At 36.1% G+C, this 72,089-nt stretch overlaps 1 long non-coding RNA gene and 1 pseudogene across 1 annotated transcript; both read left to right on the top strand.

Moving 5' to 3' along the window:
• Window positions 1-23,650: 23,650 nt before the first annotated feature.
• Window positions 23,651-60,809, top strand: LOC136404473 (uncharacterized). The gene is made up of 3 exons (XR_010751256.1): window positions 23,651-23,716; window positions 45,674-45,756; window positions 60,646-60,809. It is a non-coding gene; the product is annotated as an uncharacterized lncRNA (long non-coding RNA).
• LOC136404544 (U2 spliceosomal RNA) lies at window positions 51,173-51,269 on the top strand (annotated as a pseudogene).
• Window positions 60,810-72,089: the final 11,280 nt, after the last annotated feature.

The raw sequence follows: 72,089 nt of genomic DNA, 5'->3' as shown, positions 1-72,089 counted from the left end.
GATGTTGTGCAGCACCTTTCTTAAGATACATGATCTCAAGAAGTAGAGTAAAATATTAATATTTCACCTGTGTACCAGATTAGGAGATGATTGAATTGCCCCAAAAATGGTAAGTAGAAGGGAATAAATGAGTTAGTTATCTGGGGAAAATGTACAATTTATGTCTAATTATATGTCTTTTGTATCTCCTCTAACTCAACTTCATTCTAAGGTCTCTTAGGCAAAGAATTTTGCTGTTATTTCATATCTATCTGTCACTGCTTGTTATATCTACTTAGGCTTCCTCATAGTATAATCTTGCTTTCTTTGAAACAGATCTGTAAAATTTATTTTTGCCTCATTTCAGTGTGTTAGAGAAAGTGTTATATTATATGTTGGTCTTTGGATAGAACCAGAAAAAAACCCATAAAAATAATTAGTTACAGATAAATAACATGTATAAAAAATGTCATTTTAGGTAAATATGTGGAGCTTGAAATATTCTAAAATACTCCTGTAACTTTTCTCAAACATAGATTAAAATAACATTTTGTTTTTCAATTAACATCATTTTCTTGCAAATAACTCTCAGGTTCTAGGTTAAAAAACCACCTTCTCTGAATTTTACATTTTGCAAAAATATTAGTGAAAGCAGGTAAAATTGTTTATTGTATACCCAAACATTATAGATTTATATAAATAAAAATTTGAGATCATCATAGTCCTTAAATAGTTGATGAATTAAAGCACAAAATAGAATTTGGTGATTGTACTGATTTTTATAATTGTTAGGAATTTCACCTGATACAGGCAAAATAAACATAAAGATTTTTCAAGGTCTGTTTAGTTCTTCATTTTGGAGTGTTAAATATTTTTCTTTCTTTGTTCTAACTATAGTCCCTGATTTCATGGGTTCTATTGTCCTCAGGGGTAACTCTGAACTCTATCTTTCTAAAGATAAGGAATTACGGAACAGATTAAATGAAATGCTGCAGAGTTAAGCATAATTAATAATGATTATAACAGTCATTAATTAATAAATTTATTCTAATTGTAATTACTTATGATAGTGAATTAGAAAATGACTTTATGTTAATGGATCAATGATAGAAAAAGGAGGATGTTTAAGTTTGTAAGAGAGTGGGTAGGAAAGTTATTAGAGGATAGGGGGTAAGGCTTATTAAAGATATCATCTAAATGGCTTATCCACAGATATTTTTTATATATCTTCTAAGAAGACACAATTTTTTTTTCTAATAAGAGTCAAGTCCAAATGCTTAAATTCTGACAAAGTCTACCAATATTTCCTCCAAAGTCCACAATTAAATATCACGAAGAGGAGTTCGTTAACTTCCCTAATGATCTGAAATATGTGAGCTAAAAAAAAGTATATCAGCACAAACAAGGTAGTTGTATCAGGACCTAAAGAAATGAAGAATTTGAATCAACCAATATGTACCTGGCTGATATTACTAAACCATAAGAGTTTCTAGGGTTCTGCCTGACCAGGCGGTGGCGCAGCAAGTGTCAGACTGGGATGTGGAGGACCCAGGTTCGAGACCCCAAGGTCACCAGCTTGAGCGCGGGCTCGTCTGGTTTGAGCAAAGCTCACCAGCTTGGACCCAAGGTCACTGGCTCGAGTAACGGGTCACTCGGTCTGCTGAAGGCCCGCAGTCAAGGCACATATGAGAAAGCAATCAATGAACAACTAAGGTGTTGCAATGAAAAACTGATGATTGATGCTTCTCATCTCTCTCTCCGTTCCTGTCTGTCTGTCTGTCCCTGTCTATCCCTCTCTCTGACTCCATCTCTCTGTCTCTGGGGAAAAAAAAGAGTCTCTAGGGTTCTATTGTTTCCAGTAAAACCATCTCACACTTTTTTATCATACTTTATTGTTTGCAAAGTGATTTCATATACATGATCACATTGAACCCTAAAGAAAATGCAGTGAAATATGGGAAGGGCAGATTTTTGACAATATATACAGATAAAAAAACATAAACATCTAGAATGTGGCCATGATGTGTCATAAATACCATGCCAATGCCAATCTCCTTTCAGGTAAGGAGTACAGGAAGGATGAGAAGTTGACTGGGCATCTCAATGACAGGAGATCACAGCTGAACCATGAGATTATTCCACATAGAGAAGAAATCAGCTTTTTCAAGGATCTTTATCTCAATACTAAAGACCCTTTTGGACTTTTCTAGCAATAGCCCAAGTTCCAGGAACATCAGTGCAAGGTTTCCCCTCTATGTACTGCCTTCGAAACAACTTGATTTGGATCAGTTCCCCAAGAGTTTGAAGGGGAAGGAGGTGTACTCATCTCGTTAGATTATATGAAACATCCAAAATCAGATAGGGGAGGGTCAGTGGTGGAACCTCTTTTAAATCTTTTGAATTCCTTTATCATTGAACTGGTCCTGCTTAAAGTGAAAATCTTGTGCTAAGAAAAACAAAAGAAAACAATCTCACAGACACTGTAGAAAGAGAGATAGTTAACATTGTATCTGGAAAGCTCTTTTAACCTTAAGCACAGTCAAGAAATCTTGAGGGAACTTGCCTAATGCAACTGCATCTTCAGAGTTAAAACAATGTCTTGGTCATTGACTGACATTAACAATAACAGAAAAAATCATTGGCAAAATAATGAAGTAAAAGGAGATGAGGAAGGAAGGAGGAAAGAAGATAGGAAAAAAACTGAGACATGGACAAAGTATAAAGTTCAACTTATAGTTTTTTCCATTTGAAAAAATACCCTGAAAAAAAATTATGATCATAGCTATTGTATATATGTGAAAATTCAGGAGTTAGCTACATACCAACATAAGGTGTGCTGTACGTTTATATACAAGATCAGTGGCACAATTTTCTTTCTGCCAAACTTAATTCAGAAGTCTAACTATTATGAGATGCAGGAAGATTGACGCTGGCAAAAAGATGAACATTTGAAAAACAAAAAACTAAACGGTGTCTAAGTTTCTAAATAAAAATGTTTTGATTATATACTTTTAATATTATCCCTTTAAAATAAAATAAAATCATACTATAAGAAGATGGAAAAACATTTGCATTTCACATAATATAAAACACTTGTATTTCAGAAATATATTCTAGTTAATAGATTTTGGTTTCAATTTCATTGACACATTTTTTATAAACCCAAAGTTTTAAGGATTTTCTTTTAGTAAAATGTCAATTTACACATTCATTTAATTGGCTTCCAGTCTTTTTTTCCTTATATTTGTTGACTTTCAGCTTAGTCCCTGAGGTTCCTAAAGATTAGGCAGAGCTATTGTTTTCTGCATCTCTGAGATAAGCACTGATATGACCCAAGTTATACATCTAAAATTTTAACTGTAAGTAAAAAAGAAAAACCCACACATTTACTATAATAAAAATAACAACCTGGAGTTATCTCAGTCTTTTATTACTTTGTATCACATAATGCCCTTTGATAGGTGACTCAATTAGTCATCTTCCATTCCAGAATAGACTTGCAATATAGTGATTTTGTAATTTATTGTGGATTTTAATAAATTTTTACTAAAGTAAATTGAAATTGATCAGCCCACAAAGTGATATCTACCCAAGACAAATAGTATATTCAGATAATTTATTTTCTTTTGCTCACTATATCTCCCAATTCACCTCCTTACCACATTTTTATCATACACAGTAGTAAAGAAAGGGAAGAAAAATCTTTAGGGAGGTTATGACAAAACACAAAATTGTAAAATTGAAATGCTTATTGGAGAGAGTCCATTATCTCTAGAAGAAAGCATCTCTCAGTTTACCTCAAACAATTATCTGGTAGTATTCTGATATTGTTTCAGTCACCTGCCCTAAGTCACACAGTGTGCAGTATAGCACTGCTGAAGACAGAATCTAAAATTTGTGGTACTCACCCCATTCAGCACTGTATCAATTTTTAACAGGAAGAAAATAGAAAATGGTCTTAAGTTAAACCAGGAATCATAAACATCAGCAAGCAGATACAGAGGACAATTTAAACTCCCAAATTCTTTATGTCAACTATACATAATCCCAATTACGTAGATAATTTTAAAACCTACTGTCTGAATTTTTTTGCTAATGGTTAGCATTCTTTCTGATTAATTGTTATATCCATTCTAATTGGTCCATTTATTTTTAATAGCTCTATTGAGGTAAAATTGATATATAACAAACTATACATTTAACTGTATATTTTTTAAGTTTTTCCCAATGTATACATCTGTGAAATCATCACCTCAATCAAGATAATGAACACATCCATCACCTCTAAAAGTTTTCTCATGTGTCTTTGTAATTCCTGCCTTCTGATTTTCCTCCAGACCACCATTAGTCTGCTTTTCTATCACTATTCATTAGTTTGAATTCCCTAAACTATTATATAAATTATTTGTACTTTTTTTTTTGGTCTATCTTCTTTCACTCACTGTAATTATGTTAAGATTCTTTGATGTTGTAAAATGTATCAATCTTTCATTTTTGTGTTTGAATATAGCACCGTGTACTTATCTATTCACCTATTGATGAACTGTTTTCTAAATTTTTAGGGTTACTAGTGCCATGCAGGGTTGGAGTTTAGATAAATGTGCAATTATAATTGCATTTTGATTACTTTTTAAAACCTAGTTAGCAGTTCATCCTAATGTAACAGTTAAAAGAAGAAGTTATTGCTGTATCAAAAATGACAAAACATCATTTCAGAATTAGTAAGCTAATAATACATTTCTTTTTAAAATTAGACTGGGTCTATATATTAAAAACAATTTTTCGTGTCAGTCAGTCAACAAGGTGTTTGAGTGACCAGAGTAATCAAATTAGAAAAAATGGCTTTAAGACTATACTTTCAGGGATCATTTCTATAGTTCATTTGAAAATAATGGCTTTCATCTTTATTTTATAAATTTGAGAAATGTTTTAAAAACTAACAATAAAATTTATTTAATTTAAAAAATATATTTGTTATTTCTTTGATTGGTTGAAGCGTATAAGACCAAGATGGGACAGATTTCTGATTTCATTGATTAGCACTATAGAAAAATGCTCATATTTCACAGGTCTATCATTATTACTGCCCAATCCTTTCGTCCCCTTTCATGCAGAACTCCCACTGGGAGTACCATATGAGCAAGAAATGTAGGATGAGACCCGATTATTATAATTCACAAGACTAATTATGACTTTGAGTTTTCCTGGATAAGCTAATTCTTTCTGCACCCTGGGATCATCAGTAAGCACGAAAGTAGTCTCACAAGGATTTCACTGCATTTACCATTACGTGTGTTTATAAATAAATCCAGAAACATTAAACAGCACTTCAATTCTCCAATATTTTTTGTGTTTTATTTTAAAATTATAAAAATGTTAAACAAGACAATTAAATAGGTGTAGTTTTACTAAAAAAATAAGGTAACACCAATTCTGTATTTCTTGGCCTTAACTCATTTGTTTTAAATAGACTATCTACTTTTATTGGCATTACTGGTTAAATGAGACTAAAGAGGGACATGGGAAAGCAGGATTAAAAGGAACTTGAAAGAAAAAAATGACAAGTAAGAGTTGGAAGAAAAAGAGAAAAAAAAGAAGGACCCCTGTAAGATGAAAGAAAACTGGCAGGAAGGGTTCTGGTTAATTCTTATTTTCATTTGTGGAAAGCTTTGTGAGTGACATAAAATGATAGGTATTTTGAATGATCTAAAATCTGTGTTTAATATTTTGGGGGGTGAAAAATCTCACCAACACTGATTTCAGAAATGTCTATGATGCCACTATCAACAAATCCCTCCAACAGCCTTTTTTATTCAGTTACCCATTGTACATGTATCTGAGAGGGAGTTCCTTTGTGTACTGAGTAACTTCCATGTTGTGAGCTTTCTTGTCTTCAGTTACCTCCAGTTTTCACTCATATGACATTCAAAAAGGAAAACTCAAAGCAATATAGACTTTTGTGCTTTTCACAAAGAATTAGAACTGTGCACCCCTACCAATATAGCAATATATTATATAAAGTCAATACTCCTTTTCACATGCCTCTAATACAGATGCACTTTATGAGGTTGAACAGAAAACACTGAATCACTCTAGTAGAGATACACAAAACAAGTAATTATTGCTAGTTGCATAAAAATAATTATGCAGTTTTGTGATGAAAACCAGTTTTTAAATGGGAGGAGAAATTCTACCAAAAAAAAAAAAAGCATGTGGAAAAGCTAAATGTGCTCTGGAAAATACCCATTCTGTAAAACTTCCCAATGCACTGCCTCATCCAGAAGAGGTACAAGACTTTTCAAAATAATGGCACATTAAACACTAGCTGTAATACAGTGTGTGTGTACAAGGCATATATAATTACTACTCTTTTCAGTTGACTTTTCTTCCAAAGTGACCATTTTCTCTATTATCAATTCATCTAATATTTTAGCAAGAATACCCTTTATTGTCAGTTAATGCTTGCCAGATAGTCCTTGATTATGATTCAATAGACACCTAGGATCACTAGCAGTTCTTATTTGGAGTCAGCTATTACTATCATAAATGTTGCCGCATATTCTCTCTGTCCAAAATATGTATATAAAATAACATTTAGAATAGAGGGGAAAAAGCTAATGGGGCCTTATTTGTAATACAATCTATTTTTCTTTACATTATATAGGACATCAATGTTGTGTACGTTTCTACAGAAGGTTTTATCTCAAATATCTACAGTGAGTCCCCTCTGCTCTGGCATATACCTAGCCTTCATTGGCTCCAAGAGGATTTTGTTTCCTTACTTTTTTTTTTGTTTTGTTTCCTTACTTTTAAGCGGGGCTGTTCTGGGCCCTTTAACTAAATCCACCGCTATGAATGAACTTAGAGCAGAAACAGCAAGTACAGCTACATTTAGGCTTATATCAGCATTTCCGTTTAACACATTTTAAAACTACATTTAAGTAATGTGGAGGTTATGACATGAAGTGACAAAATGCAAGCATAGGAGCTGGATGAAACTATCTTTAACCAGGCTTCCTGCACCAATGTAGTGAAGTATATGCACTAAAAGAAAGAGCTTTGGCTTTGCTTCTAAATTTTTACAAGTGTGAAGGCTCTTTTTAAAGTCTTAATATTAAACATATCTTATCTATATACCATGAGGCATCTGTGGCCAGCATACAAACCCGTGAAGCTTGAGAAAATTTCTATCCTAATTTTTTCAATTGCTTCTCGCTTCTTCTTGCCCCCACCCAGAGTGCTGTACTAGACTCCATACTACCAAAAAATGGCAAAAACAAACAAGTTTTCTTTTGAAGCAATTTCTATGTAACTTTTCTGAGCAAAACAAAGCTCAGAAATTGGTTTAGTAATTTGGGGCTAAAAAAGAAATGGTCAAGACAGAAGCTTTAAAAATTTATTGTATACTATGATGACCAATGCAAAAAAGTGACAAACATACCTACATTTAGCATATCTGTCTGTATACATATACTCTAGGAAAATACAGAAATGTTGAGGCACATACCAAAGGCTCTATATTCATTGTAGCTTAGTTATTACTGCTGATATCTTTGGGACACATCAGTTGTGAATCTAACTTGATCTCCTCATTTCCTAACCAGTTCTAGAGTGTGATAGTAAATACACATATTGGTGTGATGTATTTGATTGCCATTAAAAGTAAATTATTGTATACCACTTTCTAAATGTTTTAGTAGACTACTTTTTCTCAAAGATTTAATGATGCAGAATAACCAAATATAAATTCTTAAATTGTATATATTAGGATTTTTAATAGATATAAATATTACTAAATATTTTCCTACTTTGTAAATTGTTTTAAGAAATAAAGTTATCTTTTAAACTTTGAAAAATAAATATTTGCTGTTAATCTGATACATTTATTTTGTCTTAGAGTATATTAGTGATTATATTTTTATTAATATTAATAAGGACTTTTTAAAAAGTAGATCTACTCATTTAGGAGATTGGATTTAAAATATAATGTTAAGATTAGTGAGATAAGTACTTTGAATTCTTAAATATTCATTTTAACCCCTGCTAAGAAATTTAAGTTGAATGTTTTTAAAAGTTCTTCTAAAACTAGTGTTGGTCTTAGTTTGTAAAATCTGCTTCAAAAATTAGCCTACCACTGTGAATGAATTGCTTTTAATAGAGAGATAAGAAAAAGGAGACGAGAAATTCAGGAGAAGAAAAATATCAAGTGAATCAGTATGATTAATTAAATTAAATGTGGATTTATAAAGCTTATATTCATAGATTACACAATATATTCACAGAAGCATTTAAAAAATATTCTGAAAATCCCTAAAGTCCCATGTATACATTTTTTATCTTTAAGAAAATTTTCAAAAACTTAACTACATAATAGAATTATATAACTTTACTGCTAACTACTATATATTTCAATAATTTTTGATAGAAAAACATGAATAATTTTATACATAAAAGTTTTAAAGGACATTATATCTATTTTTGCTTCTTTCTGAGATGTTTATGCTTAAACCAGTAGATAATCTTGACTACTAATGTAACATAAATAGTTTTCCTTATTTTAAATTCAAGGTCATTTTAGTGTTAATCCATTAAGTTTACAAGTCTCTATGTCATTCTACTGGATAATTAAATTATTAAAGTTAAGACGTCAAATATTTACAAAAATAAAAGTTAATTTTTACAAGATGTGAAATATGTAGAGAAAAAGAATTGGTTCTAAGTTTTCTGAAATACATTATTTTTTAAAATTCAGGTAATACAAAGATAAAAGTGGTACCTTAAACCTACTTGTAGAATCAATATCGGTGAATCATAAAAATGACAACAGGGTCTTTAACATGGCACAATGCCTAAAATAAGAGGTTTAGAGAAAGCATTCAGGTTCAAAGACTATTTGATGATTTGTATACTGTATAAGTAAATTTAACTTAATAAAAGTAATAGTCTTTAAGTATTAATTCAGAGTATTAATGATTGCTTCCTTCCAAGTCTATTAATGTTAGTGCATTTTTCCCCAATCCTGTGTATTTCATATTAATGTAAATCTTTTTATTTCTGCTTTCATGCAAAGTCTATTATATTGCTTTCAGAAAAAATTTAGTCATAGCTCAAGCTAGTTTAACAAATGAAAATTTTTCCTTGTAAAAAAGTTCCAAGATAAAGATTTTACATCACAGAGAAAACTGAGAGAATACTGTACTTTATTTCCTTTAGTAGCCTCCTGCTGTTGATGATCAGAAACAGGGAAACAAGTGTAATTGGTAAAACAAACCCCAAAGGAAGTATCCAGTATTTCAAATAAAGGATATTCTTAGTTGTAAATAGCTCAATTTTATTTCTAGAATCTTAAACATGTATCCCTGCCCCCACCCCAATCTTGCTTCCAATAGTAATACTTCAGTTTTATCAAAGTAAACAAGCTATTGTTGAAATGGAAAATCCAGCTAGATTTGAGGGCTGCTGCCACTTCCCTCTTCCTAGCACAAATCAGTGCCAATAGCTTTAGGAAAAGGGGAGAGAGAAAGGTCTGCTACTGTGCTGTGTGGAAAGTAGAGGGGCAGAGGGGCATCACTTCAATCTCCTGGTTCTGGTCTTTTCTCCCTCTCCAACATCCAGAGAAAAGAGATGCTCTTCATTCACAAAACAAAGCAAGAAAATCTCTGTAATTATTTTTGGCTCAGATCCATTGAAATTCATTCTCCTGGAAGCGTCTCTGTTTTAGATTAAAACAATGCTTAGAATATTCATTCTCTGATCTCTCTTTCATTCTTTCTCACTCACTAACCCTCCGTGCCACCCACTCCCAACCGCCACGCCCAACCCCTTCCTCCCAGCCCCCACTCCCACCCCTCACCCCTGCCTCATTTTTGTCTTGCTTTCTTATTTCTCAGTATTGATTTCTTTTACTCTCTGTCCCAGGCTTTGGTTACATTATTTTTTTGATCATACCAAAGTTAGGCCTCAAAGGTTGTTAACACCAATGTCTACTCAAGGTCTTCACGTTCAGTGTTAGTTGTTCAAGTTTCCTACCTGCTCCCAATCAGGAAATTTTCCCAGTTCTGTGTTACTGATCATATCTTATGATTGTTGATTTGTAATCTGATGTTTCAAACTGAAGAACAGATCATAGTCTTATCCTGTTCAGTAAAATTAGGGATAAAATTTACTTTCTTTTTTGTTTAGCCTTCTCTTTAATACCTAAACCTCAAAAGATGGATAAAATCATTGCCCATAGTAGGTGTCAGTTGTTGAATTACAAGGATAAAGTATGAAAAAATATTTTAAATATAAAAATTTTTTATTTTGTCACTGAAAAATTGTGGTGCATGAAACCAGAATCTAACTATTCATTTTTTTTTCTATTGCTGATTTTAACTTTTTTTTTCTAGGAAGCAAAAACTTTCACCATTTTCCTTTTTTTAAGGCAAAAAAATTTAGCAAATGTTGAATAGAAGTCCTAGTCTAAATAGTGTGTGTGTGTGTGTGTGTGTGCGTGTGTGTGTTAACAAATGTTGTCTGTGGTTTGAAACATGGGATTCTCTTTCTTGAAACAGTGTATTCATTTGGCCTCCTACTACAAAGCAAAAATTTTATTTATAGTGATTTATGTTTTGTTGAATTCTAATTTCTTAGACCTTTCAACAGTAACTGTAGACAAAGTTGCTGATAAACCCTTAATAGAAAGATATAGAACTGATACCTACTTTCATTAGCATTAATGTCTTTCTATTTCTCGCTTTCTAATTGGAATAATTAATTTGTTCTCATTTCAGATTCTTGGTTGTTAGGGAAGGCACCCAACCCTAGTACCCATCATCTGTAGAGTGTGCTCCCTGTTCAGGGATGCATTCCTGCACTTTTGAACAATGAATGTTTTATGTGGCTACTGTAATCACCAATAAGTGTGTCCTAGCTTTCCTGTACTATCTTAACAAACAAAACAAAATCCTGACAGTGCTCAGATGTGAAATGTCTTTGGGATTTCCTATCTGCCCAATAATATTATAGCAATATTGTAAGCATGTATTTAAAAGAGTTTGGGAATCTATATCTACGACCTTACAAGAGCCCTGATTATTGAACTGTTTGGTTTACCAGATAGAGGGAAAGGAAAAGAATGAAAGAAAGTAAGAAGGAAAGAAAGAAAGAAAGAAAGAAAGAAAGAAAGAAAGAAAGAAAGAAAGAAAGAAAGAAAGAAAGAAAGAAAGAAAGAAAGGAAGGAAGGAAGGAAGGAAGGAAGGAAGGAAGGAAGGAAGGAAGGAAGGAAGGAAGGAAGGAAGGAAGGAAGGAAGGAAGGCACTGCGTTTAATTACACTGTAAACATTTCATAAATGTTCTCTCTTTCCATCCTTTGCCCTTTTCAAAAGGAAAGGTGGTAATTTACATGTATTATGCTTCTTTCCTCTCATTGTTTCACTTTTCTTTCTGGATTTCTTTTACTTATGTAATAAAGAGGTGGACATGTAAGAGAAGATGGAAATGTTTGCCTAGTGCATTTTTTTTCATGTAGAAAAATAGCCTAGGCACCTTCTACTCTGTCTTATGACCTTGGTTAAAACATTAATTTTGGAAGATACATTTTAATTATAAAATATTATAAAGGGAATACTATAGCAGAAATACACAACTCCTGATTCTGAGCCAAATGAGAGGAAGCTTAATAGCAGTGTATGGTTGAAGGAATGGTTATGTTTGAGATCCATATGCATGTTCAACTCAGACATTCAGGCAGTGCAATAAAGCAGGGAAAAAACAGCTGATACACAAAAGGGACCGTCTAGACAGTACCCCATCAGTCTGGCTAAATTTGGTGCTGGCATTCCCAATGGGATTGTAATATAATTGTTCTGGTGTCTGCGTTCATTCCCCCTGTCAAACACCATTCCAAATATACATCCTTCTCCCCCAACTCTTCTGCTTTCATATCTATATAGACCAAAGTGTCCATGCAGAGAGGGTGTGTTAGATGGCCCAAGCCCAAGAAAACATTATAACTTAGCAAAATCATGTCGTTTGATTCCTTTTAAAAAAAAGGTCCCCCCTTTTACATTCTAAATCCAAATAGAATTAATTTCAGTCAATTTTTTATAATTTAAATTAGAACATGGAAAAATTTAAATGCAAATACAAATAACCTTGAGATATTGAGCACTCTGCATGAAAGAAAATAGGTCTTTTTACCCCTTTATATTTATTAACCTCTGTTAGAATATTTAACAGAAATCAGAGATGTGAAAGTGTAATGATGGACATGGATCATAAATTCTAATGAAGAAAAGGCTAATGAAAAATTGTTAAGCAAAAGCACTGAAAATTGCAAATTGTGTATTTTTTTTCTTTCTGGAGTTTAAAAACAATATAATTCTCTTTGAAGATCTTTTGAAAATGAAATGTCTGTTAATTTATATAGGAATGATTTTATATATTTAACATTTTAAAAAAAAAACCAAAAATATTTATCCACTGATTTGTAGTAACTGTCAATTAATATTTTAAAAAATATTCTGGCTTAAGACATCAAGAAAATGAAAAGCACTATTTACAGAATGAAATACACTAAAAGCGCATCATTAAAATAAATAATGCAGAGTAGTGACAAAAATACTTATAATCTAAAACTTCTACAATACTGAAATTAAAGCTGATAGATTCGCTTAAAAACTATGTAAAATTCAGATTTTAGGATTGCCATATCATATAACAACCAGACATACTTATTTTATTTTCTGTTCCAAAATGTCACCTCTGACATTGTTTGGATATATTAAAATCAATCATGAACCCTATTTTTTAAATGTTTTTTCTTAACTCCAAGAAAAATTATCTTGGGAAAGAGATAGGGCTATTTGTTTTGTTTTTATTAATTGTGGGTCTATAACTGTACTTTCTATTTCAGAGGTAAATAATCCTTTCCTTGTTCCTGTAAACAAATGTGTCTCCCATCTCTCAGCAGTTTTGATATCCTAGATTAGGATCCCAACTGAGTGAAGAAAGCCTCCCCACCCCCATCAGGGACCACTCCAGCTAGAGCAAATTCAAAGAAAATACTTCTGGCACTAGATCCTGGTGACTTCCAACTTCAAAGTCTGAGAAACGAGCACACCAACCAAAACAGGGCACACAAGAAATGGCTTTTCCAAGAAGAAGCGAGACACAGGGCCTCAACCTGCACAAAGAGCATGTTACACAGAAATCACCACCAGAGCGATCAGGAAATACTTAGATACGTTTTCTAGATATCTTAAAATTCTCATGTAGCAAAATAATATTAAGGGATTGTAACCTTCCATTTTTAATTTTAAAAAATAGTAATTTCATGTTTTTTCCTTCTTTGAATAAAATTGTTCTTCAGATTCTGCACATGGATATGAAAAACACAGTCATTAAAAAAAGACTAATAATAATATTTGAGCAGTATCTGCCTGCAGCTGAATGGTTTGTTTGTGATTGTTTTTTATTCACTTTACTTTGTTTTTTACAATACGAACTGTTAGAAAGTGTTCTGTAGGCCTATTGGAGATGAAACGAAGTAGCAAAATCCGAGTTTTACTCTTGGTTTTCAAGCTATTGAATAATATCCTATGAGATCTCTTAGGTCTTAACTGGATTAAAATAAATATATTTGTGCTCTGGCTCTTTTCAGCTAACTCATGTGCATGTGAATTGATGGTGTGCGCGGGAACGAGTGAGAGCAAGTGTATGTGACACTGGGAGAGGATGCGGGCTCCAGGCTGAGGGTAGCTGTGTGAAGGCTCTTGCACGACAGTGTGGGCTGCCTCCAAAGAGTGAGCAAAATGAACACTAGCAAGTCTTGGAGTCTGCTGTGTTTTAGGGGGAGCCAGAAGAGAAGCTTATTTGGGAGATGAGGAGGGAGGAGAAGGGTGGTGGTGAGGGAGGGTGGAGAAGAGGGTGGTGGTGATGGTGGTGGTGATGTGTGTGTGTGTGTGTGTGTGTGTGTGTGTGCGCGTGCGCGTGCGCACGCGTTGGCTCTGAGGTTTCAGCTATGGTTGAGCCTCGGGTTTTTGTTTTGTCAGTTCCTGGTGTAAACAGGCTGGAATTTCAGGTTCAGGTTGGAGTGCATGCACATGGTCGTGGCTGGATTTCTTTTTCTGGCCCTTCACTATGGTTGCTGCTCAGAACATTGCTGCTGTTACAGAAGGGGTGCAGGGGGAGCAGCAAGGGATGGGGGTCTGTCTGCAGCTGCCCCTCTCACACTTGAATAAAAGGACTTTTTTTTTTCAGGGGTAGGGAAGCTGTGAATACCTTTCCCAATAAAAGATGAGGCATATTGAAAACTATATTAAATTACCCTGATTAACAATTTAGCCACGAACAGGGGAGCTTTGGGAGATCTCTATAGGCAGGACTGGGGGCTATTCATGCCAGCAGCTAAGAGGTCGAAAGGTTTCTGAAGTTCACAGGCTCAGAGCCTTTGTTATGCTAACAGACAATCTCAAATCAGCTGCCTAGTGGAGTGTGAAATATAAATGATTCCTTGAGAACTTCCAATAAGTTGTCACTCTTGCTCTCCAAATACCAGGACAGGCTGCTAATTTCTAGCAGGCCCTTTTGCAACATTGCTAGCCCTAAATGAATGCCTTTGTAGTTCAAATAATCTTTTCAAGGGAGCTGTCCTATCATCATAGCCCAAATGCATCTTGGTTTTGACTATTAAATGAAAATCAGGGCTCAGCAGTGCTTGACTTTTCCAAGCAGCCAATGTTTGGGAAGGGTAGTGGCAGCTCTCACGCACAAGTTAGCACCCACTGCAGGAGGGCTAGAGCATTAATAACAGGCCTGGGCTCCAGGAGTTACCCCAACACTCACCCCCACTCCCAATCCCGGAACAATGCTCCGGGAGAGATTTACGTGGCTTCCCTCAGGCTGGCCTACGTTCCTCTTTCAACCACATCAACATTTCTCTGATTTATGGACCTTCTGTCCAAGAGGACAGCCAGCTGACCTGCTAGCATCTGACTGGTCACTTCGAAGCATCAACTTTGAAACTGGATGTATTCATTCTTCACGGCAAGCAAGGCCAAGGGGAAGAGGGTGTGGTGTATGTCTAGGCCATACCCCTAGTATCAGATGCCTGTGGATATTATTTTATCGTTTTCCTATAAGAAGGATACGAGCATGGCTTATGATCCTGAATGTGACCTTTGAACGTATCCCAGATGTATGTCCATAAAAAAAGGTACTGAAATCATGTCCAGTTTCAGCATGTCCAGAAAAAGGATCCTGGCTCCCTGAGTCTGAATTATCACACTTTTAATTGAGGAAAAACACTCCCCATTCCAAAGCCCAGGCAAGTTGGGAGAGCAAGAATGAGAATCAAGCTGGGAGAGTGTGCTAAAATTCAACATTCTAGTAAGAAAGAACAAAGCTAATTTACATAGATAAAGAAAACATGCAAAAGAGAAGACAGAGATCAAAAGGAATTAGAAATCCATTTTTATCAGTCTTCACAAAGGGAGGGATAAAACCTTAACAGTGATAACTTGGGTCCCAAAAATTTCAATATTTCTGACTCTATGGCCTCAGCTTCTTTGCTGAAATAGAAAAAAGTCCATGATATCACAAAAGTCTCTTTTCTGCTTTTTCCAAACAGAGCAGGTTTGATATTTGGCAAGGAATAGGAAAAATAGACTATATTTCATAATATATTTTAGGGTAAGTTTATAAGTATATAAAAGCTATATATTTTAATACACCCTTAGGTAACTTTATAAAGCTTGAGAATACAGCTGTACAGAAAAACAAGTCTTGATTTTCCTTCAGTTTCTACTTTTAACTACAACTATTTAAAAGCATTATTAACTACAATGATTTGAAAATACTGCATCAAAAATATTTGGAGAGTTCATTTTGATTGATATAAAACTGATTTAAGTAAATACATTTTTTGCCTTAAATACACTAAGACTGACAACTATATATTCAAAAATTAATTAAATATAAATAAGATTGGTTGTGGAACCTGTACCAGCTTTGAAATCAGCCAGCTTACATGTTTAAATTTTGTTCTGGAAAGCCATGATGTAATTAATTGTAAGGGACTCTGGGATTCAACTCAGAGCACATAGTTGTCAGAATAGGAGCGTGTTTAGAAATCAGGTCATTATTTGTCTTTCAAATCATTATTTGTTTCACCCAGTAAAACAATTTGCCAATAATATTGCCTAGAAAAATTAGTTCAGATTATGGACATTAAAGGAGTAAAAGTTTGTGGTTTCTCCTGCCAAATACCAGAATTAGACAATAATTTGTTATTGATCCACTCACACCCTTTTCAAAGGGACTTGGGATTCTGGTTATCCTTCTTTCAGAGATAACAGAATGGCCTGGAATGTACTTCTAATTACACACACAGGAAAAGGCAACAGATAGCTAAAAGTTCAATGAGTGTGATACAACTTGCTTAAATTTAACTTTTCATTCCCTTTCCATTTTTAAAAATTCAATTAATATGAAACCATAAGTCACTACATGTTATTGACACATGCTGGCCATTCAAAGGAGAAATACCTTCCCTGTGCTTCTAAATACTTATTTTGCCACTTCCAAGTGTCCTCTCTCTTTCCCGTCTTTAACACATCAAAACAGGGAAGAAAGAGCTTTTGTGTTATAACTACAGAGAAAACATTTGAGAATGTGTCAGTGCTGTGAATACCAGCACCGGTTTGGGGGCTGGTTTGTTTTCCCCCTGCCGTGGTATTTCTTCTCCCTTTGCTTTGCAGTCTTTAAACTCTGGCCACTTTGAGAAAGGCAGTGGGTGAAATGAAAACTCAGGACCAGCTGCATGAAACCTGTGTGTCGCCGGAAATGAGCATGATGAAAGCAGTGTGGGGGCCTGGCAGAGCCAGAGCACTCCCCACACAGAAAATTAAATTAAAATAAAATAAAAAACAAAACAAAAGCTAGTCTTTAGTATTCTTTCTCAAATACTTAGGATCTAAGAGAAAGGGAATTCCTCTTTACAAAAAACAAGTTTCCAGAATTTGCCAGGCTCGGGTGGTGGATGCGTGTGTTTATGTGCGCGCGCGAGTGTGCTTCGGGGAGAAGGGAGGCATGGGGAGGGGGGAGGGCAGATAACTTTTACTGACATATTAATTCTTTAGATAGCAGTAAATGAATGGTCCAAATAGACATTTGTTTCCCTTAGTAGGTTTTGTCCAGGTCTCTTACAAGTTGTGGCCCATGTTCGTTTATGTGTATGTTTATTTAGAAGGTTCGAGAGTAATAGGTATGCTTTGTCTATAGTTACAGTTATTATTTAAAGTCCCAGGAGGTTACAACTTTTTCTACTCCAAACACGAACACAAAGGTCTCCTGTATATGCCTTCTGCATTATGCTGAAGGCCAGTTAAAAATAAAGAGAACATCCTAACTATCAGGCCCAGGAGGAAAAAGAAGGAGGCTGAAAGGCAAAATGACTCCAAGATGGCTGCCACTTCCTTCTTTGCCGTCCTTACTGCCTGTTTTCCATGTAGAAATTAATGTAATATTTTGTTTAGAAATCACATTGTAGGTCATTTGCAAATGAGGCGGCCTCTGAGGCATCAATATCTGAAATATCTAAAATACTCTTGTGATGCCATGGAGGTATGGAGAGAGATTAAAATGTAAACATTTAAATGTATTTAGATTTGTAACTAGTGACTGGACTCACACACATAAACACTTAAATGTGAGAACAACACACACAGCTGCAAATGGAATAAAAGGTCGAAATCTCTCTTGATTCTTAAGACAGAAGGGCAGAGGGGGCAACAGGCCACTGCCTTCCTCCCCAAGGTCAGAACAGCCCTGTTCACAGCCTGGATTCAATTTTTAAAAAAAGATACATCTTACTGATGACTCTCTCATTAGGCGAACTTCTGAAGTCTAGGGAGACAAGATTTCCATAAATTATCTCTCTAACTCATCCCATGCTGGTACAAAATAAAAAGCTAAAATTGTTTTTTATTTCTTGTGTTAAAAAAAAGAGAATATCAAGCTAACCAGCTTCCTGACTAACATGTTAAAGGATTAAGATCACTAGTAATTACTGATATTAATTATAATAAATATGTATTTACAATCATAAAATCCTACCTATAAAACTAAACTAAAATAATGTCAAGAATATATAAAAGTACATTTGGGGCTTTATAACAGATTTATAGCTGGTTACTATGTAGACTAGAGTACACCAGGCACAGAACAAAGCAAATGGTTTAGTTCCTATAGGAAATATATTAAAAAGAAAAAACCCACAACCCTTTATCTAAAAGCCATCAGGGACAAGCACTCAATACAAGTTAACAAGCAGGAACTGATAAGATAACATTTATATGAGGTCAGAAGTCAAACGCCAGTCAAAGGCTTTTAACCTCTTGGGTCATAAACAGGAATAGTTAAAAGTGAGAGGTAGTTATTTATCGGATTTTAAGGGTACCTGATCATTGCCAGAGAATCACCAATGATGAAATTAATTAGGATTTATAGAAAAAGAACTTTGTAGCTGTTCGAAGAAAATTAACCTACAAACCCATAATTCTTCAATTGTAGGAGGAAAAACAAACAAACAAAACCCTCTTTGGGGCGGGGGAGGGATAAATCTAGCAATTTAAACAGATTTAGTAACAAAAATCTCTCCCAGAAATAATAATTTATAGTTAATATATGTATAGATTAATATATGATAAATGATACACCTTATAAATTCTGCAGTAACAATCTAAAAACAAAAATAACCATTACATAATTTATTTTCAGTTTTAGTTCTTTTTCTTTTATACCCCTTCTAGCCTCCTAAATTAGACAGAATATAACTCCAACATCACAGTACTGCTTGCCCTCAAAATGCCATCATTTACAAATTAAAATATACATATATGTATTCTAATAGCAATTATTTCAAAACATACAGACTATCACAACTGCTTAATTAAAGTTTTATCCTAATCTAACCAGGGAAACAGATATCTTTTTCTTTCTTTGCTGTCAGAATATTTTTCTTTGTTTTGATTTTTTTCCTTTATTGTCTTTCTTTCTTTTTAGGTATGCATTCCAAACTCTTTAACAGCTCCTGGTCCCAGAGTCCATGCTGACTTATATTTTCAAAGCATACCATCCCCCCTTTTTTCCCTTTTGCAATAAAAGGAAGCAGATCTGGATATTTCTTTCTAGAAAGAGATAGAGGGATTGTTGTTAGGCCTGCTGAGGCCCACTGCTTCTTTAGACAGAGTCCACAATACACTAGGCGGACACTGTGGATTTAAAATGCTTTTAAATATTTATCGGAAGTATTTTATCATCATATTCAAATGACACCTGGAGCGCACTCACCTTTATTGACAATCTCTGTTCTGAAAGTCCATTTGCTTCCTAAAGCCCCCCAAGCAGAACGAGGACTACCCGTTCTCATTCAGTTAATGTTTAGTAAAAAACCAAGCAACCTTAATCAGCATGCTGATTGCATCGTCAACTAACAAATAATTTACTACTCTGAGCATTGCATTCCATTAAAAGCTCATTAAATTTTCTGTTCTCCAATGGGAGGTTTAGCTTTTGAACTGCATGCTTGTGCTTCGAATGATCATTTATTCAATTTTTGCAAAATGTTGTAGTTTTTTTTCCTGAAGTATAGGTGAGCATTTCAATACCTATAGACTGCAGACATATGGAAACACAGCCTACATTTTGAGAATGTTCCATTTGATTTATAAACTCTGTTTAATAAAAATTTAACATAATTTCTTGTACTTTTAGGAAATTCTAAAATCACCAAGTGTGTCTGTGGTTATGCCTGACCCAAACATAGTTTTAGAAATATAATAATAAAAACTATCAAATCCTTTTTAAAGCCTAAAATTTTCTTTTTCACATATTATAGCTATTGTTGTTTTTTATTATTTTTGCTCCTGTAAACAACTATTTTCTACTGATTAAAAGGAGAATTACAACACAAAGCCTTTACCATATTTGATGCAAGCTTAATACCTCAGTGTGTGGAGGGTGGAGGGGTGGGGGAGGGCTAGTTACCCAAAGAAATGCAATCGTTTGCTGAGGTTTACTTTTTTTTTTTTCAAACTCACAACTCCTTGAATTATTTTCACACCCAGACTGGTCTAAGAAAGAGTATTATTTTTAATTTAAGAAAATGTAGGAAAATATTGTCCCCAAAATTAATATACATCTTTGGATTGCTAATTATGCTCATTGCAAATTTGGGTCATTTTGCATGAGTGACTCTAATGTAGCACTGAGATTGCCACACAGCGCAGTGGATTCCTGATTCCCCGTGCTAATCCTGAGCTCGGGGATTGTGTCAGGTGCAGTTCTGTGTGTTCTAGCAGCTGGCTCATCCCCATCAATGCAAATAAGGCAACTCCTACAATCAGAGCCTCGCGAGTGTGAGGCCTGATTGCTGAGGGCAGGCTAAAGCTCTACCCTGACTCTCACTTTCAAATCACGCTAAGTGACAAGACAACTGAAATGTCCCTACAGTTCAAAAGCAATCTTTAGAAAAAGAGAAAAAGAAAAACAAAAAGAGGATGGCTATACAGAAGAGGAGAATCCCAGTGTTTGGGAAATGAACTCGTGTAGATGGGCTTTATTTAGACACAGAGATAATGTGAAATGCATTTCAACAAAAAATTATTTAGCTTCTGTTCTAAGCAAGACACTTTGTTTTAAGGGCTGCAGGGAATGCAAAGGTGAGGGAGAGACATTTCTCCCTTCAAGGAACCCTACCTTTTGATTACAGAAAATTATAAAGATTAAGAGCAGAATTATTACTATTTGGCATAGTCACCAACATCTTTAATGAAAACCATAAACCATATTTTAACAGCAACTACTTTGAGATGGCACTATGGTATACAGAACAAGACTTTGAAAGCTTTGGGTTCAAATCTCAGCTTTGTCATTTGCTTGCTCAAGTTACTTCACCTTCCTGCAACCATAATGCCATTCTCTGCAGAACGGTGATGTTGCAAGAACCTGTCGCCTAGGGCTCTTAGAAGAATGGAACTGAGATTATGTCTACAACACACTTGCCACAGTGCATGGCACATACTAAGTCCTGGATAATGTCAGCTGTGATTAGTATTATTTCCTCCTTAGCATACAAACAACAGGGGAAGGAGGTACACGAAAATAACAGTGTGCCACAGTTTGAAAGGCATTTATTTGATCTGTCTCTAAATTCCCTTTTATGTGTAGCACTTACCCTGTGGAAGGGGAAATGCTGTGAACGTGAAAAGCCCTGCATCCCTCAGTGGCCCCTGGACAACCCCGGTAACTCGGAACATGAAGGAGAGAACAAGAAATCCCTGTGCTTTTCCTTTTCTTCTTTACCAAACATGTGTGCAGACTTCCCCTGCCTTTCAGCCCCACCCTCTTTATTTTACTGCCTAATCTATAAAGGAGGATTAACAGCAGCATGCTGCTTTGGCATAGAGCAGATTCTGGGTGAGGACCTTTAGGTAGAATTTAATGAATACAATTTTCTAGGACTGTGAGTGCATATTTTTAGCTACATGCTGGGCTATGGCATTGGCTCTTGAGACAGATGAACAGACCCTTTGATCAGACTTGGGTGTTGCTCCAAAAGGAATTGTTTTCAAAAAGTAGTTGGGGGAAATAATTTCTTCTATTTCTCTAATTCTTAATTTGCACTCTGTAGATTTAGATTCCAGATAACTGATCTCGGTAAGTCACATTACAATACTGAGATGCACCATCCATGGGAAGCAACAACACTCCTGGGTCGGATGGGACCCACTCTCTTGCTAAAGATGATGGCTGATGCTCACATGGTCAGTTGCCATCCTTGTCCCTTGCAGAATAGGCTAGAGGTAGTTAACCTTCCTTGGAGAGGCTTGGGCTAGACAACATTATAGACACCATATCCCCCCTGGAGTTACTAAACAATAAAACTGCTTTTTTCGCCAAACACAAAGAATGGTCTGGAGTTTGATATTAGCAAACAGCAAACCACATAAAGAGGAACAGGAGGAAGGGATGGAAGGAGAATGAGAAGGAAGAAAAGGAGAAAAGAAGGAAGGAAGGAAAATTAAGACAAGAGAAAGCATGAAATAAGATCTCTTTTCTGCTTTAGTTTGCCAGGGAGAGGGCAGTCACCCAATCCTGGCCTGATTTTAACCGGTTCCATGACAAGGATGGGGAGGTGAAGAAGGGGTTTTGATGTTGTGCCAATCAGGGCACAGATGGAGTGCCAGTTTGTGTAGAAAATAGCTGAGACTTTAAGGCCTTGGCATTAGGAAAGGGAGAACAAGATGGTGAGTGGTTTGATCTCTAACATTCCTGTTCAGGATCCTCTTCTTCCTTCTAATAAGATTAACAGATATTTTCCCAAGCAGAAATCAAAATGTGTCACATCATCTGAGGCAGTCAATTTGTTCACAATGCCCAATTCTTGCTGTATGGATGCAGCACTATTCAAAAACAGTTTTATTTCAAGAGACACAATGCAGTAGAGAGGTAAACATTTATCTTCATAATCTTACACTCCTTTCAGACTGCTTAATTTTTCCCAGTGATTTTCTCCTCCTCTTTCACTCCACCTCCAAGCTTAACTTCAAAACATCTAGTACAAAAAAGACGTGACTTCCCCAGAGGCTTCAGGTCTCAGTGATCCTGATGATGCAATGTGCTGTCCCTTATTCCTGGAGCTCCCTGGATGTGTTCTGCATCCTGCCGCAACACTTCTGCTGGTCTGTTACATCACTTACAAATCTTCCAACACCTGCAAAAGCTACCTGCACCTTTCCTCCCACCTCATTCTAAATGATCAAGACTCCTTCCCTACTCCACTCTGCCCTCCCCCCCAGCCCACCCCCACTCTTTTTTATTGTTATTATTGCTATTATCGTTGTCTCCACTAGCACCGTCCTGTGGTGTCTCCTTAGGGAGGCGTTAAGCTGCCTTCCTTTGTGCTACCTTAAAACTGCTTGTCCTCCTCCAGCTCCCTTTGAACACGAGGACCAGTGTCATCTTTGGAACAATGAAAGCAGGTAGTTACAGTGGGATTTCAAGTTCACATTGTTGGCATTCTTGAGAACCTCATGCATTTTTGTTCCCCCTCCTTTCTTCTCATTGAGATCCCCATAAGATAGCAGCAATTAGAAACTCTAAAATGAATAGAAACAATGGCTACTGGTATTTCTTATTCTTAAGATTTGAATATTAGATATTTAGCAAAAATAAAGTCTCCATCTTTTCTCCTTTTTCTTACCATTTATATATTCTGTATACAGGTAGAGATAGCTTTTTTTTAAAGTAGGTTGCTGACAGTGTTTTCTGTAATCATGTATTTTCCATTGATATATTTTAAGTGTCTATTTAACCATAATGTTCTCTTTGATCATGGTGTCAAAATATAATGAATTTGCCCATGCTCCCTAGAAAACTCTGCACCGTTTACACTCCCCGCCTGCTAAAACCCTACCTGTTCTGCAGGCTCCAGCTCACACCTTAACTTCAATAGGAAATTGTCCCAGATCCTCCCTGGAGAAATTTTCTCTCTCCCCTGTGGCTCTTATTGCAGGTGTTTATGTATCTGCCTTGATTGGAACTGGTTTTTTAACCTAGTTATTGTTGGTGTCTGTCTGCACAGGCAGATGATGAGTCCTGGAGGACAGAACAACTCATGTCCTCCTTTCTGGACTCTCCGCTACTTCCAGGAGAGTGCCTGGTGCAGCAGGGAGGCTCCACACCTGAGGCTGAGGTATGGGTGACCACATGGCCTTCTTTCAAGCCAGAGAAAAGGCTACCAGGGCCTGTTTGGGGCTCTTCCAAATTAGGGGGACATCAAGTCACTCCTGACTCACTTCTCTCACTCAATTTCCACTTATATTTGACAATGATTTTGAGACTTCCCTACATTAGAACTTTTAATATTTTTTCATCTAAATGCTCATCTTTGGTAAATACACAACTAGATGGATTGTGAAGTGAGGGAATTAAAAAGTGCTATCTTATATCTGAATGAATAAATCATTTATATTAGCTCTTCTGTTTCCAGGCTGGTCTGGAATTGGCAACAAATACCAAGGCATCAGTATTCTCTGATATGGTGTATTCATTTATTTTTATTTTTTTTTAAGTGCTCTGACCAGTTGTTTACTGTGAGCCAAATGTCAATTAGCATCGGCCTGGACAGGAGTTGCTGAGTTACATGTGTTTGTGTTTGGCTTCCTAGTCATCTTGACTCTTTTGGCTCTTATTTGCACAAAGTATTTATCTTCAAAGACTCACAGTCAGCACCATCATAACAAAACAATCCTACTTAATATTTTAACATTTTCTTAAAACCACACCTTGTTGGCAATCCTATCATTTCTGTATTGAATTTTTCTCCTGATAAGGCAAATGACACTTTAGCCTTAGTTAATGTAAAACAGGAAGGTGTTAATCTCATTTTCAACATGTCAGCTCTTCCAGGTCGGTATTAATACGCCAGGTCCCCTGCTGGCAGACTCAACAGAATTTTTCTGGCTGTGAAGTGAAGTCCAAACCTGGTAATTTTTGCTGTCCTTTCTTGTATGTGCTCAGGTCTGCTTCATTCATTGAAAAAGATATCTCAGCCACTAAATGTGTATAAATAAACAAAGAGATGTTTGCAAACTATTGACTTAACTATGTACTCAGACACCGTGATAGGTTTGCTTTAAATAGTTATACACTACAAACATTTGGGTATGTTTAATAATAAGTAGTAACAAGATAAAGCATATTTAAAAGACATGCTGAGACCTATAATTTTTCATCAGAGAACTCCAGCACAATGTCACCACTTGCTTTGTTTAATTTACTTTATTTAAAACAACAATTGTAAAGAATTAACAAAGAAAAGTATGGACTATGCTGCAGGCAGTGTAGCTGAATTGCATCTCACAGAAAACACTGATATTCCTGAAGTAATGTGAAAATCAAACATTTATTTTTAATCAGGGCATAGAGATGAAAAAAGGTTTTTGTGGCATTAGATTATGTAGACAATGTCAAGAAAATTTGTCTCTTACAGAAATTTATAGAAGTTTTTGGGATTTGTCTTACTTTATTCCTATGAACAGTAAGAAGAACTGTTTAAGCACAGTTTCAAAAGAGGTGAGAGCGAGTAAAAGTAAAATTAGTAACTATAGTGAATATAAGATATATTAAAATTAAGCTTTCTTATTTGTAAATGTGATTAATAGGTTTTAAAGAAAATGTCATACGGTCCCAATTGAAGGAAGAATAGAATTGACATTTAAATCTCACATAGGAATAGGTTTTAAGTGTTTTTTTTTTTAATCATGGATAGGCCCTGGCCAGCTGGCCCAGTGATAGAACGTAGGCCTGGTGTGTGCAAGTCCCAGGTTCAATTCCCTATTAGGGCACACAAGAGATGGGACCATCTGCTTCTCCACCCTTCTCCCTTCTCTGTTTCTCACTCCCCCTTCTCTCTCCCTCCCCTTCCACAGCCATGGCTCAGTTTTAACAAGTTAGCCTCAGGCACTGAGGATGGCTTCATGGCCTCACCTCAGGTGCTAAAATGGCTCAGTTGCTGAGCAACAGAGCAGCAGCCACAGAAGGGTAGAGAATTGCCCAGTAGGTGGCTTGTCAGGTGGATCACAGTCCAGGCACAGGCAGGAGTCTGTCTCTGCCTCCCTGCCTCACACTTAAAAAATAAAAAATCATAAATAAATAAATTATAGATATTGATGAGCTTAAAAATATGAGAGAAGCAGAAAGAATAAAATGGATGACAACAACAGCAAATAAAATAACACCTATGGGGTGGACAAGTAAAAGAGCTGTGGTGTGAAACAGGTCATTAGGCAAGGGTGCTGAAGAGGCACATGGCTCTGGCCTCCACTGAGCTGAGAGTTTCAGAGAAGAAATAGTCATGAGGACTCTTGAGAGGTTAATTTTTGAACACATTCTCCCACTTGCTAGTTGCACACTCCTGTGTTGTGACTGGGAAAAATATTATTCCCACTTTCCAGATGAAGAAACATAGTACAGAGAAATTGAGACTCCTCCAAGTCAGGCAGAGGTATGTGAGCCCTGGGCCTGTGATTTTTCTTCTTTTTTGTTTTGTTTTGAGTTTAGGATGGAGACTTGAAAACTGTGAAAGGAGATAAGAAAGATGAACTGAAAAGATGTAGAACAAAGAAGGAGAGTCACTGAGGAATTTCAAGCTGTCAAACTGACCCAGAAAAATAAAGCAGAGAAAAAGAGAGATGAGATTTCTTTCTCTTACTCCTGCACCAGTTAATAACATGCACAGTGCCTCTTCTTATTCATCTCCTGTTTGTACATATTTTCCCACACACCTTTCTATAGTTATATAATTCATTTCTTTGCCCACTGGGTCAGTACTTTATCATGTTACCAGTTTCTTTTTGCAATAGCTTTTATACTCCTTGCTAGTGAAAGTGTATCCCCAGAAGAGGATGACAAAAGGAAGGAGAATGTGGGCAGGAGAGTCCTGTAAGCAGGATCACTGTTAGAGTTACATCTGGATTGTTCCATTTCCCCAGTGGACATTATTATGCATCTCCCCTTAAGCATGAGACCATGTTATATTCTGTGTTTAGCTTTTACCTGGATCATTGATGGACTCACTTGAAATGATAATAAGATTAAATTCTAACATTGTTCATTGCAACCACATAAATGATATTTTATATATCACATCTTAAATTGTCTTCTGGAAATGTAACAGAGTGATAACCTGTATAATTTGTATCGTTGACATTTTGATTTTCTTTGAAAACAATTTAGTACAACTTTAATTCTAACCCCACAATTTAGAAGGGTTAGGATAAGATGTGGAAATAGTGGGAGAAAATAACTTATCAAAGCTGTTAAATGACTTGGAAGGAATCACACAGTGGTTCCTTCCTGGAGGCTGAATTAGAAATTTGGACTTTTATTCTAGACTTTGCACCCTACATTGTCTCTACTTCAAACCAGTCAGTGCTATGCACTAGAGAATTGTATTGGCATTCCTCACTCAGGGGCCTACTTTATTATTATGATTGTGATTGTGATTATGATTATGATTATAATATGTTCCAAACAATTCTAGAAAGAAATTCAGAACATTGTTTAGAGGAAGAGAAATTTCTAAGTGAAAAAATATTCTCTGAACCAAAACAAAGAACTCTATTGTGCATTTATTATTGTGAAACACAGATGACAAAAGCTTTGTGTGTGTGTTGGGGTTGGAGGGGGGCAGGCACGGGTCTTATTTCTCTGCCTGTCAAAATGAGTAAGAATGCAGGAAGTCAAAGAAAAATATGGACACTAAGGTGGCTTCCTTACTCAAAACTGCCATTTCCAAATATTCTCCCAGTCAATCAGCAAATATTGAGTACCCAGTTCCTGTCATTTCCAGGCACTGCAAGTGAACAAAACACACATAATCCAATCCCCACCCTATTGAATAAATTAATTTGGATAACTGTTCTACTTTCAAAATATAGGCAACATGCTTATCAGTTATTCATATTTCAGTATGAATTACTTTAGATGAATATAAATTTTCTTGGCTCTTTGTTCTAGGAAGATATTAATTATCAATAGTTCAGTTTCATTGTTTATGGTGAGAATTCAGGGCAGAAAACAGACGACAAACAGGAAAAAGTGAGAGGTGATTTCAGAACATGGAGAATCTGGGGAGGGCACAGCAGAAGGTGATGTTGGAGGAGACGCTCTGTGATTACTGTAGGTCCTGTGGGGTGTAGGGTGAAGGCTGACAGGGGAAGCTTAGCCTCCTTTTGCCTAAGGATTTTGGTAGCAATTTCTTGACCCAGGAATTTGTGACCTTAGAAACATTATTAGAGAAGTCTGGATATTATCAGCCTTGAGTGATATCTGCACAATATTACCTTTTAAAAAATAATTTTATTTAGAAAATTAAATTTAATAGGGTGACATTGATCCATAAGAGTACATAGGTTTCAGGTAAATGTTTCTATAGCTTTTGAACTGTTGCTTATGTTGTGTAACCATCATCCAAAGTCAAATTATTTTTCGTAACTGTATATTTGTCTCTCTTTACTCCCCTCCCACCTCTCCCAACCCAACAACAGTTCTGATAACAAGTTAATATCCAAAATATATAAAATATCACCTTTTAGTTTTCTTTCATGGGTGGTAGCTCTAGCCCCAGAAAAACTAAAAGGAAGACTATCGTATGTTCTTATACCGACTGTATCATAAACCAGATAATCAATATTTGAGGTATGTTTAAATCAGTTTTCTTGGCATTTTCCTCCTAAGTTCTCCCTAAAGTGATGGTTTTCGGTGGCAAACTGTCATCAACAGAATTACAGCAGTGGAGGCAGGAAACAGAACAGTTGAGGTTAACCCAAAAGCAGCAAGTCTGAAATGTTTTTAATATGTTCTGTTTTCCTTAAGAATTTAAGATATTGCTATATACTACCTCATAATAACTCTATGTTTGTTTTACAAGGAAATATTGCTTTAAGTATTTGTTGTTGGTAAAACTGACTCTCTAGGAAGAAATGCCATGATTATTGTGTTGGTCTCATCTGCCTGCACATGGCTGAACATGCACCGATGCCTAAAGGATTTAACTGAGGAGGATACTAAATGTTAGGGTTTAGTTGTCTGAGACGTCGCAATGCCAGAAGTTAGTTGAATTGAGAACACTATGAACTTATTTGTAATGGTAATAACCTGTCTCAGGGTTCTTATCAATTCTGGAACCTCAAGTTTCTAAGACTTTTTCTATAATTTATATATCTGATTGCCAGCAATATGGGCTCAAAGAGTTAAGACAGGTAGAAAGAATGGGGCCAAGTAAAAACAACAACAACAAATAAAACCTGCATAATGCACTGGGCAGTTGTGGAAATGAGTCTGGGTGAAGCATACTAGCTAGCCAGTTCCTGTATGAGCTGTTGATGGAGTGTTGCCATCCAAAAGTTTCCCCTCTACTACCAGACAAAGTAGGCTGGGTGTGAGCCAGTAGGGAGGATAAAAAACTTGATCTAACTCTGCCATTATTTAGGTTCCTTCATCCCATCAATATGTATTAAATCTGTGACAGACATTATTTGAGACTCTGGGGATACAACAGTGAAGACAGACAAGGTCATAGTGGTAAGCAGAATATTAGCCCCCAAAGATATCTATGCCCTATTTTCCCAGAACCTGTAACTCTGCTACCTTACAAAAGATGTGATTAAGGATATGAACCTTGAGATGGAAGATTAATTAGGATCATCTGGTGGACCTCATCTAATCACAGTGGTCCTTAAGAAATCTGAGAACCTTTCCTGGCCAAGAAAAAGAGGAGGCAGGAGAAGAACAGACTTGCAACATAAGAGGGATGTAATTATTTTTTCCCGTTTTGAAGACAGAAGGGAAATGCTATGACCCAACAAATGCAGATGGCTTTTAGAAGCTGGAAAAGGCAAGAAATGAATTATCTTCCAGAGCCTCCAGAGAAGAACATAGCCCAGACAAGACATTAATTGTAGTTCAGCAAGACCTGTTTCAGATTTCTGATCTCCAGAACAATAAGATAATAAGTTTTGTATTGTTATAAATCACTAAATCTATGATAATTTGTCACACAGCAATAGGAATCTAATAAACACCCCATTCATTTTGTGCTTGAATTTTAGTAAAGCAATAAAATAAATACAATAAAAATAAATAAATACAACAATCCATTTACATCTTCTAATAAGGCTATGACGGAAATTAATAAAGTAATGTAATGGAAACTTTAATGAACACACCTAAAATTTTTTTAATGCTTTGAGAATGCTTCACTGTATAGGTTTTGCTGTTAGGTAAAGACTAGCTGCCCCATAAGAGTTTTTGTGACTTGTCTCCTTTGCATCTAGCTAGAGCACAGGCGTACAACTTGGGTTCCGCTAAGTAGATACACTCATGCCAGAATTTGAATGAGATGCTAATCATGCAAAATAATAATAATAATAATAAATAGTTTAGGTAATTTCTCTTCCTTCCTTTCCTTACCTCCTGTAGTAGCTGGGGCTCCAAAGTAATACATAACACAAAAGATCCAACTTGTCTTTAGCAGCTGAAGTTATTCCTTTATGAAATCAGTTCTGCAACATTGTTTTGGAAGCAAATCTGGAAGTTAACTCAAGCCTAGCTCTCCAGCCCATTCATAATTCAGTAAACCACAAAATATTTTTTCATTAAACTCTTTTTCTGCTTAACCAACTGGGATCACGTTTGATTGCTTGCTACTAAAGGTCCTGATGGAAACAGACAGTAATTAGAAAAGACCACTTTAGAAAATAGTCATTGGTCAGGAAGGTCTCTCTGAGAAGGTGATATTTGAACTGGGGCAGCAAGAATGTGAAGAAGCAAGTAATGTGAACAGGTAGGGAAAGCTGGAGTTGAAGAAGGAAGTACAAAGACTTCAGTATAGAGCCAGGGTCTGGACGAAAGCAAGACAAATAAGGCTCTTAACTTGGTGGATTTTACCTCTGGTGGGGTATTTAGACAAAGGTAGAAAAAAACAAACATTTCAGATAATTATAAGTTTTGTTTCTGGGTTTTTGTTTGTTTTGCTTTTAAAATAAAATTTGTAAGTATATCATATCTCCGCATGTATAAGACTCTCCCAGGTATAAGACGCATCTTAATTTTGGGGCTCAAAACTTGAAAAAAAAAGTATTACATAAAGTTACTGAACTCAAGTTTTATTCATCATAAAATTCATACAACTCCTTATCATTGTCAAAACTCCCATCCATTAGCTTGTCCTCATCTGTGTCTGATGAAGAATCACTGTCTTCATATATTGCCTTGTCCTCAGTTCCATCTATGGCATTTGAAATGCCACAACCACTGTATAAGACACACCCCGTTTTTTGACCCCAACTTTTTCCCAAAAAGATGCGTTTTATACATGGGGAAATACGATAATTTATAGATTAAAAAGACATAAAACAAATACATAGCTGGATGAATTGTCACAAAGCAGACAAACTTTTAACAAGTTGATACAATCATATAACCACCACTAGAGTCAAGATACTTCATCCCATCATGATTATGTTTTTAACTTTCACATTTGAGACTAGGATCTATCTTAAGAAAATTACTATATATTGTGTGAAGTAGGAATCAAGATTAATCTTTTCATACGAATGTTCATTTGACCTGCATAATTTACTGAAAAGTGTATTTGCCCCTTCCTGTCTTGCCATGGAGCTTTGTCATAAATACAGGTCCCATGTATGTGAAGACAGTTTTGGACTCTCTTCTGTTCTATCTTTCTATTTGTCTATTTTTGCACCACTACAAGACTGTCTTACAGTCTTTACAGTGAATCTTGAAATCAGGTAGTTTAAGTCTTCCAACTTTGTTCTTATTCATAATTGCCTCAGCTATTCTAAGTCATTCAAAGTTCTATACAAATTTCAGAACCAACTCCTTAAATACAACAAAATAACCAGCTAGGATTTTTACTGGAATTGCCCTGAATGTATAGGTTAATTTAGAAAGAAAAGAAATACTTAATTTTATAATAATATTGAGTCTTTCAATCCATAAACCATGTATAAATCTTCACTTATTGTGGCTTTTTAAAGATTTTCTTAGTAATGTTTACTGTTTGCATGTAGAAATATTAACATTATCAATTAAATTAAATAAAATAATTATGCTAATCTGATTGATTAGGTTAAATTGGTTAATTAATAATTAGACTAATTTCTCGCTATCCAATTTTTTTCAGTTTTTTAAAATATTTTTTTTATTTTTCAATTATAGTTGACATACAATATTATACTAGTTTTAGATGTACACTTCAGTGGATAGACTTTATTTAACTTACTAAGTGATCATCCTGATGAATCTCGTACCCATCTGACACCATACATAGTTATCAGAATATTATTGACCATGTTCCCTAGGCTGTACTTTACATCCCCATTATTATTCTGTAACAAGTACTTCTTTATCCCTTCACCTTTTTTTTTTTTTTTGTATTTTTCTGAAGCTGGAAACGGGGAGGCAGTCAGACTCCCGCATGCGCCCCATCGGGATCCACTCAGCATGCCCATCAGGGGGCGATGCTCTGCTCATCCGGGGCGTCGCTCTGTCGTGACCAGAGCCATTCTAACGCCTGGGGCAGAGGTCAAGGAGCCATCCCCAGTGCCCGGGCCATCTTTTGCTCCAATGGAGCCTTGGCTGCGAGAGGGGAAGAGAGAGACAGAGAGGAAGGAGAGGGGGAGAGGTGGAGAAGCAGATGGGCACCTCTCCTGTGTGCCCTGGCCGGGAATTGAACCCGGGACTATCGCACACCAGGCCAACGCTCTACCACTGAGCCAACCAGCCAGGGCCTCCCTTCACCTTTTTTACACATCCCCCCAAACCCTCTTCTATCTGGCAACACCAAAATATTCTTTGTCTATGAGTCTGTTTCTGTTTTGATTGTTTATTTTGTTTTTTAGATTCAATTGTTGATAGATATGTATTTATTGACATTTTATTGTTCATAGTTTTTATCTGTTTTTTTTCTTCTTCTTAAAGAAGATCCTTTAACATATCATGTAATACTGGTTTAATGGTGAGGAACTCCTTTACCTTTTTCGTGTCTGGGAGGTTCTTTATATGTTTTGCTGGGTAGAGGAATCTTGATTCATTGAAGGTCCTTGCTTTTTATCACTTTTAATATTTCATTCCAATCCCTTCTGTCCTGCAAAATTTCTGTTGAGAAATCAGCTCAGTCTTATGGAAGCTCCCTTGTAGGTAAATGCTTTTCTCTTGCTGCTTTTAAGATTTTCTCTTTGACTTTATACCTTTGATATTTTAATTATGACATGCCTTGGTGTGGGCCTTTTTGGGTTCGTCTTGTTTGGGACTGTCTGTGCTTTCTGAACTTAGGAAAGTTTTCTGTTATTATTTTTTCAAATACATTTTCAATTTCTTGTCTGTCTCTTATCCTTCTGGCATCCCCAAGATATGAATAATGTTGGTACACTTGAAATCGTCCCTTACACTCTTTATGCTATCTTCATTTTTTAGATTCTTTTCTCATTTTGCAGTTGTAATTAGGTGTTTTTTGCTTCCTTATATTCCAAATTGCTGATTTGATTCTTGGCTTTATTTAGTCTACTGTTGATTTCCTGTAAACTATTTATTTCTGTTAGTGCATCCTTCATTTCTGACTGGTTCTCTTTTATGATTTGCCTGTCTTTTTTTATGCTGTTGAAGTTCTCACTAAGTTTATTGAGCATTCTTATCACCAGTGTCTTGAGCTCTGCATTTAGTAGACTGCTTGTCTCCATTTTACTTAGTTCTTTTTCTAGAGTTTTGTTCTGTTCTTTCATTTGGGACATGTTTCTTTGTCTCCTCATTTTAGCAGCCTCCCTGTGTCTGTTTCTATATATTAGATGCTACATCTCCTGGGATTGGTAGAATGGCCTCATGTAGTAGGGTTCTATAGGGTCTAGTCACCCAGCTGGACTCTCTAGCTGTGCCCTATGTGTGGGCTGTGTACAGCTTCCTGTTATAGTTGAGTTTTAATTGCTATTGACATATCAATGGGAGAGATTTATCCCCAGGCTGATCAGCTGCTAGGATTGGCTGTAAACATTGATCACTGTGGAGAATCAGCTGTGTAGGGGCCCACCCCACAGAGCAGGACTTATGTCAGTGGGGTTCTGGGCCCACTGAGTCTGACCATTAAGTGTGTCACTTGTGGAGGTGTTTAGGTGGTGCTTCAATATCATCTGAATATGCACTAACTCTGAGGCTTTCCAGAACATATAGGCCAAGGTCAGCTGCCTCTAGTGTTCGCCTAGGGCCATCAGGCATGAGCTGCAAAGCAGTCTGAATACGGCTACTATTTGTGCTTGGCTTGCAGGTACTCAGGTGAGGTCAAGCTGTGAACCTAAGCCAGCTGCTTCTAGTGCTGAGCTTGGGGCCATTTAGCAAGCGATATGGGGCTTGCTGAGGCCACATGCTTCTTGTTTGAGAAATTTTAGAAAATTCTGAACCATTAGCCAAGACAGGCCATTTGTATAAAAAGCCACTGGAAACAGCTTGGATGGGCCCACAAATTGGGTGAGGCAGGATTTTAGAGATTCACCAGGGTGAAGGGAAACAGTGTGAGCTGGGTTAATGGAGATTGAGATATGTTGCTCACTTGCCAGCTCTGTGGTGGGGGTATCAGAAGAAAAGTGCTGGCAATGGCCTCTGCCAGCACTTCTATCTGAGAAAAAGCTGCCCCTCTAGCTCTCATTCTGATGCCAAACAGTTCAGTTCCTCCCTTTATGTCCCTAGTGTTTTTTGGGCTGCTGCCCCAGCAGTGGAGCTCAGAGCAAGCGAGCTGGAGTAAGTCTGAGCAAGACCTTTAAGAGGAACTGCCTGGGACTCCAGCAGTCCTCTGTCTCACACAACCACAATCCCCACCGGTTTTTACAGCCAGAAGTTATGAGGACTTTTCCCTCTGGCACTGGAACCCTTGGCTAGTGAGCTGGGTTTGAGGCTGGGACCTCTCATTCTTCTTGGGTAACCTCTGCAGTGGAGATATCCCTCCTGATTTTTAACAGTCACACATGGGTGATCAGCCTTCCCAAGTCTCCACCTCTCCAACAATCTTAATGAGGTTTTTTAAAATCCCTAGTTGTAAGACTTCTATTCAGCAAGATTTCAGGCAGTTCTGAATGATGGTTGTTCTGTAGTTTAGTTGTAATTTTGATGTCAGATACTTATAAGTATTATAAAGGAAATGAAAGAGTTACAGGCTCCAGGTAAGGGGCAGTTTTGATTGGGTGGGCTGGAAAGGCTTCTCTGGAAAGATAACATTACTCAGAGACATAGGCAATTTATAACTTAGAAAAAGTTACTTGAGTACACTACGTACTGGGACATTTTGCTTAAGGAAACACACTTCATAAGGTCCTTAAAAATACAAACAAATGTTGCAGGGGCATCTTTGCCAAGGTTAGGAATATTGAAAGATTCTAACAGATGTTATAATGCCCTGAAAGACAAAGATTTTTAAATACCTATTGTGATCATCTTTTTGATGATGTTCTCATCAAAGTTGCTAAATATATGTGACAACATCTTTTGGGAGATAAGTTCTTACATTCTGAACCTTTTTTAAAAATGAAAAATTAGATTAAATATTATGTTGGATAGTTACTATGTGAACAAGTACCAAAAAAAAATACAAAATAAAGAAGGAAAAGGCAATGTTACTTTTTCATCACTGTCAGAAACTTTTCTAGCCAGATGGACTAGACTGTCAACAATGGAATAAAGCCAGTTCTAACAGAAACCTCAGCTTGAAGCAACAGTACTTCAAAATAATCTATCTGCAGGTGAAAGTTACTGGTTTTAAGTGAGCATGAAAAATTAATTATCAATGAAAAAGCATTTACTTCTTTCACAGTCCATATATTTATTGACAAATAAATGTTATTTATCTCCCCAGAGGAAAGAACCATTCTCTAAAATTGTTTAATCAATCACTGATCTGAGCCAAAGCTTTGGGGAGGGGGAGGTAATAAATGTACTTCTTTAGATAAATCCCAGGAAAGATGAGGTGGGTGGGTCTTTGGTATGTATGTTTACCAGTAGAGTAATTATCTAGAACCATTTCTTTTCTAGTAAAATGTGAACAGATTTACTGATAAATTATGGTAAAATATGGCAAATTAAATACATACATCTACTTTTACCTTCTTCCCAAATCCCAGAAATGGCAGTAAGAGAAATTTTTAGGAAACACAAACCAACAAAAACTGAGAGAACAGAAGAGCAGAACAAAACCAACAAATAAGCAAATGACCTGGAGGCTAAAAAATAAGTAAATGAGTGATAAAGAGAACTTAATGGACCTGAAAATACAGATTCCCAAAGCCAGCAAAGGGAAAGCTGGGGAGATTGGCAGCACTAGATAATTCTGGAAATGAGACTGAAGGAGGTGGGTAAAATAGGAGGATCTTCTAAAAGTCTAAATACAATTAGATCCGTGAAAGACATTCCCAACTCTCAGCAGCCAGGCAGCCATCACCCTCTTCTCCTTCCTCCTCCAAACCTCCCAAGGCTGGCAGAGGACCAGAGATCAGTCTGCAAGGAAGGTGACAGAAGTTCTCTTGGCTGGGTGGGGATTTAAGGTGGGGGGCGGATACTGAAAGTAGGGAAAAGAAGTATTATATAAATGTGCATGCTAACTGCTGAAAACCCTAGCCTTCTTTACCTACTCAGCTTCCAGAATAGTAATTGACAGACTTTACCCATGGCCAGGAAACTGGAAGATCTTTCCCCATACAGTCTGACCAGCTCAAAAAAAAAGCTTTAAAGATATTGACATTGTGGGTTCCCCAAATGAATAGCCAAATCAGATCACCCAAAAGTAAACTGTTGGATAAGCCACTTCCCCACTTCCTGCACAATAGCCCCCCCACACACACACGTTTATTGTTTTTATCATCAGAGAGAAATCTTCAGTTTGAAAGGTAAAAAAATTAAAACAAAACTACAGATAAAAACAATTTGAAGGAAATACATATCCTACATGGAGAAGAAAAAATTTTAAAAACCCAAAATAAAACATAAATCACATTATTAATATCTTTAGAAAGACAAAAAAAAAGCTATTGCAACTATGAAACAAGAATAGGATACTATAACAAATTAGAAATTCAGAGGACAAAATAAGCTATCAGAATTTAGAAATATATACAGGGGTGGGCAAAGGTAGGAGAACAGTTGTTTATATGGAAAAATATATAATATAAGAATAAATTCTGTTTCACATACTCATCATTGTAAACCTACTTTTACCTATCCCTGTATGTGATAGCAGAAATGAAAAACAGATTAGAAAAATGGAAAGATAAAAAATTATGAGGAAATTTATCAGAAAGTTGAACAGATAAACAGATGAGGGAAAAATGTCTAGCCCAGAAAATTCAAAATCCAAATAAAACAGAAAACAACAACAAAAGTGGGCTGGGGTAAGGAGAAATGCGTTGGTCTTCTATTTGAAATTACCACAATGAAGCAGCACCTTAAGACAACATAGTAGTATATTTATTATCCCACAATTTCTATGGCCCAAGTGTCCAGGTCCCCTCAGCTGAATTCCCTGCTCATAGTCTCATAAGGCTGCAGTGAAGGAGTCTGCTAGGGACAGGGTTTCTTCAGAATCTCACTGTCCTCTTCTAAACTTATGCTTTTATTTAATTATTATCATTTTTGGCAGAATTAATTTCTTTACAGCTTTAAAACTCACAGTAACTTGCTTTTTCAAGGCAAGCAAAAAAAAGAAACTTTTACCTCTAGACTATTTATAAAAAGTTCACCTGTCAAGTCAGACCCACCCAACATAATCTTTTTGATTAACTTAAAGTCAGCTGATGAGGGATCTACATCACTTTTTTGTTTTTATTGAATTTATTGGGATGACATTTGTTTGTAAAATCATATAGGTTTCAAGTATACAACACAATAAAACATCATTTTCACACTGCATTGTGCACCCATTGCCCCAAATAAAGTCTTTTTTCATTCCCATTCTCCCTCCCCCCTCACCTCCTTTGCCCACATTTATCTACCTTCCACACTTCTTTCTCTTTGGCTATCACCACACTGTTGTCTATATTGTTGTGTTATATATATTTTGTTTGTTTGTTTGTTTGCTTTATCTCATCACCTTCTTTCATCCGGTCCCTTAAATCTGAGGGCTGTTAGTCTGTTCTCTATTCATCAATTGGTTTCTATTTTATTTGTTAGTTTATTTTGTTCATTAGATTCCACACATGAGTGTCTTTCTCTCTGACTGGCTTATTTCACTTAGATAATAATCTTCAGGTCTATCCATGCTGTTGCAGAGGGTAAGAGTTCCTTCTTTTTTATAGTTGAGTAGTATTTCAAAATTAATGAACTACAACTTTTTTATTCACTCATCTACTGATGGATACCTGGGCTGCTTCCAAATCTTGGCTGTTATAAACAACACTGCAATGAACATAGGGATGCATATATTCTTTTGAAATAGTGTTTTGAGTTCCTTCAGATATATTACCAGAAGTGGAATTGCTGTATCATAAGACAGTTCCATTTTTCATTTGTTGAGGTCACTTCATACTGCTTTTCACAGTGGCTACACTAGTCTGCATTCCCACCAACAGTGCATAAGGGTTCCCTTTTCTCCACATCCTGGTCAGCACTTATTTGTTGATTTATTGATGATAGCCTTCTGACAGATGTGAGATGATATCTCATTGTGGTTTAAAATGTGCATTTCTCTTATTAATGATGTTGAGCATCTTTTCATATGTCTCTTGGCCATTCATATGTCATCTTTGAGGAAGTGTCTATTCAGGTCCTTTGCCCACTTTTTAATTGGGTTGTTTGTCTTTCTGGTGTTGAGTTGTATAAGTTATTTATGTATTTTGGAAATTAACCACTTCTCAAATGTATCATTGGCAAATATGTTCTCCCATTCACTGGGTTGCCTTTTTATTTTGTTAATGGTTTATTTTACTATTCAACAGCTTTTTAGTCTGATATAGTCCCATCTGTTTATTTTTTTTTCCTGGCCTGAGGAGATATATTGACAAAAATGTTGCTATGAGAGATGTCACATATTTTACTGCCTATGTGTTCTTCTAGGATTTTTATGGTTTTGTGACTTACATTTAAGTATTTTATCCATTTTGAGTTTATTCTTGTGTTTGGTGTAAGTTGTTGGTCTAGTTTCATTTATTTTATTTTATTTTTTTGCATGTACCTAACTAATTTTCCCTATACTATTTATTAAAGAGACTATCTTTACTCCATTGTATGCTGTTGCTTCCTTTGTCAAAGAGAAATAAACCATAAAGGCATGGGTTTATTTCTGGGCTCTCTGTTCTATTTTATTGATATATATGCTTATTATTATGCCAACCAGTACAATGCTGTTATGATTACAATGATCTTGTAGTATAGTTGGATATAGGGTAGGGTGATACCTCCAATTTTGTTCTTCTTTCTCAAGATTGCTGAGAATATTCAGGGTCTTTTTTGGTTCCATATAAATTTTTGGATTATTTTTTCCAGATTTGTGAAATTCACCATTGGTATCTTCATAGAAATTGCATTGAATCTATACATTGCTTTGGGTATATGGACATTTTAATATTAATTCTTCTAATTCATGAATATGGTATATGCTTCCACTTATTGGGGTCTTCCTCAATTTTTATCTTTAGTATTCTATAATTTTCTCAGTACAGGTCTTTTGCCTTCTCAGTTAAAATTATTCCTAGATATTTTATTCTTTCTGAAGTAATTGTGAATGAAATTTTTTTCTTAGTTTCCCTTTATGATAGTTTAGTATTGGTGTATAAAAATGCAATTGATTACTGTATGGTTATTTTGTATCCTGCTACTTTACTGAATTCATTTGTCAACTCTAGTAGTTTTTTGTTGAATCTATAGGATTTTCTGTATAAAGTATCATGCCATCTGCAAATAATGACAGCTTTAATTCTTCCTTTCCAATTTGAATGCCTCTTATTTTTTGTTCTTGTCTGATTGCTGTGGCTAGGACTTTCAGCACTATGTTGAATAAAAGTGGTGAAAGCCAACATCTCTGACTTGTTCCTGATCTTAAGGGAAACATTTGTAGTTTTGCCCATTAAATATGAGGTTGGTTGTGGATTTGTCATAAAGGGCCTTTATTATATTGAAGTATATTCCCTCTATTTCAACTTGGCTGAGAGTTTGTTTTTTTTTTATCATAAATGGATACTGCATTTTCTCACATGCTTTTCTCTGCATCTATTGATTTGGTCATGTGGTTTTTATCCTTCATTTTGTTTATGTGGTGTATCACATTAATTGATTTGCGGATATCATACCACCATTGCATCCCAAGAATAAATCCCACTTCATCATAGTGTGTGATCTTTTTAATGTGTTGTTAGACCTAGTTTGCTAATATTTTGTTGAGGTTTTTAGCATCTATGTTGTTCAAGGATATTGGCCTATAATTACCTTTTTTTGTAGTGTCTTTATCTGGTTTTGAGTTTAGGATAATCCTTGCCCCATACAAAGAGTTTGGAAGTCTTTCCTTCTCCTAAATTTTATGGATTAGTTTGAGAAGTATATGTGTTAGTTTTTCTTTGAATGTTTGTTAAAATTCATCTGTGAGACAGCCAGTCCAGAACTTTTGTTAGTTGGGAGTTGTTTTAGTACTGCTTTGATTTAATTAGCTGTACCTGGTCTATTTAGCTTTTTTGGTTCTTTCTGACTCACTTTTGAAGGTTATATATTTCTAGGAATTTATTCATTTCTCCCAAGTTGTCCAACTGGTTGACATATAGTTTTTAATAGGACTTTCTTACAATCTTTTGTATTTTTTGTGATATCAGTTGTTACTTCTCCCTCTCATTTATGATTTGTTTATTTGAGTCATCTCTCTTTTTTCTTGATGAGTCTGGTTAAAGGTTCATCAATCTTGTTTATCTTTTTAAAGAGCCAACTCTTGGTTTCATTGATCTTTTGTATGTATTTCTAAGATTCTATATCATTTATGTCTGCTCAAACCTTTCCTTCCTTCTACTTACTCTAGGTTTGTTTATTGTTCTTTTTCTAGTTCTTTTGGGTATAGTGCTATATTGTTTATTTGAGGGTTTTCTTTGCTTCTTGAGGTAGGTCTGTAATGCTATGAACTCCTCTCTCAGGACTGCTTTCCCTGTGTCCCATAGATTTTGGGTTGTGTGTTCATTTTCACATATTTTCAGGTAATTTTTTATTTTTTTTACCCTTAATCTCATTGTTAACTAATTTACTACATGGCACAACTGTGAATAATGTTTACATAGTAATAATAATGTCAACACAAAATTAGGGTATAAATGTAATGGAGAGGGAAGGTATGGGAAGGTTGTGCATGCATTATAGGGGCATGAGGAAAAGAATGACCTAGATCTTCTCTTCTGTTACAATAAATCTATAGATAATACTTAACTGTGAAAGCTATGTAGAATGCTATTTGGAAAACCTGAGTAAAATATCAAAAGATTAGCCAAAAAATGGTGGAAGTACTTATGAAAAAAAGAACAGGAAGTGAGAAGGCAGAAGACTGCTATTTCTGTATGATAAAGCTTATAAATCTATTTTACACTTTAAACTGTGCACATATAACTGACAAAAAATACCAAAAAAATTTAAGTAATTATAAAACTTTTACTTTTCATTCTAAATACATAGATTATTTAATTCCTTATACATGTTTTCTATAATGTCCATTTTGTTGTTGTGTTTTAAAATCACGTTGATCAGAACTTAAACATCAAATGAATGTTTCTTTAAGAAGTTAGACATTGAATCATATCAAGCATTTTCTCTGATTACAATGGCATGAAACTAGAAATCAACCACAACAGAAAAACTGAAAAATACTCAAACACATGGAAACTAAATAGCATGTTATTAAATAACGAATGAGTTAACAATGAAACCAAAGAAGAAATAAAAAAAATCCTAGAAACGAATCATAATAAACAAACAACAACTCAAAATTTATGGGACACAGCAAAAGCAATCCTGAGAGGAAAGTTCATAGCACTGCAGGCATTCCTTAAGAAGCTTGAAAAAGCTTAAATAAACAACCTAACCCTGCATCTAAAAGAACTAGAAAAGGAACAGCAAGTAAAGCCCAGAGCTAGTAGAAGGAAGGAAATAATAAAGATCAGAGCAGAAATAAATGACATAGAGGCTAGAGAAACAATACAAAGGATGAATGAGACCGAAAGCTGGTTCTTTAAAAGGGTAAACAAGATCAATGAACCTTTAACCAGAGTCACCAAGAAAAGAAGAGACTCAAATAAATAAAATTTGAAATGAAAATAGAGAAATAACAACTGACACAACAGAAACACAAAGTATTGTAAGAAAATACTATGAAAAACTGTATGCCAAAAAATTAAACAACCTAGGTGAAATGAAAAATTTCCTTGAAAAATATAATCTTCCAAAAATCATCTGGAAGAATCAGAAAACCTAAATAGACTGATTACAACAAATGAGATTGAAACAGGTATCAAAAAGCTCCCAAAAAACAAAAGCCCTGGACCCGATGGCTTCACTGGTGAATTCTACTAAATATTGAAAGAAGAACTAACTCCTATCTTTCTCAAGCTATTTCAAAATATTCAAGAGGAAGGAACACTTCTAAGTTCCTTTTATGAGGCGAGCATAATTCTGATTCCAAAACCAGGCAAGGACAACACAAAGAAAGAAAATTATAGGCCAATATCCCTGATGAATTTAAATGCTAAAATCCTCAACAAAATATTAGCAAACCGGATCCAGCAATACATGAAAAAAATTATACATCATGATCAAGTGGAATTTATTCTGGGGAGGCAAGGCTGGTACAACATTCATAAATCAATCAATGTGATTCACCACATAAACAAAAGGAAGAAGAAAAACCATATGATAATATCAATAGATGCAGAAAAAGCATTTGTTAAAATCCAGCATCCATTTATGATCAAAACTCTCAGCAAAGTGGAAATACAGGGAACATACCTCAACATGATAAAGGCCATTTATGACAAACCCACAGCCAACATTATAATTAATGGACAAAAATTAAAAGTAATCCCCCTAAAATCAGGAACAAGGAAGGGGTGCCCCTTTTCACCACTCTTATTCAACATAGTTCTGGAAGTTATAGCTACAGCAATCAGAAGAAATAAAAGGCATCCAAATTGAAACAGAAGAAATAAAACTATCATTATTTGCAGAAGATATGATACTGTGTATAGAAAACCCTAATGTATCAGTCAAAAAACAACCAGACCTGATAAATAAATTCAGCAAGGTGGCAGGATATAAAATTAATACTCAGAAATCAGAGGCATTTTTATACACAAACAATGAAATGTCAGAAAGAGAAATTAAGGAAACAATTCCACTCACTATTGCAATGAAAAAAATAATGAAGTACCTAGGAGTAAATTTAACCAAGGAGGTTAAAGACTTGTACTCAAAAAATTATAAAACATTGATAAAAGAAATCAAGGAAGACACAAACAAGTGGAAGCATATATTGTGTTTGTGGTTAGGAAGAATAAACATCATTAAAATGTCTATATTACCTAAAACAATTTATAAGTTCAATGCAATACAAATTAAAATACCAATGACATACTTCAAGAGATAGAACACATATTCCAAAAATTTATATGGAACCAAAAAAAACCCAAACAAACATGAATAGCCTCAGCGATCTTGAAAAAGAAGAATAAAGCGGGAGGTATCACACTTCCTGATATCAAGTTATACTACAAGGCCATTGTACTCAAAACAGCTTGGTACTGGCATAAGAACAGGCATATAGATCAATGGAACAGAACAGAGAACCCAGAAATAAACCCACACCTTTATGGACAACTGATATTTGACAAAGAAGATAAGAGCATACAGTGGAGTAAAGATAGTCTCTTTAACAAATGGTGCTGGGAAAATTGGACAGGTACTTGCAAAAACTGAAACTAGACCACCAACTTACACCATTCACAAAAATAAACTCAAAATGGATAAAAGACTTAAGTGTAAGTCGTGAAACCATAAACATCTTAGAAGAAAACATAGGCAGTAAGCTCAGTGACATCTATTGCAGCAATATATTTGCTGATTTATTTCCATAGGCAAGTGAAATAAAAGACAGGATAAACAAATGGGACTATATCAAACTAAAAAGCTTTTGCACAGCTAAAGATAATATGAACAGAATAAAAAGACTAACCACACAATGGGAAAACATATTCGACCATACATCTGATAAGGGGTTAATAACCAAAATTTATAAAGAACTTGTAAAACTCAATTCCAGGAAGACAAACATCCAATCAAAAAATGGGCACAAGAGCCTGACCAGGTGGATAGAGCATCGGACTGGGATGCGGAAGGACCCAGGTTCGAGACCCCGAGGTCGCCAGCTTGAGCGCGGGCTCATCTGGCTTGAGCAAAGAGCTCACCAGCTTGGACCCAAGGTCGCTGGCTCCAGCAGGGGGTTACTCAGTCTGCTGAAGGCCCACGGTCAAGGCACATGTGAGATAGCAATCAATGAACAACTAAGAAGTCACAACACGCAACGAGAAACTGATGATTGATGCTTCTCATCTCTCTCTGTTCCTGTCTGTCTGCTGTCTGTCCCTGTCTATCTCTGCCTCTGTAAAAAAAAAAAAAAAAAAAAAATGGGCACAAGAAATGAATAAACACTTCTCCAAAGAGGACATACAGTTGGCCAACAGACAGATGAAAAAATGTTCAACATCACTAATCATTAGAGAAATGCAAATTAAAATCACAATGAAATACCACCTCACACAGTCAGAATGGTGCTCATTAACAAAACAGGATAGGTGCTGACAAGGATGTGGAGAAAGGGGAACCCTCCTGCACTGCTGGTGGGAATGCAGACTGGTGCAGCCACTGTCAGTATGAAGATTCTTCAAAAAATTAGAAATGGAACTGCCCTTTGACCCAGCCATCCCACTTATAGGAATATATCCCAAGGACACCATATCACCAACTGAAAAAAAGAAATGCACCCCTATGTTCATGGCAGCATTGTTCACAATAGCGAAGATCTGGAAACAGCCCAAGTGTCTGACAGTGGATGAGTGGATTAAAAAGCAGTGGTACATATACACAATGGAATACTATGGGGCCATGAAAAAGAAGGAAATATTACATCTTGCAACAATATAGATGGACCTGGAAACTATTATGTTGAGTGAAATAAGCCAGGCAGAGAAAGAAAAATATCATATGACCTCACTCATTTGAGGAATCCAAGGAACAATGTGAACTGAGGAATGGAATTAAACCTGAAGGGAGGTAAGGGAGACACTAAAATCTATGTAACACAATAAATAAATTAATTAATTAAAAAAAAGAAGTTAGACATTGAGCCCAAAGTTGTTGCAACTACCTGAATTCTTTTTAGAACTGTTTAGAATTTCAAAGCCCATGGATAACTTTTTAAATTAACTTTAAAGGTATCAATACATGGATTTAATATTTAGAAAAAAACAGATATTATTGGGAATCATATTAGATTTGTGTGGTTGTGCTAGGTGTAACTATTTTGGTAAAAATCAAGGTATGAAAATAAACTAATAAGTTATTTTTTAAATGGCTTTTAAATTAGCTGTAGAGGGGTCTTTAAAAAAAAGGACTTCAAAAGTATTTTGTATTTGAGGAATAATTATATCAGTATGTGTATGAGGCTACATTTTTTAAAAGGTGTTTTCACAAAGTGAAGTATATTCTTTATGAAGCACACAAACAAATGTATACATTATAAACCTGTAGACACGATTTTAAAGGGAAAATGCCAAATGAGAAAATATTGCTTACCTGTCATAGATGCTCCTCTGTCACATAAATTTAAATAAAATTGACCCACGTACTGAAACCAGCAGAGCACCTTACATAACTGTGATTTATTTTCTTGTTTCAATGAAAGAAATATGACTAGAACTTAATCCATTCATTTGAATGAACTCCTTTTTTACCTGCTCGTAGTTAAGTTGTCTAAGATAGCCTCATGAGCTCTGGTATTGTTGCATTGATAAATCCAAAAATGTTTTCTTCAATAATAAATGACATGGCTAATATGGTATTAAAGTCTTCTGATTTTTCTTAGAAATGATTAACTGAAACTCACCAACAGAAGACCTCTGCTACCCTCTGGGTGATGTTGATCACATTCTGAACTTGGAAGACATTGTGAGTATCCAGCTCTGGTCTCCACTAAGTAACCTTTTCCAGGCTTAAGAGAATATTACTGGGTATAAAGGAGACTGGTAACTATCCACTGTTCTCCTTTTGTCTTGGGCAAAAAGAAAGGCTACATTTCCTTTCCCGTCATGCAGATTCATTAGCCAATGAAACACGAGTGGGAAATTTGTACGATCCCAGGTTTGGCCCGTGCTTCACTATGTGCTTTCCCCTTGTGCCATCTGAATGCAGATGATTAGAAGGCCCTTGGGGATGGTGGAACAAAAAGTTGGAAGGAGATGGGGGTCCTGGATGACTACACGTAGCCATCCATCCAGTGTGCCCTGCCAACCTGAGCAGCTGCCCTGAACTGTTATATATAGATTTATATATAAATTTAGAGCAAATTTGAGCATATTAAGAAAATTTGAGTGTCTGTTTGTATTATAACCTAGTCTACACTAACTAATAACTCTTGTGAGTGTGTGTGTGTGTGTGTGTGTGTATATATATATATGAATACACAGACACTTTTTAGAATCTTAGACTCTGAGTTCAAAAAACCACATTTTTTCTGGTTCAAAATTTTCACTTCTCTCCTATTCCTATTCTAGAACTCAGGGGGCAGAGGTAACCTACCGCTTCTTTTTAAAGGACAATTACAGATTCTAGAAATGACTTGTTGCCTCACTCGCATTCTTCCTGTTGCAGGTCACAGGTTTCGTTCAGACTTTCAGTCTGAGAAACTAAGTAAATGTTGTGAGTATTTCATATGCTTCAAAACCTAATATCAAGTTTAGTTTTTAAGTTATTATAGGTTTACTTTTTTTATTTTGGAGGGTGAGATTTCTATCTCTATGCCTTAGTATAACCTCAGATTGTTCATTCTTAATAAAGATTACTCAATTCTGCTGGACCAGGTGGTGGCACAGTGAATAGAGCATCAGACTGAGACACAGAGGACCAGAGATCAAAACCCCTAGGTCACTGGCTTGAACCCAAAGGTCGCTGACTTGACGCCCAAGGCTGCTGGCTTGAGGAAGGGCTCACAGGCTCAGCAGGAGCCCCCTGTCCAAGGCACATATGAGAAAGCAGTCATTGAACAACTAAGGAGCTTCAATGAAGAATTAATGCTTCTAATCTCTCTCCCTTCCTGACTGTCTATTCCTGTCTGTCACTCTCTCTTTCAAAAAAAAAAATATTCAATTCCCAGGTGTGCAATAGGCTATGCTGATGTCAGCTTATACTGCTGGCCTGTGAGACTTTGGAAACTGTTTGTTAAACATAGTCATTATTAAAATTTAAATCATACAAACTTACAATTAAATAAATCACACTAAAAACAAGGGTATAAACACTAAAAATTATTTTCTAATTATTTTATTTACTACATTTTGTTACAATGTATACTCTTAAAATTAATGACAAAATTGTATATAAAATCACAGAACTCTTCCCAACTGACAGTCTTATTTATTATTTTTTTTAAAGAAAGGTCTTTATTTATTTATTTATTTATTTTTAGAGAGGAGAGGGAGAGACAGAGAGAAGAGACAGAGAGAGAGAAGGGGGGGAGGAGCTGAAAGCATCAACTCCCATATGTGCCTTGACCAGGCAAGCCCAGGGTTTCGAACCGGCGAACTCAGCATTTCCAGGTTGACGCTTTATCCACTGCGCCACTACAGGCCAGGCCTGACAGTCTTATTATATTGGTAACTTGAAATTGGTTTTGGTGGGAGTTTTTTACACCTTGTAAATTGGCAAATACCACAAGTGAGATTTTTTTTGTTGTTGGTTTGTTTGTTCATTTTGAGAATCAGTTATTAATCATTTACCAGCATACCACTAGTGGTAGGAAACAATCAACAAATAAAATTTTCATGCTCCAGAGATGGAAAAAATCCTTTAAGACAGAGCTTTTTACTTAAAATATGCAAAATAGAAATACCTGCTTGCTTCACTTTTAACTAATACGGCTCTTCTAGTTAGCAAATTATTTCAAATTGAAAGATAGAATTTTTTTTAAATGAAGCAACAAAAAACAAATGATTCAGTGCATTTCAAGCCAAGAAATAAAAGTAGGCTATACTATGAAGAAGACATGACAAAAATATAATTAATATAAATATGTGAGTTAATGTATTGAATATTAACAAAAGAAAGAGTGCATTAACATAGGAAGCTGGTTCAAGTAGGCCTGTAGGCATCTAAGAGAAAATGGTAAAGAAACCTAAATGCCAATAGATTTGCCCTGGTTAATGTAGTAGTGTCTTGTAAAAATGGAAATGTGACCCTGAGGGAAGAGATTAATTAGCAGGCAACAAGAAAATAATAATATAATTAAATGGCTCCCTCTCAGAAAGGAACAGGAATTTGTGGATGGAGAGAGTGCAGAGAAAAAAGTAAGGGAGAAAGAGAAGAGGACATGTCAGTAACAAAGACTGAAAGGTGAAAACAGTCGGATTATCTGAACTGTTCACTCCTCAGTGTCCTCACACATTCAGTAGGAGGCCCTGTAAATGGGGTCTTATTGTTGTTGATTTATTTTTTCTTCCAGAATCCACATCTTCTATATTTGCATAAAAGTCTTATTTTGGAATAATTTCGGTTTTACTATACAGTTATGGAAACAGTACAGAAGGTTTTCACATGTGACACACCCAGTATTCTCTATTACAGTACATTCCATACAACTAATGGACAAATATTGATACAATATTATAAGCAAAGTCCATATATTAATATTTTTTTAATTTTTAATCTCATGTCTTTTTTCTGTTTCAAAATCCCATCCAAGATCCCGTATCACACTTAGTTGTCAGGACTCCTTAGGTTTTTGTTAGCTATAACAATTTTCAAGCTTCCTCTTTTTTGGATATTGACAGTTTTGTGAAATGCTGGTCAAGTATTGTGTAGAATGCTCCTCAATTGGAAACTAATGTTTTTCTCATAATTGGGCTGAGATATGGGTTTTGGAAAGGAAGACCCCAACTGTAAAGTGTCATTTTCATCACATTATATCAAGGATACATATTGTCTGTGTGAATTATCCCTGTTGATGCTAACCTTGATCATCTGGCTAAGGTGATGTTTTTCTACTCAAAAGTTACTTTTCCTTCCTCTGCCAATACTGTATTCTTCGTAAGTCATTATGAGTATCTACATAAATTATTTGGAATTGTTTCTGTGCACAAAAATTACATTTCTTTTTTATTGTATTTATTTTATACTTTTGATTACAATAATACTATTATATTTATTTGGTTACTCAATTTTTTTCAGTTTGACTATTGGGAATTCTTTCAGTAAACTCCTGTGTCTTTTTGGCATATGACCATCAAAATTTTGTTTATTTTGTCTTGCTTTTGTATTATGAGCACTTCCTTACTTTCTGATACTATAAGATGCTCCAGATTTAACTTGCATATTCCCTGCCCAAGTCTTAGAATCGGTTATTTCTCTAAACAGTCTTGGTTCTTTTAGAATTATAGAATTGTGTTAAAAATAAAGACCTGGGCATTGGGTACGCTCATTTCTGCTTGGAGTATTGTTGCTTTTAGGTCCTCTCAGCTGACAGAGCAATGAAATATATGTATGTACACTAACCAGTGTATCTATAAATATGTAAAACTAAATTCCTATGTATCCATCTGTATCAGTATTAAGCTAAACATAAATTTATATTAAAGTTTCCAAGTCTAATCTATTACAATATGAATCATTCTAGCCTTCTCTTTGCTGATCTGTAACCTCCTACTCCAACAGTGAAAAACCTGTCATCCATCTCTTTACTTAATTTTCAATTACAGTGTGCATGTTTACTGGTTTCAGAATTGTTAACCCACACACACATAAGAAACAATATTGTCAATTGATGTGTACAATTGCTTTTGTCTTTGTAAATTTTTAAATTGAATTTATTGGGGTGACATTGGTTAATGAAATTATATAGGTTTCAGGTGTGTAATTCTATAACACAGCCTCTGTTTACTGCATTGTGTGTTCACCACCCAAAGTCAAGTGTCCTTTCCTTCCCTCTTTCCCTTTTCTCCCTCTAACTCCCTTTTCCTCTTGTAATCCCCAGACTGTCTGCGTCTATGAGTGTTTTGTTTTGAGTTTTTCTTTTCTGCTTAACCACCTCACTTTTTTCACCCAGCCCCCCAACAGTTATTTTTTCTTTAGTTTTCCAGATTTCACTCATTTCTAAAGTTCCTTATCTTCCAACTACCTTTAGTGAGATTGTTTCATACATATCTAGTGTAATCAGATTCTTATGTCACGGTCTGTATTCCATCCCAAGATTTCCTGACCTTCTAAAAGATGTTTTAAACTTTGTACATTAAAGTTCGCTTTTTGTGCTATAACATTCTATGGGTTTTGACAAACTCATGGTGACATGTAGCCACAATTTACAATATCATTCAGAAGAGTTGCACCAACTTAAAATTCTCCTGTGCTTCTCCTAATTAATTCTGCCTCCCTTAAACCCATTGGCAACCACTGATCTTTCTACTGTGTGTATAGCTGTGCCTTTTCCAAAATGTTATTTAAATGAAATCATATATTATATAGTTTTTTTTAGAATGACTTCTTTTACTTAGCAGTATACAGTTAAGATTCATTTTTGTCTTTGAATAGATCAACAGTTCATTACACTTTATTGCTGAATAGTATTCCATTTTATGGCTGTACAGCAGTTAGTTTATCCATTCACCTATTGATAGACATCTTAGTTGCTTCTAATTATTGTGATTCTGAATATATATTTATGTACAGGTTTTTGTGGACATAGTTTTCAAATTAATTGAGTAAATACCTACGAGCATAGTTTGCTGATTTTATGGCAAGGTTATGTTTAACTTTGTAAGAAACTACCAAACTGTTTTCCAAAGTTGCTGTGCCATTTTGCATTGAGAGTTCCTATTGCTCTACATCCTTGCCAGCAATTGATATCGTCAGTTTTTTGGATTTCAGCCATTCTAATAGGTATGTATGGGATCTCATTGTTATTTTAATTTGCATCTCCATAATAACAAATAATGTTGAGAATCTTATTACGTTTATTTGCCATTTAAATATCTTCTCTAAACCATGCTTATTTTTAACATAGTCTTTCATTAGAGAGAGTGAAAAATGGTTGAACGGATCTGATGTTTTTTAGTTACAGTCATAGTTTCACCCTAATTTATCCTAACTGATGTTTCCAGGATGCCCCAAATCTCTGTCTGGCTTCTATAGACAGTATATTAGATAACTCGTAATGACTTAATCACTTTAACTAAAATTTGTTTCAGTTTAAAAAGAAATTTTATTTCCAAATATTTAAAGTGGGAAGGAGGCTACTTCATTGTTGTCTCATAGAAGTCCTACAGTAAGTATTTTTCTTTGCTCTTTCTTCAAAAATATTATTCTATATAACTCTAGCATCACTTCTTGGCCTTTTGGCTAAGATCAAGTGTAGGTATCTGTTATTTAACTGTAGCCATATTTCAAATATATGTATTAGAACTGTTTGACCTATATCACAGGTTTTGTTTTATTTGGTGGGTATCAGAATCTTAGAGAGACAAAAAAAGAAACACAGTGATGGAGGCTCATTTAATTTGGATAGGGCCTCAGCAGTGGTAGAACTCAAATAATTTAACAACCTGTTCTCTGCCCTAATGACCATATTAAGTATAAAGAAAATTATATACTGAAGGTAGTTTATTATTTCATGCATTTAATGCTTAAATAAGTACAATAAAAGAGGTACACAAAACTAGAATAAGTAAGAGTTTTAAAATATTGATGAAAAAATATTAAAAAATACCTGACAAAAAACAATAAAATTGTTATTTAAGATATTTCCAATGAGAACTTGTCACCTACGGGTTGACATTTTTTCTCTTTACATTGTATGTTTGTTTACTGAAGTAACAAATGCAAGAGAATGAAATTGTAGTATTTCATCAAAGGTATAATGAGTTTTATGAAATTAATAAATATTACAAGCATAGTTCTGTCAAATTCTCTTCACCTATGGACGGAATAAACATTATTACTACAGGTGCTTAGAATACGCTTTTGCACAGATGAACGTTAAAAGAGTAAGGAATGTAAATTTCTGATTTCCACATTGGGCAGCTACCCAGGCGCCCACCTTAGAGAGAACCCTGATTACAAGTGCCATTTTAACTCAACAAAAAATTAAGTATCGGTTCTACTGAACCCATGCAAACTGGCTGAAAATCCCACCACTGGACCTTAGCCTTTGTGTTTTTATCATGATTCTCAAGTATTTTTTATTTCAACGGAAGTCTGAGAACCATTGTGTTGGTGTTTGGGGATGAGGGCCAATCTAACACCAAGTGAATACAAAATGCACAATCAGCCTGTCTATATATTGGTAATAGCTTCAGGGGCCAAAGCTATATTGCTGCATTCTCTACCTAATATTTCACTGGGTATGTGTGTAAGATTTTTGTCTAAGGTTGAAATTAAACATCAGTAGACTATTTTTACTGTTCAAAATACTATGAAAAACTGGCTTATTCTGCAGAGTTCACCAAAGAAACATTTTTATACCATCTGAACACATCAGACCTGGTTAAATTAAAACTGTTAAAAGATGTACCTCAGAATTTGCATTTTAAAAAGTGCACTTTAACATACAGGGTAGACAATCCATACATCTTTTTAAATTACTGGTTCACTACCCTTCTTTTCAATAAAAATTAAATGGTGGTTATTATTATTTTTTTTTACAACAAAGCATTAACTTAAATTGAGAAGGCCAGATTCAACAATACAGTATTTGATAACCAGAAAGCAACTATTTCTCAGGTATTTTTTCTTTAACAACTCAAGTCTTCATGTGCTTTGTGTCCTTCTAAGCTATAGCTAATATTCAATATAACTTAAGACGGCACAGTTCCATTCCAAAGAAAAACTTCATCACATCAAAACATCATTTGCATATTCATAAGATTCCACCTTCAGGCAGAGACATGAGCTCTTTTTCTTGCAAACTATTACATCAATAGAAACATACAAATAAGCATCAAGAAAAATGCGAATGAGGATATTAAATGAAAAAATGTTCACTCACCAGCATACAGTGTAATATCAGGTGGAGAGTATGCTTGCTTGTATGATTATAAATTTTAAAGTGAAATAATTGTGCTCATTGTTCATATAAATATTTAATCATCATTATTACTAATAACTGCTAATACTGATGATAGTACTTCTGACCAATTATTTGAATTTACTAGAAAATATACCAACATGACTTTTTTGAAAAATACATTTAAATTTTACCAGAGGGGCTATTTTTTTAATCAAAATAACACATCAAGGCATGGTTGAAAACACTTTGCTTTTCAAACATCTCTCCAAACTCAGTTTGAGTTCAATCCAGAAATGAAAATATCAACTGCTTGAGTTTCCTTTGTGAGAAATAATATTATGCTATTCATTTTAGTGGTAATTAATGCTTAACCTTATGAGATATCATATTTTCTTATTTTTTGCTGTAAGGATAATTTTATGATCACTACCAGGCAAATGTAATTTTTTTTATCCTTTTAAGAAATTTAATTTTCTCCTCATAATCTTGTCTTATTTTCAGCATATTCGGATATAACTAAAATTTGTCCTTATCAGATCAGATTGTTTTAGTCTTTCCTCCAAGTTACAAGGAATTTTACACCTCCACTAATACTAATCTTATGAAGCAAGACATATGTGAAAACAATCAACATCTTAAATGGCTTTGATTTGTTTATCACTGAAAGTTTACAAGTACTTCTTTTTTACCTCAGTGAAGCACTGTTACAAGCTAGCATATAGAAAACGTTTTGAAGATACAAATTCCATTAGTGATTTTCAAATCACCTTTTAATTTTTAAGTTGATTTTAGAGAAAAAAGAAGAAAGGGAGAAAGAGAGACAGAGAAAGAAAATCATTAATTTGTTTTTCCATTTAATTATGCATTTCTTGTTTTTTTCTTGTATGTGCCCTGTTTGAGGATAAAACCCACCACCCTGGTATATCAGGATGACTCTCTCATCCAGTGGTTCTCAAACTTTTTGAAGTCAGGGTACATTTAAAATCCTAAAAATAATTGTAGGCCCACTATATACAAATTTCTGAGAAATATGTTATAATAATTAAATCAAATATTAAAGAAAAAATATAAAGTCCAAGCGTGCTTTTATGGTAATTAAATGAAATAAATACAACAAAATTAAATTTATTCTGACATTTAAAAAGATTTTTATGTTACATTTTTTGAGTTATGTTTTTTCAGAATTTATAAAAAAGAGGGGTTAAAAATAAAAAACAGTAATAAAGTTATCTTTTTATATATAGATATATTTTATATATATAAATGTACATTCTATATATATAAATATACATACATAGTAAGATTTAGTAATTAGGCAGGTCCTGGTGCAAATGTGTTGTTTTTTCATTCTTGTGTTTATGAGACACATGAGCCTGATGCAGCCTAGGGATTTCTTCAACGTTTGGGCATATACTTGAAAGGCAAACTCTCATTTTCTTGTCAATGCATTGAAGAATTCTCTTTTTACTCTTAATTGTGTTGAGTGCAGGAAACCCTGGCCATACATATCATCTTAACTTTATACCAAGCAAAGGATAGAAGAAACTTGCTTCCAGTCTTTCCAGAGAACATGGGGGGTAGTGTAAACAATCCAGCACCACAGTTTAACAGAATTTTGCAACCTAATTAGGCAAGTGAGGTGGGGGTTGGGCAGACTGTCAGTTTATAGCCAATTTTCCACACCTCTGTTCCCCAAAAATATAAACTCCAAAAACCTTGTTAGTTTTTTGGTCCCCAACAGGCATATATTTCTCTGGAATACCAGAAGGCACACCTGGAAATCTTCTAGGGCAGTGGTCCCCAACCTTTTTTGGGCCATGGACTGGTTTAATGTCAGAAAATATTTTCAGGGACTGGCCTTTAGGGTGGGATGGATAAATGTATCATGTGACCGAGACAAGCGTCAAGAGTGAGTCTTAGACAGATTTAACAGAGGGAATCTGGTCATTTTTTAAAAATAAAACATCGTTCAGACTTAAATATAAATAAAACAGAAATAATGTAAGTTATTTATTCTTTCTCTGCAGACTGGTACCAAATGGCCCACGGACCAGTACCTGTCCGCGGCCTGGGGGACCACTGTTCTAGGGCACACTAGTGTGCTCTGGTACACACTTTGAGAACCACTGCTCTAACCAAATGAGCCAGGGCTAAATCACCTTTTAAAATCACTTTTTGTGTATAACACTTATGATTATCAATTTACTAATTAAGAACAAAAGAAGTCCCTACAGTTAAGCAAAAAGCATAATCATTCTATTCCATTTCAACAATTCTAAAAGGTCAGTTTGAGGTGAAGTTATCACAGCTTCCATAACCCAAGGCTGCCTGAGGTTGTTGCTGGCTTAAGAAACCAAAAACAGCCTGCTGCAGTTTGCAAAAAGGCTGACTTATGAGGAATACATTATTATTTATTTGTATCTAGTCTGAGAGCTACTTTAACCTTACACTTTAACCTCAGGGACCCCGCTCCCAAGAAGCCAGTTTTGGGATCATCAAAGTTCTTTGGTTATATTTTCACCAAATGTGAGAATAGGTACGTGAGTGTGCGGTGCCCCAACCTTGGCACATGTTAGAGAGTGGCCCAGTGCCTGTCTGCACAGCTTTTGAAAGTAGTTGTCATCAGGTTGCTAACTCTCTCCTTAGCCTCAGAGCAGCTGTACTGACTTTATTCTGTACACAAGTCCCTTGTGAAGCAGCAGAGTGGTTTTATTTATTTATTTACTTGAATTTATTGGGGTGACATTGCTTAATAAAATTACATAGGTTTCAGGTGTATCGTTCCATAATATATCATCTGTACACTGTACCACGTATTCACCACCCCAAGTCAAGTCTTCCATCACCATTTATCCCCTTTTACCCTCCCTACCTCCCCTCCTCCATTTTCCTCCAGTATCACCACATTGTTGTCTGTATTTGTTAGTGGTTTTAACTTTTATTTCTGATTCGTAAACCTTCTGAGATCCCGTTTCTGTATCCCGCACAAGCTACTTTCTCCATTCATGCACAGCAGGTGTGAGTACTACTCACATCTATTAACTAGATGTATTAAAAAGGACTTTAAATTTCCTGCAGCACAAATCAAGAGCAATGCTCTCAATTTTAAGTTCTTATATTCATGCCACAAAAGGTGAGACTATAGACTACATTTATGAAATTCTTATTGTTATTCTCAAATATCAATTTTAAAAGATTTAAATGTACCTGAACTGTAAATATTTTTAAATAAAATAACCAACTCAAAAGATAGATGAAGAAGAAAATATCCGCCTGACCAGGCAGTGGTGCGGTGGACAGAGCATCAGACTGGGACACAGAGTGTGCCAACTCAGGTTGGAAACTCCGGGTTCCTGGCTTGAGAGCCCAAACGTCCCTGGCTTGAAGCCCAAGGTCGCTGGTTTGAGCCCACTGTCACTGACTTGAGCAAGGGATCACTTGCTCTGCTGTAGTCCCCTCCCCCTGGCCAAGGCACAGATGAGAAAGCAATCAATGAACAACTAAGGTGCCACAATGAAGAATTGATGCTTCTTATCTCTCTCCCTTACTGTCTGTCTGTCCCTATCTGTCCCTCTCTCTGACTCTCTGTCTCTGTCAAAAAAAAAAAAAAAGTGGAGGAAATATCTAAAGCTTTCATACGTATTTCAAAGGAAAGTTCTCTAATGAGAATTATTACTGAAAGTGTGTAAGTGTGTTAATGTCTATTTGATCAACCCAGTCATAATACACCACAGGTCTTTCCTGTACATCTTACATTTTTAAGCAAGAATCTGCTTTTTGCTCAACAACTTAATTCTTAATTCATAAAAGCAAAAGAGCTTAAGTAGCAATAAGTAAATTAAAAGTTAACTTTTGAAGAATAGTAGCCATTTTATAAATGAAATGGAGAGAGTAATTTTCACACTTGGGTATCAAAAGACAGGGTCCATATCTGCCACTTGCTTTTATAAAATAAATATTCATTTATGAGGCTTTATTACAACTCTAAAAGTGGGATTCTTTACCCCCCAGCTTTGAAAAACACCAACTTTGGGTGGTCTAAGAAGCACATTAAAAGGTTTTTGGTATTCTGGTGTCAGAAAGAGAATAAGTAGTTGAAGAGAATATGTTTTCTCTTCAAAATGTCTGTTATTAATTATTCATTAGCTCCCCAAAGTTTCTCTTTTGACTTACATAACTTGAACTTGTTGTCTCTATAACTGTACTCAGTCATGTATCAATATTTGTTCAACAATTATAACAAATATACCACACCAAAGCAAGATGTTAATAATAAGGGCAACAGTGGCAGGAAGGGAGGAGTTTGTTTTCTGTATAATTTTTCTGTAAACATAAAACTTCTCTAAAAAATGAAGTCTATATTTTTAAAAGTATACTCAGAATTCCCTGGCCTGCTGCCTTTGCGTTCTGCACACAGTGATGTCCCAGAATTGTTTTCCACTGCTTCTTTAGGCATGAACTTCCAAATTTATTCTTAGCTAAAATTTCCTCCCCTATCTTGGATAGTAACATGGATATCATGATACTTCCTTTGTAGCAGTATTAAGTATCCTCCAAAGCTATGCTAAGACAGGGTTAAAATGTGATACTCTTTCAATCTTAACATCAAGTATATTTCTGCCAAACACTGCCAAAAACACAATCTAATAAGGATGTGATCAAGTTGTAGCTCTCTGACATTTTCTGAATATAATGATTGGTCAAAAATAAAGACTTGTGGAAAGAATGAAGTAAGAATACACCCAAAATGTTTGTAAATAATTCTTTATTATTTTTCCTTTGTTTTGGCTTTGCATATTCAAAAGAATATAGCAGTTACATTTAGTTGGAATACTTTTTGATTAAGTAGTATATCAATATCCTGGGGTACAAATAGCTCTAGCTGAGAGCAAACAAAGGCTTCTGGGTGCTCCGTAGTGCAGAAACAATACAGTTATCATAAATTTCACTTCTAACAAAAGACATCAGGGTTAACAAAATTGTTTAATTTGCTTAGGCAGGATGAACCTTGTGCCTCTGCAAATTATTTTATGAGCTTTATGTTGAATAATGCTGTAGAGAGATACTTTTTTTCTCCATTTATACCCAAGAAGGAGTTAGCTTCTAGTTTATTTCAAGTACAGAATATATGTGAAAAAGTGCCTGCAAATTAGAGGAATTATTGTAACACAAGTCTGCCCTAAGACATACAGACTCTCAAGTTAAACAGGAATTACATTCTTTAGCTAACAGATTTAGGGAATGTAATGAAATTTTGCTCGTGGGTAGTAAGGATAGACTGCATAGTCTATTTCAGTGGAGAATCAGAAAAAGTAGAAGACACTGTTGAGAAAGAACAATGAAGTAGGAGTCAGAAGCCCTCTCTGACCTTGAGTACTTGACTTCTCTAAACTTCAGTTTCTTTATCTATAAAGTAGTAATTCTAGGCCATATTATTACAGGGTCAAATTATATCATAGATGTAAATGTGTTTTATGCCTTTCAAAGCACTATATTATTTTAAAATGTTATTATAAAAGAGGCAGGGGCTCTCCTCCCAAGGCATGTGAAATAAGATGAAGGGAAAATTCTATGATCTAGTATAAGCTCTGTTAATGGAGAAAGTCCTTACTAAGCATCTCTATAAACCCAGGTAAATGTTCTGGGAACTGTCTTAGGGAAGGTGTGTAGAACAGAGATTCTCAACCAAGGTACACATGAGAATCACCCAATTCTGATAAAATAGTAATGCCAGGATCCCATCCAGCTTAGATAGTTAATATAACAGAGTTCACAAATGACTTTCAGGAATGCCTTTGCTTCAGAATCACTAGTCTAGAGCACAGGTCAGCAAACATTTTCTATAAGAGCCAGATAGTAAATATTTTAACTTTTTCAGCCACATTTGTCTTATCTTCTTTGCTGTTTTTCTTATAACTCCTTACAAAGTATAATTATGTTAATCAGTGCCATCCTAATAAATTCAATTTTAAAAATGTAATGAATATTCTTAAGTCCCCAGCCATATAAAACCAGGCCAGGGGTGGAATTAGACCAGAGAATCAAAGGGCTCACATCATAGTTTGTAAATTAATACATGAAACATTTACAATATATTATAACTATATGGATACTGTGAAATCCTCAATTATAAAGCCTTGTCATATTTATTTTTGTATTCCTGAAACCCAGCACGTTTCCTGGAACATTGTAGTCACTCAGTAATTGCTGGATGGATGAATGAAAGAGAGAAGTTCTTTTAAGAAAGACAAATATTAGAAACTATAGCATTTGCAAAATCTAGCCAATGATAAGGGATATAATACTTTCCTAGTGAATTTTATCAATACAAACAATAAAAAAGACAACACCAAAATCCCTCAAAAGCTCTACTTGCTTAATACTACTAGTATTTATTGACATTTATTATGTTCAACAGATATTGGCAAATAATCGATTTTATTTGTTGTTTGGAAGAAGCCTAGTTTTGAACATGCTTTTTTGTGGTACTTGTAAAAAGGATGCTCATTTCTTGGGTGCAATACTTAGGGAAATTTTTGTGAAGACCATGTCTAGGGATGGGAATGACAATAATATACTTTCAAAACATTTACTGCCTAACATGAGTGATGTACTCAAGGCTCTGGTTAGTACCAGATATACATACTAAAGTCTTTAAATGTAACTAGTCACATAAATACATCGCTTAATTCTAAGCTATTAAAACTGAATAAGAACATGGTGGTACCACATTTTCTTTATCCAATCTTCTATTGAATGGCATTTTGGTTGTTTCCATGTCTTGGCCACTGTGAACAATGTTGTGATGGAATACTACTCAGCCATAAGAAATGATGACATAGGATCATTTACAACAATATGGATGAAACTTAATAACATTATACTGAGTGAAATAAATAAATCAGAAAAAAACTAAGAACTGTATAATTCCATACATAGGTGGGAACACAAATTGAGACTCATGGACATAGATAAGAGTGCAGTGGTTACCAGGGGGAGGAGAAGGGAGGAGTATAAAGAAAACCAAATAAAAGGTAATGGAGGACAATTTGACTTTGGGTGATGGGTATACAACATAATCAAATGTCAGAATGATCTAGAGATGTTTTCTCTGAATCTATGTACTCTAATTGATCAATGTCACCTCGTTAAAATTAACTGTCTAAATAAAAAAAAAATTTAAAGTAAAAAGAAAAAAAGAACATGGTGGTGAATTGTGACATATTACAGTGGATTCATAGTCATCTAATGTGACAGAGACAGAGGGAGGGACAGATAGGGACAGAACAGGAAGGAAGAGAGATGAGAAGCATCAATTTTTTGTTGCAGCTCCTTAGTTGTTCATTGATTGCTTTCTTATATGTACCTTCACCAAGGGACTACAACAGACCGAGTGACCCCTTGTTCAAGCCAGCAACCTTGGGCACAAGCTGAGGAGCCTTGCTCAAACCAGATGAGTCTGCACTCAACCTGGTGACCTCGGGGTTTCAAACCTGGGTCCTTCCTGTTCCAGTCCAACGCTCTATCAACTGTGCCACCACCTGGTCAGGCTACAATAGGTCTTTTAAAAAATTAGTTTATTTCCCAGCTCCATTGCAGTACAATTGACAAATAAAAATTATATATATTTACAGAGGATACAATGTTTTATGTAAAAATTGTAAAATGATTACCACAATCAAGCTAATTAACATACCTGTCATTTTACCTAGTTATCTATTTTGTGTGTGTGGTGAGAACATTTAATATCTCAGTAAATTTCAAGTATAACATGTTCTTAAATATAGGTAACAGGAGAGACAAGATGGCGCTGGAGTAGGCGGACGTACCAACATCTACCTCCCAGAACCAAAGTGGAATACAAACTAATATTTGGAACTATCATCTGGAAAAACCAACATTGGACTAAACTAAGAGGACTCTTCAACCAAGGAACACTGAAGAAGCCACACCGAGACTGGTAGGAAAAGCGGGAATGCGGAGAGGGCTGCCCAGCTCCCTGGAGCGAACGGCAGCATGGAGAGACTCGTGTAGCGGGAAGTGAGTTTAGCAGAGGGTAAAAGGTCCTGAGCCCCAGGAACAAAGCCCCAGCCTGCAGCCCCAGAGCCCAGAAGAGGTGTAAGGACAGTATTTAGCTAGAAATAAGTCAGGATACTGTTTGTGAGAAAGAGTCTGATTTCTCAGACCCAGGATCCTTCTTAAAGGGACCGCACAGAACATCTCTCTCAAAAACAATCAGCCGGGGCTCCTGGGGATGGAGGGAGAGGGGAGAGGACCAGAGTGACAGGAAGAGAGTATAATCTGGGAGGCACAGGGAGAAACATTTTGGGAGATAGCCACCCTAACCCCTGGGACGAGTCACTCCCCAAAGCTGAAGTGAATATTTTCCCCGGAAACAGCAATACCAGCAAAGGGAAGCAGGACAGCAGCCAAACAAGCTCCCCCGCAGCACTCAGAGCAGAGTTGTATAGAAGGAGGGAGCTTTTGGGTTTACAGCAGTGAGTCTTAGGGTCCGAGCTGCAACGCCCCCTCCCACGTGGCTGAGGGCTCGCTGGAGGGCCGGCAGCAGCGGGAGACAAAAGCACGGTTCTGCTGGCAGGGGCGGAAGCCAGGTGGCCACCACTGGGCTCAGGTGTGAGCTCAATCTTGCCTGGCTGGGGGAAGGGGGCATGCAAAAGCGGTCAAACCCAGCTGCTGGCAGCCTGTAATCCAGTCTGCGGGAGAAGGGCAGGAACCCTGGGAAGGGTGTAGACAAGCCCCGGGGCAAGGGCAGAGGAGCACAGCCTTGCCCCGCCCGTGCAACCCAGGCTTGCGGTCTGACGTGGTAGCCGGCTCCTCCCGTGGGCGGTGGAGCCAAAAGCCCAGAAGAGGCAGAGTTCCACTACTGAGATGAGCTTGGGCACGCATTCTTGCCAGGTGGTAGAGCCAAGGCTAGCAGCCGTTCCTCGAGCGGGCTCCTCTTGCAAGGGCAGGGCGAAAGACTTGAAACAGGCAGAGACCCGCAACTGAGCAAAGGTGCTCGCCAGTGCCCTCAGGACCGAGCATACGTCACACATGGGGGCAGGGCAAAGGCCAAGGACACCAATGCTTGTACACCCGAGCACATGATCACAGCCACTCCCATGAAGAGAAAATGCGGAGGCAGAGAAATACAACACAAATAAACCAAGAGAAATCCCCAGAAAAGGACCTAAGTGAATCAGATATAACCAAATTACCTGATGCAGAGTTTAAAATAATGATTGTTAGGATGCTCAAAGATATTAGAACAACCATAGATGGCCATTATGAAAACCTAAATAAAGAGATAACAAATATAAAAAAGGACATTGAAATAATAAAAAAGAATCAGTCAAAAATGACAAATACAATATCTGAAATAAAGAATACAATGGAAGGAATTAAAAGCAAGATGGATGAAGCAGAGAATCGAATCAGCGAGTTAGAGGACACAATAAATAAAGGCATGGAAGCAGAGCAGAAAAAAGAAAAGAGACTCAAAAAGTCTGAGGAAACTCTAAGAGAGCTCTGTGACAACATGAAGAGAAACAACATCCACATCATAGGGGTTCCTGAAGAAGAAGAGAAAGAACAAGGGATAGAGACTTTGTTCAAACAAATCATAGCAGAAAACTTCCCCCAATTAAGGCAGGAAAACATTGCACATGTTCAGGAAGCACAGAGAACTCCATTAAGGAGAAACCCAAAGAAACCAACACCAAGACACATCATAATTAAAATACCAAAGCTAAGTGATAAAGAGAAAATATTAAAAGCTGCTAGAGAAAAAAAGACTATCACCTACAAAGGAGCCCCCATAAGGATGACTTCTGACTTCTCAACAGAAACACTTGAGGCCAGAAGGGAATGGCAAGAAATATTCAAAGTAATGCAGAACAAGAAACTACAACCAAGACTACTTTATCCAGCAAGGCTATCATTTAAAATTGAAGGAGAAATAAAAAGCTTTACAGACAAAAAAAAAAAACTCAAGGAATTCACTGCAACCAAACCAAGGCTGCAAGAAATGCTAAGGGACCTGTTGTAAACAGATCAAAGGAAAAAAAGAATACAAGAAAAGAGAAATACAGTTTTAAAGAAAAAAAAAATGGCAATAAACAATTACATATCAGTAATAACCTTAAATGTTAATGGATTTAATGATCCAATCAAGAGACATAGGGTAGCTGCGTGGATAAGAAAACAGGACCCATACATATGCTGTCTACAAGAGACACACCTTAAATCAAAAGATGCACACAGACTGAAGATAAAAGGATGGAAAAAAATATTTCATGCAAATGGAAATGAAAAAAAAGCTGAAATAGCAATACTTATATCAGACAAAATGGACTTTAAAACCAAGACCATAGTTAGAGATAAAGAAGGTCACTACATAATGATAAAGGGAGAAATCCAAAAGGAAGATATAACCATTATAAATATCTACGCACCTATTATAGGAGCACCTAAATATATAAAGCAGACTTTGATGGACTTAAAGGCCGAGATCAACAGCAATACTATAATAGTAGGGGATTTCAATACCCCATTAACATCATTAGATAGATCCTCAAGAAAGAAAATTAACAAAGAAACAGCAGACTTAAAGGACATATTAGATCAACTCGATTTAATAGATATCTTCAGAACCTTTCACCCTAAAACAGCAGCATATACATTCTTTTCAAGTTCGCATGGTACATTCTCTAGAATAGACCACATGTTAGGGCACAAAAGTGGTCTCAACAAATTTAAGAAGATTGAAATCATATCGAGCACTTTCTCTGATCACAATGGCATGAAACTAGAAATCAACCACAATAGAAAAATTGAAAAACATTTAAACACTTGGAAACTAAATAGCATGTTATTAAATAACGAATGGGTTAACATTGAGATCAAAGAAGAAATTAAAAAATTCCTAGAAACAAACGATAATGAGCATGCATCAACTCAAAATTTATGGGACACAGCAAAAGCAGTCCTGAGAGGGAAGTTTATAGCATTACAGGCACACCTCAAGAAGCTAGAAAAAGCTCAAATAAACAACTTAACCCTGCATCTCAAAGAACTAGAAAAAGAACAGCAAGTAAAGCCCAGAGCTAGTAGAAGGAAGGAAATAATAAAGATCAGAGCAGAAATAAATGACATAGAGGCTAAAGAAACAATACAGAGGATCAATGAAACCAGGAGATGGTTCTTTGAAAACGTAAACAAGATCGATGAACCTTTAACGAGACTCATCAAGAAAAAAAGAGAGAGGACTCAAATAAATAAAATTAGAAACGAGAGTGGAGAAATAACAACTGACACAACAGAAATATAAAATATTGTAAGAATATACTATGAAGAACGGTATGCCAAAAAACTAGACAACCTAGATGAAATGGACAAATTCCTTGAATCATATAATCTTCCAAAAATCAATCAGGAAGAATCAGAAAACCTAAACAGACCAATTACAACAAATGAGATTGAAACAGCTATCAAAAAACTCCCAAAAAAGAAAAGTCCTGGGCCTGATGGCTTCACAAGTGAATTCTACCAAGTATTCAAAGAAGAACTAACTTCTATCCTTCTCAAACTATTTCAAAAATTTCAAGAGGAAGGAAGACTTCCAAACTCCTTTTATGAGGCAAGCATAATTCTGATTCCAAAACCAGGAAAAGACAACACAAAAAAAGAAAATTATAGGCCAATATCCCTGATGAACTTAGATGCAAAAATCCTCAACAAAATATTAGCAAACCGGACCCAGCAATATATGAAAAAAATCATACACCATGATCAAGTGGGATTTTTTCTTGGGAGGCAAGGCTGGTACAATATTCGCAAATCAATCAATGTGATTCATCACATAAACAAAAGAAAGGAGAAAAACCACATGATAATTTCAATAGATGCAGAAAAAGCATTTGATAAAGTCCAGCACCCATTCATGATCAAAACTCTCAGCAGAGTGGGAATACAGGGAACATACCTCAACATGATAAAGACCATCTATGAGAAACCCACAGCCAACATCATACTCAATGGGCAAAAATTAAAAGCAATCCCCTTAAGATCAGGAACAAGGCAGGGGTGCCCCCTTTCACCACTCTTATTCAACATAGTTCTGGAAGTCCTAGCCACAGCAATCAGACAAGAAAAAGAAATAAAAGGCATCCAAATTGGAAAAAAATAAGTAAAACTATCATTATTTGCAGATGATATGATATTGTACATAGAAAACCCTAAAGTCTCAGTCAAAAAACTACTAGACCTGATAAATGAATTCGGCAATATGGCAGGATATAAAATCAATACTCAGAAATCAGAGGCATTTTTATACACTAATAATGAACTGTCAGAAAGAGAAATCAAGGAATCAATCCCCTTTACCATTGCAACCAAAAAAATAAAGTACCTAGGAATAAATCTAACCAAGGAGATTAAAGATTTGTACTCAGAAAATTATAAAACATTGATAAAAGAAATCAGGGAAGATATGAATAAGTGGAGGCATATACCGTGCTCATGGTTAGGAAGAACAAACATCATTAAAATGTCTATATTACCCAAAGCAATTTATAAATTCAATGCAATACCGATTAAAATACCAATGACTTACTTCAAAGATATAGAACACATATTCCAAAAATTTATATGGAACCAAAAGAGAACACGAATAGCCTCAGCAATCTTGAAAAGGAAGAATAAAGCAGGAGGGATCACACTTCCGGATATCAAGTTATATTATAAGGCCACTGTACTCAAAACAGCATGGTACTGGCATAAGAACAGGAACATAGATCAATGGAACAGAACAGAGAACCCAGAAATAAACCCACAGCTCTATGGATAACTGATATTTGACAAAGGAGGTAAGGAAATACAATGGAGTAAAGATAACCTCTTCAACAAATGGTGTTGGGAAAATTGGACAGCTACCTGCAAAAAAAAATGAAACTAGACTACCAACTTACACCACTCACAAAAATAAACTCAAAATGGGTAAAAGACTTAAATGTAAGCCGTGAAACCATAAGTATCTTAGAAGAAAACATAGGCAGTAAGCTCTCTGACATCTCTCGCAGCAATATATTTGCTGATTTGTCTCCATAGGCAAGTGAAATAAAAGACAGAATAAACAAATGGGACTTTATCAAACTAAAAAGCTTCTGCACAGCTAAAGACAATAAGAACAGAATAAAAAGACAAACTACACAATGGGAGAACATATTTGACATTGCGTCTGATAAGGGATTAATAACCAAAATTTATAAAGAACTTGTAAAACTTAATACCAGAAAGACAAACAATCTAATCCAAAAATGGACAAAAGAAATGAATAGACACTTCTCCAAAGAGGACACACAGATGGCCAAAAGGCATATGAAAAAATGTTCAACATCACTAATGATTAGAGAAATGCAAATTAAAACCACAATGAGATATCACCTCACACCAGTCAGAATGGCGCTCATCAATAAAACAACACAGAATAAGTGCTGGCGAGGATGTGGAGAAAAGGGAACCCTCCTGCACTGCTGGTGGGAATGCAGACTGGTGCAGCCACTGTGGAAAACAGTATGGAGATTCCTCAAGAAATTAAAAATCGAACTGTCTTTTGACCCAGCCATACCGCTGTTAGGAATATACCCCAAGAACACCATAGCACTGTTTGAAAAGAAGAAATGTACCCCCATGTTTATGGCAGCATTGTTCACAATAGCAAAGATCTGGAAACAGCCCAAGTGTCCGTCAGAGGACGAGTGGATTAAAAAGCTTTGGTATATATATACTATGGAATACTACTCAGCAATAAGAAATGATGACATAGGATCTTTTACAACAACATGGATGGGCCTTGATAACATTATACTGAGCGAAAGAAGTAAATCAGAAAAAACTAAGAACTATATGATTCCATACATAGGTGGGACATAAAGATGAGACTCAAAGACATGGACAACAGGGTTGGGGTTACAGGGTGGGGGGAGGAGAGGGAGGGGGGTTGGGGGAAGGGAGGGGCACAAAGATCATGGCTTTTCAGCATTTGCCATATACCCCCTTTAATCTATAGACAGACAGCAAATATCTACTTATGGTGTTTCCACTATAAAGACTGCTGTCTTAGGGACAAATGCTGATGAACTATTTCAGCAGTTCCTCCTTCTCCAAAGACTTATATGTCAACATAGAGCTCCATGTTTCATAGGACATACTCAAGCTCACTCCATGCTCCCTGGAGCTTTAACACAAAGGAATGCCCTTTTTTTTTTAATCTTTTTGTTGTTGTATTTTTCTTTTATTTATTTGTTTTTTGTATTTTTCTGAAGATGGAAATGGGGTGGCGGTCAGACAGACTCCCGCATGCGCCTGACCGGATACACCTGGCATGCCTACCGGGAGGGAATGCTCTGCCTATCTGGGGTGGAGGCTATGGGGCCATCCTTAGTGCCCGGGGTGGCTTTGCTCCGGTGGAGCCTTGGCTGTGGGAGGGGAGGAGAGAGGCGGAGAGGAGGTAGAGGGGGAGGGGTGGGGAGGTAGATGGGCACTTCTCCTGTGTGCTCTGGCCCAGGAATCCTGCATGCCAGGCCGATGCTCTGCCGCTGAGCCAACCGGCCAGGGCCTAGGAATGCCCTTGTTGATCAAGCTACCCAAAAGAAAATTATATGGAGCAACCATGACAGACTGAGCAAGTCAGTCTCATACTATTCATCACCAGAACGCTGCAGCCCAGTGTAAACAGTTTCAACTTTCTCGGGAAGCAGCATGGCAGATTGAGAAATCCTGTCCAAGGGGTCCTATACTGCCCCCTCATTTGGAGTTAACCCTCAAGGACCCCTACCAGGACAACTTTGGCAGATGGATGTTACTCATATACCTTCATTTGGCAAACAGTCGTATGTCCACATTACAGTGGCTTCATATTCTGGATCTATAGTAACCTCTGTCAGAACAGGAGAGGCTGCTAAGCATGCTATAGCTCATGGTCTGTATGCATTGTTCTATTATTGGATTTCCTAAACTGGCTTAACTGAAAATGCTCCTGCATATGGAGCAAAAGCATTTACTGTATTTTGTCATGCTTACAATCTTTAAAGTTAAGGTATTATTAAAGTGTACTCAGCAAACATTTTAAGGTCAATTTAAAAAAAAAAAATTAAAAGGGGGTAGTCATATCCTGGAACTCCTACGGGTCTACCATATCATGCTTTTTACTTAAAAAAAAATATTTTGTTTTTACATTTCTTTTGAAGGCTGATGAACAGGAGACACCAAATCTTTTTCACCTGCAAACTACTACCTTCTTTATTAGATCCAGCTAATAACACTGTTTTGTCTTTTTCCAAATAGCTCCAGATATATGGAAAAGATTTATATAGGTGGATGGGGATTCTCAAACCCCTCAGCGAGATCTTCTGAGCATGGCTTTTAAGATACCTAGAGGCAGAAAAAGCCCAATAGAGATCAGGGGAACTACCAGCTTTTAGGATATGCCCTTAAAGGCTCCAACACCTCAAAGGGGTCTCCTAGGATGCCATCTGGGTCCTACTTCAATAGTGGAAAGGAAGGTCATTAAGCTAAAGCCTGCCAGACTTACATGCCTCTACTGTGAGGAAACAGGGACACTGGAAGGTAGGCTTCCCCCTCACTCCTCTAAGGGAGGGTTCAGTCTCTTCCAGCCCTGCTCCAGCCACCTATGACCTAACCTTGCCCAGAAAGCTGGGGTTTGTCACTGAAGGCTGAAGGTGCCCAGGGCTGTTGGCCCCATCTACGACACTGTGGACGAGCCCAGGGTATTTGTTCCAAGAAGCAGGTAAGCTGATCTCATTTGCACAAGGGCCACTTAACTCTGTTTGGCCTGAATAGTCAGGTTTTTTATTCTTCCCTCAAAGATCTCTGTTGTGGGTGTTGATAGTCCTATTTTTCTGCTGCTTTTCTTAATATATAGTGTTTCCTTTATCCCTCCTATCTCAATGCCCCACTCATATTTCAGGCTGGGACCTACTCCTAATTTAGAGCTCTCTTTCCCCCTTTTGCCAACTTCTATTATGAATCTACCTTTGCCACCCAGCTTAGTGTATCCCAAGGTTCTCTTTACCATGCCACAGTCGCAGAGCTCCAGGGAAAAGCACCCTGGTCTCATCTCTCCAGGCAGAGGAGAACAGAAGCTCCATATCCACACATGCTGCAAATGGCTTCTCCAGTCTACCTGAATCATTACCAGCTAGAAGCAGCAGTCACTGGGACTTGGACATGAGCTGCAAAGTATAGAATGGTGACAACAATTCCAGTGCCATGCGGACTTTTCCTGGATGTGGACTTTTCCTGGACTCCTGCTCCCTGTGACAGATCCTACAGACTGAACTGTTGTTGGGTTGCATTTTTCAGGGATTTGACATGGTGATGGGCCCAACTTGGACTTGGTGAACATGTTAAGGACACTACTCTTTTATGGATTCTTGCTGTATTGGCCAAGAGTTTGCTTAAAGGCTTTTAATCACTGTAAAAAAAAAAAAATAGAAGGCTGGATAAAGAAGATGTGGCACATATACACCATGGTATACTAGTCAGCTAGAAGAAATGATGACATCGGATCACTTATAGCAGATTGGTGGAATCTTGATAACATTATGCGGAGCGAAATAAGCAAATCAGAAAAAAACAAGAACTGCAGGATTCCATACATTGGTGGGACATAAAAGTGAGACTAAGAGACATGGACAGGAGTGTGGTGGTTACGGGGGGTGGGGGAGGGGGAGGGGTACAAAGAAAACTGGATAGAGGGTGACGGAGGACGATCTCTCTTTGGGTGATGGGTATGCAACAGAACTAAATGACAAAATAACCTGGAAATGTTTTCTTTGAATATATGTACCCTGATTTATTGATGTCACCCCATTTAAATAAAAATTTATTTATTAAAAAAAATATATATATATAGGTAACATGCTGTATATTAAATCTCCAGAAGTTATTCACCCTGCATACCCTAAACTTTGTATTGTTTCATTAACCTCTTCCCATCTACCTCAGTGGTCCCCAACCTTTTTTGGGTCATGGACCAGTTTAATGTCAGAAAATATTTTCACGGACCAGCCTTTAGGGTGGGACGGATAAATGTATCACGTGACTGAGACAAGCGTCAAGAGTGAGTCTTAGACAGATGTAACAGAGGGAATCTGGTCATTTTTTAAAAATAAACATTGTTCAGACTTAAATATAAATAAAACAGAAATAATGTAAGTTATTTATTCTTTCTCTGAGGACCGGTACCAAATGGCCCATGGACCGGTACCCATCCGCAGCCCGGGGGTTGGGGACCACTAATCTACCTCATACCTCAGCCCCTGGCAACCATCATTCTGCTCTCTGCTTCTATGAGTTCAACTTTTTTAGATCCCACATATCTATGATATCATTCAGTACTTGTCTCTCTGTGTCTGGATTATTTCACCCATTATAATGTCCTCCAGGTTCTTTCATACTGTCACAAATGACAGGATTTCAGTCTTATTTTAAGACTGAATAATATTCCATTGTACATATATACTACATTTTTTTTCTATTCATCTGTGGACAAACACTGGCCATAGGTTTTTATTTCCTTTTAATGGCTATTGTGATTAATGCCACAATGAAGATAGGAATGTAGGTACTTTTTTAGATACTGATTTCAATATTTGGATACATACCCAGGAGTGGAATTTTTGGCTCATATAGTATTTTTAACTTTTAAGGAAACTTTATACTCTTTTCGTATTATAATTAGTAATGTCTGTACTAATTTACATTTCCACCTACAGTGTATATGGGTTTCCTTTCCTTTAAATCAGGGGTCTCAAACTCGCGGCCCGTGGGCCGCATGCGGCCCGACGAACAATTTTGTACTGATTTTTTTTTGTTTTCAACTGCAGTGAGAAAAGTGTTGCGTAACAGTTGCCTTTTGTAGACCTAGTGCGGCCCGCCAAACGGCTGTGATCTTGCTCTGCGGCCCACATGCTGAGTTGAGTTTGAGACCCCTGCTTTAAATCATTGCCAATATTTGTTCTTTTGTCTTTTTTATAGTAGCTATTTTAATGGGTTTGAGATAATATCTCATGGTTCTGATTTTTATTTTCCTGACGATTAGTGATGGTGAAAAAATTTTAACATACATGTTAGCCATTTGTATGTCTTTTGAGAAACGGCTATTCAAGTTCTTTGTCCATTCTTTAATCAGGTTATTAGTTTTCTTGCAATTGAATTGTTTGAGTTTCTTATATATTGTGGATATTAACCTCTTATTAGATGTATGGTTTGCAAATATATCCTCCCATTCCATAGATTGCCTTTTTACTCTGTTGATTGTTTTCCTTTGCTGTGTGGACGCTTTTAACCATTTGCTTATTATCGTTGCCTGTGCTTTTGAGATTATATTAAAAAAAAAATCATTGCCCAGAAAATAGGTCTGTTTTATGTAGCTCTATCTTTTGGCCTTCTGGACATAAAGGTCTGATATCTTATTTTATATCAAATGAGTGTCCACCTTCTTGATCTAATTTCTCCTTTGACTGCTTTCTCAGGTGGGGTGCACTGTCTTCCTCAATAAATCTCTTCAGTAGTTTCATAGCTCACATTGCCTAGATCTCCCTTACTCCATCATACAGAACAACATTTATCTGGGCATTTGTCTACCACTCTTTAATTCATATGAACATTTCTTTTTGAATTACTGCAGTAGCCTTTGAACAATCTATTTCCAAGATCAGCTAGACCAATTTCTCATGTTCCTTGATTATACCATGTTTATCCTGCTTTGCGGCTCTCTACCCCCTGGTTCCCATCTCAAATGCTCCCTAAATTTACTTAATAATATCAGCTTAGATATTGATAATGATGAACTTTACCTGAACCCTCTGCCCCAGGACAAGGTTTCCTGCCAAGAACCAGTCTTCCTCTTCTTAGATAAGACTCACTGATGCCCTCCTTGTTTACCTATGACAACAGCAGACACAAACACTTCCCTTCCCATCTTTGTCTCATAAATGATTAGCTAAACTGTTTGTCCCCACTGACCAATCTGAACATAATGCCTGACTTGACCAAACTCTTCTCAGGCTTCTCTCTCTTCCCCAGGTACCTGAACTTTGCTCCACCCTTGGGCTTTGGAACAAAACAATCCCTCCTTAACAGCCGCTCTAGATGATTAGCTGACCCCAAGAAAAGACCTTCCTTCATCAAATGTCTGATCATACCA

Source organism: Saccopteryx leptura, chromosome 4 (genome assembly GCF_036850995.1).
Source record: "Saccopteryx leptura isolate mSacLep1 chromosome 4, mSacLep1_pri_phased_curated, whole genome shotgun sequence".
NCBI classification, from domain to species: Eukaryota; Metazoa; Chordata; class Mammalia; order Chiroptera; family Emballonuridae; genus Saccopteryx; species Saccopteryx leptura.
Note: the sequence above shows the minus strand (reverse complement) of the source record. Positions and strands in the feature narration are given on the sequence as shown.